Here is a 71,328-nt window from a genome sequence, read left to right on the forward strand (position 1 = left end):
CCTGTTTTGGAAGGAACAAAGAAACTGGACAGTTTTTTCACATTACCTTTCATTCCAGGATTATATCCTAAACCATTTTTATTGAAAACAGCATTCTGTGAACCTAATAAGGTTTCAAGATTTTCTCTTCCCTTAGTGAAATTTAAAAGTGTTTTTAACAAATACTCAACCTGTTTTTCCAGCTTTTTGCAATTATCACAAGTTTTAATTGATGCATGCAAACATGTCAATTCAAGACTAATCAATTCAGTTTTAGCTTTGTGCAATTCTTCTTCAAGAGCTTTGACCTTTGGTTCAAGTACCCTATTTACTCTATTCAATCTGTTGCACATTATAGCCAACCTGTTTGCTTCATCATGTGTTTCCTTAAAGGCTAATAGCAGCTGATCATAGTTTTCAGAATCAGTGGAGAAATTACTTACTGAGTCAGAGTTGGATCCCTCATCATTCACCATGAAGCAAAGATTTGCTTCTTCACTTTCAGTTGAAGAATTACTAGATGAGGATACATCATTTTCTTCCCATGAGATATATGCTCTTCTACCTTTCCCTTCTTGCTTGCTGATTTTTCTTTACTTTGATTGTTTGGACAATCAGCTTTTATATGACCTGGTTTACCACATCCAAAGCACGTATAATTGGAAGAATTTGAATCAATAGGTTGTTTGGAATACCTCTTTCTTTGCTGAGTTCTGTCACGGTTTTTCTTTCTAAGAAATCTGCTGAATTTTCTGGTGAGCAGACTCACAGTCTCATCATGTTCTAGATCACCTTCTTCCTCACTTGTATCATGTTCCATGGTAGTTTTCAGAGCAATTCCTTTGGCCTTCTTTTCCACTGTTTCTTATTCTTTCAATCTTTTCAGCTCAATTTCATGTTCTATCAGCTTTCCAAAAAGTGCAGCAGTGGACATCTTGGATAAATCTCTGGATTCTGAGATTGCTGTTACCTTAGGCTGCCAGCTCCTATCAAGACATTTTAATACCTTAATGTTAAGCTCTTCCTTGTCAAAGACTTTACCAAGGCCAGTGAGGTGATTTACAATGTGTGTAAATCGTTTCTGCACATCTGCAATACTTTCTTCAGATTGCATTCTGAACAGCTCGTGCTCCTGAATTAGTGAGTGCTTCCTTGCCTGTTTCACATCATCAGTCCCTTCATGAGTCACCTCTAGTACATCCCACATCTCCTTTGCTGAGTTACATTGAGAGACTCTAAAGAACTCATCCATATTCAATGCAGAGGTGATGATATTCTTGGCTAAAGAGTCATATTGGGCCTTCTTCTTCTCGGTTTCACTCCATTCAGACCAAGGCTTCTTTATTGTTTCATCTTTGACAACATGCATAGGTATAAAAGGTCCACTGACCACTGCATCCCAGATTCCCATGTCAATAGATTCCATAAAGATCTTCATCCTGATTTTCCAGAAAGCATAGTTAACACCACCAAACATAGGAGGTCTATTAATATACGCACCTTCAGCAAAAGGCATTTTAAACTCAGACATCATACACACACTTGAGCAAAATACAAGCCCTAGCTCTTGATACCAATTGTTGGGTCTATTAGTGTCTAAGTTCAAGAGGGGAGGGGTGAATTGAGCTTATAAAATTTTCGCAAGAACACACAATTTTTCAGTATTCCAGAGGCAAAAAGAACAGATTGTTTTTACATGAAACAGATTGATTCTTCAGAGCAGTCTTGGCACAATTTGAATTTGTTCAATGTAAAATTGTGATCAACAGAGAATTATAACAAAATCAGATCAGCTTAATATTGTGAGGATGTAGGATACAACTATGCTTGGAAATCAACCAAAATTACTCAACACAAGGTTTTAAGAGGAAATATCCTTTCTCAGGTTTTAATGAATGGACAGTTTGTTCACAAAACACTTAAACCATTATATACAGCAGCCTTGTTTATAATCAGAAAACCTTAACAAATCAGGAAGAACAGTTTTCACTTAAACCCAGAATTAACAGATTCAATTTCAAAAGAACAGATTTAGTTCTTGACAGAATTAAGCAAAAACCAGAAATGAGTGCAGGGATGAGAATACAAGGTACACACGTTTTTATACTGGTTCACTCATACAGAGCTACATCCAGTCTCACCTTACCCCAAGGTGGAATTCACTAAAAACAGTACCAATCACTTACAAACACAGCAGTTCTTGAACACTACAAGAACAACACACACAATGCTGAAAAACCCTATTTCAGCACACCTTGCACTCCAAGAAACCCTATCAAGGAGTGACTAACACTTACACCTTTACAAAACAGAATAAAGGAAAGATTACACCTGAAAAGAAGATGCAAGAACTCAAAACCAGTAGTTCAATTTGCTGCAGAACTGCACCAACACCTTCACCAAGATCAAAGGTTTCCTAGAACAAGCACACTTGAAAATATCTTTGGAAAACCTTTCAAAAATCTTTCAATCCTTCTTCTCACATGGAAATTGTTTGATCTCTGTCAAAAATGTAATTCCTCAGCACTAATTCATGTGAGAGAGACTTTTCTTTATATAGAAAACAGTTTCTAACTTCTTTTCAAAAAACAGTTGAAAAGCAGTTAAGAAAACAACAGATTCATTTTTGAACTTAACAGATTTATTTTGTGAAAACTGCCAACTCAGCTAACAGAAATAACTGTCTGAGTTGTACCTTTGGTGCCCTAACTAACTTGTGAAAAACCTTTCAGCAGACCAAAGAAAAACCTGTTCTTTCACAGTAAAACAGATTGAAGTATAACAAACAGGCCAGCTCAGCTTAACTGAAATATCGAACTGAGCTTTCCCTTGGTGCCCTAACAGAAATTTAGAAAAGTCTTTTAACAGAGAAGAAATAAATAGATTCTTTCTCCATAAAACAGATTTATTTGTGTACTGTTTTAAAACTGTTAAAAACACTTTAAAACGCTTTTCAAAAACCATTTAACCACATCATGTGCTTGATCTAGACTTGGTTAGGCATCTAGGATAGGTTATACAGCAAAAGGCAATCATACAAACTTACAAGCCTAATTACACATGAATCTAAAAACCTATTACAATCTTCAAAGCACTCAAGCCATTTTCTTCATCAAACATACATCAAGCCTTGGTAGGGAAGAAGCTTCCTTCAGCTTCAACAGCGCTGGGTTTAGAGTGAACCAGTATAAACATCTGTGTGCATTCTCTCTATCCTTAACTCTTTAAATTCAGTTTTGATTTTGTAAACTGGTATAAACAACCGATTGTTTCTGCGAAACAACCAATTGTTTTTCTGGTGCTGTTGTTTTTGCTTATTGTTTTGGCAAACTGGATTCCTTATCAATTGTTTCTTGAGATAATTTCATTCTTGACTTAAAAGTTTTTGAAATCCCTCTTTAAATCATTCACCCCCCTCTAGTTTAAAGTCATCCATTCTAACATCTTTAACTCTTCAAAAGCAAAATCAATGAAAAACTCAAATCTGTTTTTCTTCTATTAAATCTCAGTTCTTGTTTGTTACATAATCTGAACAAACTATTTATTGTTTTCAAAGACTGGTCAAAGCATTTAAAACTGGAGCATATTCAGTTATAAAATCATTTAAAGCTCAGCCAAAGCACAAAACAGTTTTCTGTTATGGTCTCAAAACAAACAATCGGTTGAATGCTCGAATCAATCGGTTGTTTTGGTTTGAAAGCAAGTCAACTATCAAAAACAGTTTTCAACCTTTCTCAAAACACCTAAGTATAAAACAATCGGTTGTTTCGACAAAACAACATGTTGTTTTTCACTTAGTTTGAAAAACACTTTCAATTAAAATGTTTAAGAATGCTTAAGCTTTGGATTCAATCAAGAGTGGATTTACACAGATAATCTACCCCAGATCCTATTCTAAAACACCTAAGCAACAACAAGCACATCCAGTCTTCCATCAAAATTCAAAGGATTTGGATTTTTCAAAGCTTGAACACATTTGATTCAACAATCTCCCCCTATTTGATGAAGACAAATCCCTGGTTGCTTGTGTTGGTTTTGATTGAATCGGAAGCAGTTCCTGTAAAAACAACATATATACAATCCAATGTTTCCTACAACAGTAGCTAAGATGTTCACATGTTGAAAACAATATTTCAGACAAACAATCGGTTGTTTACACGAAACAATCAGTTGTTTCTATCAGCAGAAGCAAAAACAGTTATGATATCAGAGATTTCAGCAGTTTTAAAAAATTTCAGAGAAAGATAGACAAGAACCAATCAATTCTCCCTTATTTGTCTTCACAAATAGACTCTAACAGTTATTAAAACAGATTTAGGAAAGATTTTGAAGGTCAAGGATACCTAACTCATTTCGCAAAAAGAAGAACCTCTCTTTTGGTAGTGGTTTTGGGAAGATATCAGCTAGCTGCAGTTTTGTCTCAATAAACTTCACTTCACAGTCCCCATTGCTCACATGATTCCTGATGAAATGATGGCGTATCTCAATGTGCTTAGTTCTTCAGTGCTGAATCTAATTTTTGGTAAGATTGATAGCACTTGTATTGTCACACATCAAAGGGACCTTGTTGATTTGCAATCCAAAGTCTGCAAGTTGTTGTTTGAGCCATAGGATTTGTGCACAGCAGCTTCCAGCAGCTGTGTACTTAGCCCCAGCAATAGAGAGAGCCACACAAGCTTGCTTCTTGTTATGCCATGAGATGAGGCTTGAACCAAGAAGGTGACAAGTGCCACTTGTGCTTTTCTTATCTAGCTTGCATCCTACAAAATCAGAATCTGAATAGCCAATTAAATGAATGGGAGAGTGAGAAAGATACCATAACCCAACAGTTGATGTTTCTTTGACATATTTCAGAATTCTCTTTGCAACTTTGAAGTGGGATTCCTTTGGATTTGCTTGATATCTTGCACAAATACATACCGCAAACATGATGTCCGGTCTACTTGTTGTTAGATAGAGCAAAGAGCCAATCAAACCTCTGTATTTTGTTTTATCTACCCCTTTTCGAGCAGCATCTGCATCCATGTAGCAGCTTGATGGCATAGGTGTGCTTGTTTCCTTGCAACTCTCCATTTCAAAAAAATTTGAGAATCTCTTTACAATACTTTGATTGCCATAGAAAGATTTCATCCTTTGTTTGCTTAACCTGCAATCCAAGAAAGAAAGACAATTCTCCCATCACAGACATTTCAAACTCACCTTTCATAGAAGCCACAAATTCTTCACGCAAACTATCTTGTGTAGCACCAAAGATGATGTCAACATAGATTTGCACAAGGATAATTTCAGAATTTGACTTTTTGATGAAGAAAGCCTTGTCAATCATTCCCCTTTCATAGCCATGTGACAAAAAGAAGTTGCTAAGCCTTTCATACCACTGCCTTGGAGCTTGCTTCAGCCCATACAAAGCCTTTTTCAGCTTGAAGACATGATTGGGATATTAATGATCTTCAAAGCCCGGTGGTTGATCCACATACACTTCCTCATTGATGTAGCCATTTAAAAAGGCACTTTTGACATCCATTTGAAAAAGTTTAAAACCACTCATACATGCAAAAGCCAGCAGCAACCTCACAACCTCCAATCTTGCAACAGGAGCAAATGTTTCACCATAATCAATTCCTTCCTCTTGATTGTAGCCTTTGGCAACTAGCCTTGCTTTGTTCCTTGTGATCACACCATCCTCATCCAGTTTGTTTCTGAACACCCACTTCGAACCAATGATGCTCATCTTAGCTGTTTTAGGGACAAGAAATCATACCTCATTCCTTGCAAACTGATTCAGCCCTTCATGCATAGCTTCAACCCATTTTTCATCCTTGAGAGATTCATCAATTGACTTTGGTTCAATTTGAGAGACAAAAGCAGTGTGCCTACAGAAGTTTGAGATGGAGCTACGTGTAGAGACACCTTCCTTTATCTGCCCAATGATGTTCTCCACTAACAGATCTCTAGGAATCCTCCATTCTTTGGGCAACTCACTCTGCTGCATAATTTCAATCGGTTGTTTCGAGCAATCAATCGGTTGTTTTTCTGCACAGATGTCCAACTTCTCCAAACTGATGTTCTGCTCATCCTCTTTAGCACTGTTCTTCGAGATTTGAATGCTTTTGCGATCCACTTCATCAAAGACAACATGAACAGACTCTTCTACATAGAGAACATCATGGATGACCAAGATATTTTTGTCTCCTATGGATCCTCTTCCAAGAATCCTCCCCTTGTTGTTGTCCCCATAGGTAACGTGCCCTTCTTGCTTAAAGGAGATGCTTAGAAACTTTGACTTGTCCCCGGTCATGTGCTTTGAGCACCCATTGTCCAGGTACCATTGCTCCATGCTCTCCTCCAAGGTTTCCTACAAAGAAGATTTTCAAGTACAAAGATTTGGTCCCCTTATGAATGTGGGTCCATTTGGTTTATATTCATCATTTGAACCTTTACAACATTCGGGAATCCATTTCATAAAGCCTCTAGGAACAACAACATATTTTTTGATTTTACAAAATCTGATAGAATGACCTCTTTTCATGCAATAGAAGCATTTAACAACCGGTTGTTTCGACAGATCAATCGGTTGTTTTTCTGACAGTTTCGAAAATAAATTTGAAAATCTATCTTGCTTGTTCTGTGGGTTAAAACCTAATCCAGCTTTTTCAAAAACACAGTTTTCAGATGCCAAGAAATTCTCAAAGTTGGATTGACCTTTAGAAAGCTTATCCACATTTTTAACAAGATAATGAACCTTCTTTTCAAGATTTTCACAATTTTCACAAATAAGAGTATCACACTTGCAAGAGGAGTTTTTGTAAACAATTTCAAGGTTTTCAAAATCTATTTTTGAATTTTCCAATTCCTCTTCCTGTGTTTTGACTCTGTTTTCAAGCCAGCTATTCATACCCTTTAACCGGTTGCTTAAGATAGTCAATCGGTTAGCTTCTTCATGTGTTTCTTGAAAAGCTTGAAGCAATTTTCAGAATTTGAGGAGTTAGAGGAACTTACACTGCTTGAATCATCTTCCTTTTTGGCCATGAAGCAGAGGTTGAGGCTTTTTCTGTTCTGCCTCCTTTTCCTTCGTGCTTGACTTCTAGACCTTACTTCCTTTGATTCATTGATGTTTCCATGAGTAGCTTTGAGTGTGTCCCACATCTCTTTAGCAGATTTGCATTTTGATATCTTGAAAAACTCATTAGTATCCAGTGCATAAGCTATTATGTTTTGAGTGATACAATCAAGCTTGGCCATCTTACATTCTTCATTGGTCCATTGGGACCAAGTTTTTGAAAAAAAAGATCCATTCTTTTTAAGCTTTGGAATGGAAGGGCCATTTTCGATTGAAACCCATTTTCCTTGATCAATGGATTCAACAAAGATTTTCATTCTAGCCTCCCAATACTTATAATTCAAACCACAAAATAAAGGTGGTTTGTAGATTGAAGCACCTTCCTCAAAAGATAGTTTTCCAGCCATTGAAAAAGATTTTCGGATCAAACTTGAGTATCTTTCAAGTACCAAGCTCTTGATGCCAATTGTTAGAATGTATGGCTTTAAATTAGGGGGGGTGAATGGTTTAAAGAGGGTTTTCACAAACATTTTAGTCTAGAATGAAATTCCTTTAAGAAAACTTGATTAAGAATTTAGTTTGCCAAAAGCACAAAGCAATTTAGCACAACACCAGAAAAACAATCAGTTGTTTATACCAGTTCACAAATATAAACTGAAATTAAAGAGTTCAAGGGATAGAGAGATTGCACACACAGGTTTGTACTGGTTCACTCTTAAACCAAGAGCTACATCTAGTCTTCCCAGAAACCACTAGGGAATCCACTAAGTAACCAAACCTAGATTACTTACAACACCACCAAAGAAGTGACCTTGATCCCCTCAAGACACACACTTCCTTTGGCTCAGCACAAACACTACCAAGAATGCTGATCTTGACAACCTCAAGAGCACACAACACTTCTCAGCTTCACACATAGAGTTTTCACACAGTACAAAAGTATTACACTTGTTACAGAAAGATCTGAAATCAATCCAAGTTGAAAATCCTATTCCACACTCTCTTGATCAAAATCTATCTCAAATCAATCTTTAACTCTTCAAAAGCAAAATCAGTGAAAAACTCAAATCTGTTTTTCTTTTATTAAATCTCAGTTCTTGTTTGTTACATAATCTGAACAAACTATTTATTGTTTTCAAAGACTGGTCAAAGCATTTAAAACTGGAGCATATTCAGTTATAAAATCATTTAAAGCTCAGTCAAAGCACAAAACAGTTTTCTGTTATGGTCCCAAAACAAACAATCGATTGAATGCTCGAATCAATCGATTGTTTTGGTTTGACAACAAGTCAACCATCAAAAACAGTTTTCAACCTTTCTCAAAACACCTAAGTATAAAACAAACGATTGTTTCGACAAAACAAAATGTTGTTTTTCACTTAGTTTGAAAAACACTTTCAATTAAAAGGTTTAAGAATGCTTAAGCTTTGGATTCAATCAAGAGTGGATTTACACAGATAATCTACCCCAGATCCTATTCTAATACACCTCAGCAAGAGCAAGCACATCCAGCCTTCCATCAAACTTCAAAGGATTTGGATTCTTCAAAGCTTGAATACACTTGATTCAACAGTTTTCAATTCTGCTGATATAAACAACCGGTTGAATCGCAAAAACAAGTGGTTGATTTTCTGTTAATCAACTTAAACAATTTTAATTGATTGTTTTCTAGATTTCTATATCTGTGATTCTGTTTTGAACTTCATTATACCTTCAAAGTTTGTGAAAATCTTTCATAAACAATTCACCCCCTCTTGTTTAAGGCCATATATTCTAACAATTGACATCAAGAGCTTGGTACTTGAAAAATACTCAAGTTTGACCTATTTTTTTTTCTTATGGCTGAAAAATTACCCTTTGGGGAGGGTGCATCACTAAACAGACCACCTTTGTTCTCTGGTTTGAATTGAAAATTTTGGAAGGTACGTACGAAGATCTTTATTGAATCTCTTGATAAAGGAATATGGGATGCAATTGAAAATGACCCTTTTATTCCTAAGCTTGAAAATGATGGTGTTTTTATTGAAAAGCCTTGGTCCCAATGGGCTGATGCAGAAAACAAAAGAGCAAAGTTTGATTGCATTGAAAAAAATATTATCACCTCTACCTTAAATTCTGATGAGTTTTTTAGGGTCTCTAGAGGTAACTCATGAAGGAACGAACGATGTAAAGAGGGCAAGGAAACATACTCTAATCCAAGAGTATGAGATGTTCAGAATGCTCAAAGGAGAATCAATTGCGGATGTGCAAAAACGGTTCACTCACATTGTCAATCACCTCATGAGTCTTGGAAAATTCTTTAACAAAGAAGAGTTGAATATCAAGATTATCAAATGTCTTGATAGATCTTGGCAACCTAAAGTCACGACTATCTCATAATCAAGGAACTTGACATCTTTGACTACAACCTCCTTTTTTGGAAAGCGTAGGGAACATGAGTTGGAGATGAATAGACTTAACATTCAAGAGAATGAAGATAAGCATGTATGAAACATTGCCTTGAAAACTGCCAAGCACAAGAACAATCAAGTTTCAAGTGATGAAAGTGAAGGAGAAACTCTTAGTTTGCTGTCCAAAAAGTTCAGAAAATTCTTGAAGAAGAACTGCAACAAAGACTCTAATAAAGAAAGGTATGGCAACAAGAAAACTAGTGATTTTAATGCTAACAATTATACTTGTTATGGTTGTGGAGAGCAGGGGCACATAAAGGCTGAATGCCCAAATAAAGAGAAGAAGTCAAGCAAGAAGGAAAAGAAAGCAAAATTAAAAAGAGCCTACATTGTTTGGGATGAAAATGATGTCTCTTCATCTAGCTCCTCATCAAGTGAAGATGAAGAAGCTAATCTGTGTTTGATGGCCAAGGAAGAGGATGATGCAAGTAGTGTAAGTTCTTGTACTTCTTTAAATGCTGAAAATTATAGTCAACTTCTTCAAGCTTTTAAAGAAACACATGAGGAAGCTAATCGTTTGACACTCTTAAACAACCGATTGAAAGGGTTGAATATCTGGCTTGAAAACAGAGTCAAGGCACTCGAAAAAGAGTTGGAGAATTCAAAAACTGATTTTGAAAATCTAGAAATGCTTTACAAGAACTCTTCTTACAAGTGTGACTCTCTTGTTTGTGAAAATTGTGAATCTCTTGAAAAGAAGGTTCACTATCTTGTGAAAATTGTGTATAGGCTTTCAAAGGGTAAATCCAACTTTGAGAATTTCTTGGCATCTCAAAATTGTGTTTTTGGAAAAGCAGGTTTAGGTTTTAATCCACAGAGCAAGAAAAATGAGTTTTCAAAGTCTTTTTCAAAACTGCCAAAAAAAACAACCGATTGAAAAATCGAAACAACCGGTTGTTACATGCTTTTATTGCATGAAGAGAGGCTACTCTGTTAGATTCTGCAATATTAGGAAATATTCTGTTCCTAAAGGTGTTATGAGATGGTTTCCCAAGAATTCTGAGGTTCCTCGTGATAAAGTTAATGTCAAAGGACCCACATTCATAAGGGGACCAAATCTTGTTTCTTGAATTTCTCTTTTGTAGGTGAGCTTGATGGAAAACATGGAGATGTGGTACCTGGACAGTGGTTGTTACAAACACATGACTGGAGATAAATCTAAGTTTGTGAACATCAATTTCAAGCAAGAAGGTCATGTGACTTATGGAGACAACAATAAAGGAAAGATTCTTGGAAGAGGAACCATTGGAGACAAGAATAACTTATTGGTTCATGATGTCCTTTATGTGGAAGGTCTCAAGCACAGTCTTCTTAGCATTAGCCAACTATGTGACAAGGGTTATCAAGTAACCTTCAAGCCAAACTCTTGTGAGATATGCCTACCCAATTCAAAGGAAGTAGTGTTGATTGGTAAAAGGATCAACAATGTTTATCTTTTATATATCTCTTCTCCTACATCTATTGGTTATGTTCTTTCCAAACATGATGAATTATGGCTATGACATAGAAGAATAGCTCATATTCACATGCATCATTTGAATAAATTGATATCTAAAGATCTTTTAATAGGGTTACCCAAACTCAAGTTTGAGAAAGACCACTTATGTGAAGCATGCCAAAAGGGGAAACAAATCAAGCATTCTTTCAAATTGAAAAATGTTGTTTCCACTTCAAAACCCCTTGAGCTGCTGCACATGGATCTATTTGGTTCTTCAAGAACCATGAGTCTCGGTGGAAACTACTATGCACTTGTTGTTGTTGTTGTTGATGACTTTTCTAGGTATACGTGGACGTTGTTCTTGGAGATAAAGAGTGAGGCGTTCTCCACATTCAAGAAGCTTGCCAAAAGATTGCAAAACTCTTGTTGCAGCAACATCATTGCAATTAGAAGTGATCATGGAGGGGAGTTCCAAAATGAAAAATTCAGCACCTTTTGTGAAAAGCTAGGAATTTTTCACAACTTTTCTGCACCTAGAACTCCTCAACAGAATGGGGTAGAGGAGAGGAAGAACATGTCTCTTGAAGAAATAGCAAGAATCATGCTAACTGAATCTTCCTTACCCAAGTATTTTTGGGTTGATGCAATGAACACTATTTGTTATGTGATGAATTGAGTGCTTATAAGGCCAATCTTGAAGAAAACCCCATATGAGCTTTTCAATGGAAGGAAGCCAAACATTAGTCACCTAAAAGTGTTTGGATGCAGATGTTTCATTCTGAATAATGGGAAAGAAAATTTGGGCAAGTTTGATGAAAAAGCTGACAATGACATCTTCATTGGTTATTCTTCAACTAGCCATGCCTATAGAGTCTACAACAAGAGACTCATGATTGTGGAGGAGTCTGTTCATGTGGTGTTCGATGAAATCATTCATAATGATCAGAGTTCTACAAAGGATTATGCAAAAGAAGATAAGCAAAACATCATTACGCATAAGCTGGAATCCTGCCCAGAAAAACAACCAATTGATTCTGCGAAACAACCGTTTGAAATTCTGCAACAGGAAGAGCTGCCAAAAGAGTGGAGAATTCCAAGGGATCTTTTAATGGAGAACATCATTGGCCAAATCCAGAAGGGTGTTTCTACACGTAGTGTTGTCTCTAACTACTGCAAACATATGACTTTTGTCTCCCAAGTTGAACATAAGTCAATTGAAGAAGCTCAAAAGGATGATAAATGGGTTGCTGCCATGCATGAGGAACTGCATCAATTCACAAGAAATGATTTTTGGTTTTTTGTTCCAAGGTTTGACCAGATGAACATCATTGGATGCAAATTGGTTTTCAGAAACAAGCTGGATGAATCTGGAGTAATTACTAGGAATGAGGCAAGGCTTGTGGCTAAAGGTTATAATCAAGAAGAAGGCATAGATTATGGTGAAACCTTTGCTCCAGTTGCAAGATTAGAAGCTGTAAGGTTGTTGTTGGCCTTTGCTTGTACGAGTGGATTTAAACTGTTTCAAATGGATATTAAGAGTGCTTTCCTCAATGGAATCATCAATGAGGAAGTCTATGTTGAACAACCACCGGACTTTGAAGATCATCAACATCCTAACCATGTATACAAGTTGAAAAAGGCTTTGTATGGGCTTAAGCAAGCTCCAAGGCAGTGGTATGAAAGGCTTAAGAACTTTCTTTTATCCAATGGCTATGAGAGAGGGATGATTGACAAGACTCTCTTTATCAAGAAGTCAAATTCTGAAATTATCTTGGTCCAAATCTATGTTGATGACATCATTTTTGGTACTACCAAAGATAATTTATGTGAAGAGTTTGTGGTTGCCATGCAAGGTGAGATTGAAATGTCAATGATGGTGGAGCTTTCATTCTTTCTTGGGCTGCAGGTCAAGCAATCCAAAGATGGAATTTTCCTAAGTCAATCAAAGTATTGCAAAGAAATTCTCAAGAAGTTTGAAATGGAAAGTTGCAAAGAAGTTAGCACACCTATGCCATCAAGTTGTTATATGGATGCTGATGTGGCTGGAAAAGAGGTAGATCAAACCAAATATGGAGAGTTGATTGGTTCCTTACTCTATCTCACAGCAAGTAGATTGGATATCATGTTTACCGTGTGTCTTTCTACAAGATTCCAAGCAAATCCAAAAAATCTCATCTCAAGGCTACAAAACGAATTCTCACATATCTCAATGGGACAACCAATGTTGGTCTGTGGTATCCTTCTCACTCTCCTATACACTTAATTGGATATTCTGATTCTGATTTTGCAAGGTGTAAGCTGGACCGGAAAAGCACAAGTGGCACTTGTCATCTTCTTGGATCAAGTCTTATTTCTTGGCATAGCAAGAAACAAGCTTGTGTGGCTCTTTCCACTGTAGAGGCTGAATACATTGTTCTTGGAAGTTTTTGTGCACAAATTCTTTGGCTCAAACAAAAAATAGAAGATTTTGGCATAAAGATTAACAAGGTGCCTTTGCTTTTTGACAACACAAGTGCTATAAATCTCACAAAAAATCAGATTGAGCACTCAAGAACAAAGCACATTGAGATCCGTCATCACTAAATAAGGGATCATGTGAACAATGGAGATTGTGAGATGAAATTCATTGAGACAAGATTGCAGCTTGCTAATATATTCAAAAAACCTTTGCCAAAGGACAAATTTTTCTTTTTAAAAAATGAGTTAGGTATTCTTAATTCACAAACTCTTTCTTAAATCTGTTTTTATCCCTTTCTTCATTCTATTTGTGAAGAAAAATAAGGGTAGAAGGTGTTGGTTTATGTGTTGTGTATGTTGCTACTACAAACTCTGATTTGAAGTTTTTATTTTGCTACATTGTTGTTGCTACACTCATTGTTTTTGGCACTTTTTAGACTGGTTTTTCTACTGTTTTGATTATGCAGAAAACTAGTGAGTGTGCCTTGATAACCTGCTACTATATATGCTCTGTGTTTGTATAGTTTCTGTTTTGCAGGTACTGGTTCAGATTCAAACAGATCAACACAAGCAACCAAGGATTTGTCTTCCTCAAATAGGGGGAGATTGTTGAACAAGGATGATCTTGAAGCTTTGATGACTCCAAATCCATGGTGTTTGATGGAAAGCTGGAGTTGTTGTGTGGGTGGGTGGGTTTTGGGTAGAATGATGTGTAATCCACTCTTGTTTGAATCTAAAACAGTTTGGAATCAAAACCTTTTTGAAAAATATTGTTTTATGAAGAAGTGGAAAGACAAAAATCAATCGGTTGTTTATCACTTAGAGTTTTTTTGAAAAGGGTTTGAAGCTGTTTGACTTGGTTGACTTTGCTGTCAAACCAATTCAATCAGTTGTTTCAAGAATTCAACCGATTGTTTGTTGAAAATCCATAACAGAATTTATGTTATGTTTGCTAACTGAATAGGCTTTTGCTTTAAATGTTTTTAACAACTTTTGGAGTATTTAAAAGAGGTTGTTATACTCTCTTAAAGTTTGATAACATTTTGAGACATTTGTGAAAGTGTGAAAACAAATTTGAGTTTTCAAGATTTGCATTCAAGCTTTTGGGTTTTCTCAAAGAAGTGGAATAGGATTGTTGTAATCTTTTGATTTGATCTTCATCAGGTGTAATCCTTTTTGAATTTATTGTGTTTATAAATACTGGTATGTAAGTGCAGAATCAGAGGGTGTTCTGATTTTTGTGGTGTTTGTGTGCCAAAGAAAGTGTGTGTCTTGAGGTGTTCAAGGTCACTTCTTTGGTGGTGTGTTTGTAATCTAGATTTTGATTGCATAGTAGATACCCAGTGGTTTCTGGGGACTGGATGTAGCTCTTGGGATAAGAGTGAACCAGTATAAATTGCTTGTGTGCTTTTCTCTTACTTTGAACTCATTTAAATTCTGATTTTAAGTTGTTTTCAATTTTGCTGATATAAACAATCGGTTGAATCGAAAAAACAACCGGTTGATTTTCTATTAATCAACTTAAACAGTTTTAATTGATTGCTTTATGGATTTCTATATCTGTGATTTTGCTTTGAACTTCATTATACCTTTAAAGTTTGCGGAAATATTTCATAAACAATTCACGTCTCCTCTTGTTTAAGACCATATATTCTAACAAAGAGAAGGTAGAATATACTTGTGAACGGTAAAGATCATCTCTCCCAAAACAACAAGAAAGTCAGGAAAAGTCAGTTTATCACTGAGATTTTTCTAATTTTACTTTTTTTACAAGTAATTATTATATAAATTTAACTAACAATTTTTTTTAATAAAATAAAATAATAATTAATTAATTAAATTAATAATAAGATAACATTTTAACACAAAAATACTTATTTATAATAAAGAAATTATATAATAATTATTATTATAAATATAATAATATTATTTTCATTTAATTGCTGATAAAGTTTTCTCACAATAATACTGTCACAAATATCACATCACTCATAAATTTCAATAAAGTTTTCTCACAATAATACTCTCACAAATATCACATCACTCATAAATTTTAATAAAATTTTCTCACGAATCCACTCTAACTACCCAATCCAAACAAATTTATTTTTTTTCACATTTTCCTCTCAAATCTTGTCAGACTCACTCTCTCCCTTCCTCACATTTTTTTTTCTAAAAACAATCTAACGTAATGTTGATTTGCAATGAGAGAAAAGCAAGTGAATGGATGAAAACATTCCTCATACATTACATTAAGATGGATGGATTTCTTTTATTACATTTTTATAGCTATTCTATATCAGTATAAAAAATGTCCAAATATATAATATAATATAAATAAAATAATATTAAATATTAAATAAATTTATATTATTAAATATTTAATAATAGGATTAATATAAATAATTAATAATTAATAAAAAATAAATTTATATAAGAATATTATTATTTAATAAAAATATAAATATAAATAATATTATTTTTTATATCTATATATATTATGAATTAATTTTGTTTTAATATATTAAAACTGTTTTCTAACTTTTAATGATTATGAATATTACAACTTTTTTATTTGAATAGAAAAATTAACTAAAATCTACACAAAATTATATCTTGTTTCATTTTTAATTATTCAGATAAAAATAAATTTATAAATTCATATTTTTAACATTTAAATTTTTTTTAATCTATCATATCATTCACAAACTACATTTTAGAATGAATTTTTTTTATAAATCCACTTTATATACTTAATCCAAATAATTTTATTTTCTTTACATTTTTTAAAAATAATGTAATATTAATGAATCATAATTAAATTTATAAAAAAATTTAATATAAGATAATATATTTAAGGTAATTTCTCTTTATATACTCGTTTCTTTATCTATATTCACTTAATATGTGAATCAAACATACAGTTAACTCTACTTGGAGTGGCTTCACAGCACCGCAAAATCCACGTGCCAACGTGATTCCTTCGGAGAATAACAATCTTGACAACAGAAAACGCGTTGAATATTTTGCGGTCTCCATAAAGGACTTACCTCGCCGCATTCCTTCTTCATTTTTTCAATTCTATACTCATAGAACAATCACGTTATAAAATAATATTCTCAAATCCAATTATTTATTTCCAAAAATTAATATTATATAACGTCCTCAAATGCTAAACAATAATTTCAAATTTAAGATATTATTATTATTATTATGGCATCAGAAACAGATAAGCCTGACAAATCTTGAAATATCAGAACCCACGTGCTCTTGTACCTTACTTATTGGACGTGGGTTCAAACTCCACGTGCTTCTGCAAAAGCACTTATCACAACTTATTCAATCCATCTTTAACTATACACGTCAAAACTATTGATTCTCTCAATAAAATATCCCAAAAATATCTTCGCCATACATTTTTTCATGTTTCTATGTTCAGGTGAAATTTCTCACTCACTTCTTCATTTCTTATTATTTTTCCATTCATTTTTAAATTTAATCAGTGATCTTAAGTTTATATTTTTTTTTTCTTCACATGGTTCTCTCATCTTATTATATTTTTTTATTTGAATTTTATTTATGCATGGGGCACGTACTAATTAATGTTCAAAGGTCCACTCACTTATTAAAGAGATCCTAAACTCACTCACTATTATTTATGGTTGCTTTTAGCTTTTTTGAAAATTGCTACAAATCCACCAATCATTCTTCATTCTTACCACTGCTTTTAGAAGAAAACAGTGCCAATCTATAAAAGTTTCTATTTTCTGTTGAGTTGGAAAATTTCTGAATTTGGTGATGACGGTGCCTCAATAAAAAAACTAAAATAAGCCTGCAATTTAAAATATACATGTACTTTTATTTTTATAATCATAAATTTATCAGTACTTTTTTTATTTTGTCTGTTTTCTCACTAGCAACTTAATAATTTCAATTCCTTTTATCCTATCTTAAAAATAAATATTATTTTACTAAAAAATCATAAAATAAAAACTAATTTTAGAAAAAAAAATAATTAGTTACTATAATAATTAAATTAAAAACTATTTTAAATATTAAAAAAGTTTTTAATTTCTAAATTAGTTTTTATAATTGTTAAATGGTTTTTAAATTAGTATCTAATTAACAACCAAAGTTTTTGCTATCAAATTTAGAATTTAGAATCTAAATAATTGGTAGTTAAAACCTTGGTAACTAAGACATCAATTTAAAAATCAATTAACAATAATACAAACTAATTTAGAAACCAATTTTTTTTGTTAGTTTCTAAAATAATTTTTAATTTAGTCACTATTTCAACTATTTTTTTTTTCTAAAATTGATTTCTATTTCATAATTTTCTTGTAATATTTATTAACTCTATTAAAAATTTTGTTACACTCCTTATCAAGTATTAACGAATTATGATTATAATTTCTTAAATTAACCTTATTTTAAGAAAGAATGAATGAAGTTAAAAGTTAAAACTAAACAAAACCAGCATAAAAAGTATAGATTAAAGTGAAAATAAAAGTGTATAATTAAACTAACGAGAGTTTGAAAATAAGAAAAGACTTGTCTTTTTTATAAATTAAACAAAAGAAATTAATCCTAAAATATGTATTCAAAATTAGTAAATAAAAACAATTTCAATTCAATTTGCTGTGTTAGCTACATAGAAAAACGAAACCATTCTTCTATTCGTGTCTTCTTCTTTCAACAACACTATTAAAAAAATATTTTTTATTTATTTATGCCTTTTTCTTTGAACGTCTTCTTTCATCATGTTCATCATCATCTTTCCCTAAGTTGATAAGATTTTTTTTAGCTTAATTAAGAGTGGATGACGAAAAATGAATGACAAACTATATGAAAAAAATTCACCTTTGATTTTTTTGCTCTCTCAATCTTCACAATATTAGTGGTTTATTGAATTTCAGTTTTATTTTTTATGCATATAATTTACCAATATTCTTAGATTTTGCTTCACTAATATGTTGTTATATTAGGAGAACAATAAATTTTATCTGTTTAGGATTTAAGGTTTAATTAAAACATTGTTTAAAGATAATTAAGTATGTTTTATGAATGTAAATCCTTCAAGAAAAATGGATGTTTTGACTCTTTTTTTCATCAGATTTACACAGTGAGAGAACATACAAAATAATCAACTTTTTTTCCTTTTATGTATCTACGAAAGAGACATATAACTCCTTTCAGGTGTTACCATTTGGGTTTTTTTTTTCCTTGTAGAGGCACGTGGTTTCATTCTGATTTAAATATATTTTTATCTAAAAGAATAAGTAAATTTTAATTTTAGTCATTACAAACTTTGCCTTTGTTTTTGTTTCTTTAAAAATTGAAAAATATCGCTTTCGATTGTTGGTATTATATGATCTTTATTAATTACTAATGCGTTCAAAGAAAATACTAAATGATAATTTCAAGTGACTTATTCTACTGTAGTATTATAATGTTCATATACATCACATAAAAAGAACTCTTAAAACATGTAAGATAAATACTATTCATTCTCTTAAAAGAAATATTAGGGACTAACAATGACTAAATTTTTTGAAGGATGAAAATTAAATAAAATTTAGAGACTAAAACCAAAATTTTCAATTTTAAAGGAAAAAAAATCACTAGTACAAAAAACTTCATTAATGACTCCCTTTAAAGACGGTTAGAAAAGAACCATCGTAATAAGCGAGGCGGTGGCAGTTTCGTAAATATATTGAATTTTGTTTGGCTTTTTAACGACGGTTATAGCTTGAACCGTCGTTAAATGTGGATGAGGAGGTTTTAACGACGGTTCCCTACTGAACCGTCGTTAAAAGTGAGTTGTTTTTTTAATTTTTCCCTTACCAGCGCGCCTTCCCTCTCTTCATTTTCACATTCCAGTTTCCCTCTTTCTCTCATTCTCACCCGCACCCAGTACCTTCACGCCACCGCCAGTGTCGCCGCTCCACCGCGCGACCTAGCTCTCCACCCTAGACCTCGCGCTCACACCGACAACCACCGCGCCGCCCCTGCTACTCGCGCGCCCCTACTACTCGCGCGCCCCTGTGCGCTCGGTGCCGGCCCAGCTCCCCGCGCCGCCCCAGCTCCCCGCGCCGCCCCAGCTCCCCGCGCCGCCCTAGACTCGCGTGCGCCCTAGACTCGCGTGCGCCCTAGCCTCGCGCGTGCCCTGCCGCGATTAGCACTCACCCGCGCCGCCTAGCCTCGCACGCGCCTTGCTTTGCCGCGACTAGAGCTCACCCGCGGCCCCCTGTGACCAGCGTGGCCTCACGCTGCCACAACCCTGCAACCAGCGCCGCCCCGCTCCACACCAGCGCCATCTTGCTCTACCCCTGCGACCAGTGTTTATATTTTGAGGTTAGTATATGTTTATTTATTATTTAATTATGTATTAAATTTTGATTTATTATATTTTGAGAGTGTTTGTTCTGATTTAGATATTGATTTTATATATTGAATGTACTAAGTCTGAGTCCGAGGGTGTCCGACCTTCGGCAATCTGAATTTAGTTTTTCATGATTAGATATTGATTGCATATATTGAACGAATTTATTCTGAGTCCAGAGGTGTCCGACCTTCGGCAGTTTTGATTTAATTTTCAATGATTATATATTGTTTTGACATATTGAACGCATTGGTTCTGAGTCCGGAGGTGTCCGACCTTCGGCATTTTTGTTTTATTTTTTCATGATTACATATTGAAAGTATTGGTTCTTAGTTTAACAGTTCTATGGATCGGAGTTGGATTAATACATCACGAATAAGTGATACTTACGAAAAAGGGGTGGAAGAGTTCATACAATTCGCAGAACATAATGCCGTTAGTTATAATAATGGAGTAAGGATAAGGTGCCCTTGTATCAATTGTTTAAATGGAAGGATATTGACTGTTTCTGAAATTAGAGAACATCTTTTGTGTGATGGATTTTTGAAAAGTTATACGACATGGACGTGGCATGGTGAATTGTTAGACTTGCCAAGTGTGCACGGAGGTTCGGAGGAAGTTCATTTCTCAATGGATGATAGATTAGAAGACATGATTCGTGACGTGGGAGCAGAATCATTTGCTAATGTAGTTTTTGAAAATATGTCTAATGATGCAGAGACTCCTTTGTATCCTGGTTCAACTAACTTCACACGATTATCAGCAGTGTTAAGGTTGATGAATTTGAAGGCAATGAATGGATGGACCGACAAAAGTTTTACAGAATTGCTTCAATTGCTTAAGGACATGCTTCCAGAAGGAAATACCTTGCCCAATCGAAATTATGAGGCGAAAAAAATACTTTGTCCAATGGGTATGGAGTATAGAAAAATACATTCATGTCCTAACGATTGTATTTTATACAGAAATGAGTATGAAGATTTAAGAAGATGTCCCAGGTGTGGTTTGTCACGCTATAAGGTTAAGGTTGGTCAGAATGATGAAATTGATGAATTGACAAAGGAAGGTCCTCCTGCTAAGGTTGTTTGGTATCTTCCGATAATTCCAAGGCTTAAGCGTTTGTTTGCAAATGCAGATGACGCTAAAAACCTTAGGTGGCATGCAGATAATAGAAAATGTGATGGATTACTTCGTCATCCTGCTGATTCTTTGCAGTGGAAGAATATTGATAAAGAATTTCCTGAATTTGGAAAAGAATCAAGAAACTTAAGACTTGGATTGGCAACTGATGGAATGAATCCCTTTGGAAATTTAAGTAGTAATCATAGTTCATGGCCCGTTTTGTTAGTGATTTACAACTTACCTCCTGCGTTGTGTATGAAGCGCAAATACATGATGTTATCTATGATGATCTCTGGTCCAAAACAACCTGGAAATGACATAGATGTTTATCTTAATCCATTGATTGAAGATTTGAAATTATTGTGGAATGAAGGGGTTGATGTGTTTGACGCGTTTAAAAATGAATCTTTCCGATTGCATGCGATGTTGTTTTGTACTATCAATGACTTCCCTGCATATGGGAACTTGTCAGGTTATAGTGTGAAAGGCCATAGAGCATGTCCAATATGTCAAGACAAGACATCTTATGAGCAGTTGAAACATGGAAGAAAAACCGTGTATCTTGGGCATCGTAGATTTCTAAAGAAATATCATCCGTATCGTCGATTGAAAAAAGCTTTTAACGGATACCAAGAACATGACATTTTTCCCACTCCCTTAAGTGGTGTTGAAATTTATGAAAAAATCAAAAATGTTAATGTGACTTTTGGAAAAATGAAGAAGAAGCAAACGGTGAGTGAAATATGGAAGAAGAGATCAATCTTTTTTGATCTTCCGTATTGGTGTAAGTTGGATGTTAGACACTGTCTAGATGTAATGCACGTAGAGAAGAATGTGTGTGACAGTCTAATAGGAACACTTCTGAACATTAAAGGCAAAACAAAGGATGGTGTGAATGCACGTCTGGATTTGATTGAAATGAATATACGAGAGGAATTGGCACCGAGAGAAGTTGGTAAACGTACATACTTGCCTGCAGCGTGTTACACTTTGTCAAAGAAAGAGAAAACAAGTTTTTGTGAATGTCTTAAAGGTGTTAAGGTACCACAAGGCTACTCTTCAAATGTGAAGAGTCTTGTATCTATGAATGATTTGAAACTAATTGGCTTAAAGTCACATGATTGTCACGTTCTGATGCAACAATTATTACCAGTGGCTATTCGTGGAATCTTGCCCAAAAATGTTAGGCATACAATCACTCGACTATGTTCATTTTTCAATTCCATATGTAGTAAAGAGATTGACTCTCAGAAGTTGGATGAACTTGAAGAAGAAATAATTGTTATCTTGTGTCAACTCGAGATGTTTTTTCCTCCATCTTTTTTTGATATTATGGTACACTTGGTTGTTCATCTTGTAAGAGAAATCAGATTGTGTGGGCCAGTTTATATGCGATGGATGTATCCAGTTGAACGATACATGAAGATTTTGAAGGGATATGTGAAGAATCAATGTCGTCCAGAAGCTTCCATTATTGAAAGATACATTTCAGAAGAATCTATTGAGTTTTGTTCCGAGTACATGTCAAAAGCCAAATGTATAGGAGTTCCTGAAAAAGCTTGGCACTCTCGTAGATTCATAAGTAAATCTTCAAGAGGTGTACATGTCATAAGCAAATCTAGAGAAGAGGTTCTGCAAGCACACTTGTATATCTTGAATAACACTGATGAGGTGTTACCATACTTAGATACACACAAAGACATTGTCAAATATAAAAATCCAAGACAATCAGAAAAATGGGTGTTAATTGAGCATAACAAAACTTTCATGTCATGGTTTAAGCAACAAATAATGAATGATCCATCAGCATCTGAAACATTAACATGGCTTGCAAACGGTCTCAAATTTGATGTTTTATGTTGTTCTGGCTATGAAGTAAATGGTTGTTTGTTTTACACAAAGTCTCGAGATGATAGGAGTACAGTGCAAAATAGCGGAGTCACCTTGGAGGCAGAGTCTATGCAGTTTTCAACTGCAAAGGATCAAAATCCTGTTGTGGGATCAATGCCTTATTATGGTGTCATAGTAGAGATTTGGGAAGTTAATTATACCAAGTTTACTGTACCTGTTTTCAAATGCAAGTGGGTTGACAATAAGACTGGTGTCAAAGTTGATGAATCAGGAATGACTTTGGTTGACTTTCGAAAGATAGGTTATCATGACGAACCATTTATAATGGCACATCAAGCTTCCCAAGTTTTCTATATCCAAGATCCTACGTCTGACCACTGGTCTGTTGTGCTACATGGAAAAAAACAACATAATGACCCAGAAGATACAAACAATGACATTTGTGAGATTGAATCACTTACAAGAACGACCATCAATAAAGAGTACGAGGATGTTGCTGATGTTGTACATGCAACTCGAAATGATCATGATGAAGGAATATATATTTGTATGTACATGTGATTCATGTTTAGTTTTACAATATATTTCATTTTTATTATATTTCATATTCTTGATGCTTATTATATTTTTTTGATAACAGGAACATGGCAGATGATAAAGTTTCCCATTCAAAAACTGGTAGAGGACCTACAAGATTGAAGAATATGTTTAAGAAGATTAGTAAAGATGACAAAATACCTTTGTCTATTGATATCCACACTGGTGTGCCCACTGGGCAACATGCAAAGAAATATAGGAGTTATCTCGGAGTACTTTCTCGTGAAAGGATCTCTATCTTAACTCAGTCTTGGGATCACGTGACTGACCACGAGAAAAACATGATTTGGCAAGATATTCTGGTATGTAACTGTTTTTACTTTGCTAAATCTAAAGTTCTTTTATACTTTGTTTTTGTTTATGAACTAATTCTTTCAAACAATGTAGACACATTACAACATCCCGAATGTGGAAACCTTGAAAGCGAAGGTTCTTTCAGATGTGGGTGTCAAGTTTCGTCAGTTTAAATCAAAATTGACAACAGATTATATATATGGGAAAAGGAAAGAAGAAAATCCTTGTGCAAAATATGCATCCATTGATGAAGAAACTTGGCAGCAGTTTGTCAATATTCGACAAACTGAAAAATGGCAGGTTAGTATCACTTTTATATTTGAATATAGTTTATATTAACGTATTACTAAATTTTGAGTGTTATGATAGGAGGTTCGAAACAAAGCAAAAGCCAATCAGGCACATAATGATACCCCACACCTATTGTCTCGTGGTGGTTATAAGTTGCTAGAGCAGAGGATGCTTGAAGAAAAGATTAAAGCACGTTCTACTTCCATTGAGGAAATGAATAGTGTAGATTCTTTAAGACCTCCATCCCCACCACTCCGACATGAGATGTGGAAGGGTGCCCGTATAAACACATTAGGGACATGGAGTTCTAAGTCTACAGAAGAAACAATTGAACGCATTGTAAGTTTGACAATTTCTTTTCAATGTGTTATTTTAAATTCTATGTGTTATTTTAAATTCAATGTGTTGAAGTTTGTCAATTTCTTTTCATTTGTTTTAGGATTCTCTTAATGAGCAATCAACACAGGGGACTTTTAAACCATGTGGTCGCAATGATATTCTTAATGTTGCTCTCGGACGACCTGAACACCCTGGACGTGTTCGTGTAGCTGGATATGGGGTTGGGATTCGGTCATACTTTGGACCTCCATCACACAGCAAGGAACAATTGTCCAATGAACCTAGCCAAGAGTATTTACTACAACTACGTGAGCAGTTAAAGGCTGAGGTAACTCAAGAGCTTAAAGAAAGCTTCATGGAGGAGTTTAGTGCGCGAATGGAAATGGAGTTCAAAAAGCGGTTGGAGGGTTTAGGACACTCACAGCAACCACCTACTATGGTAGAAGATGAACCACCTCCGCCTCCTATTAAGAAAGTCAGCACTAAAGGGAGTTGTTCGGCAGTTGATCTATCAGGGGATGACTTTGGCTCAACTAGCCAATGCGAATTATATGTTGAGTGTAATTCCTCAACCCGATTCGTTGCCTTGGGTAAGTGTTATGAAGGGGTCACAATGTTACACAATGTGCCTCTTTCTTCTAATTTGATGAAGGTCACGGTGGAGAAGGTCCTTTATGGTGATCTTGCAGTTCCTGTGCCGACATCAGAGGTGACAATTGTGGCAGAGGCATTACATACTTTCGTTGCCTGGCCTAGACATCTCGTCAGACCTATAGACTCTATGGTATATATTTGCACTAATACTAATACAATTATGATATATTACATTCTAACTAATTTAAGTATTTTTTGTTTTGATGAGTAGCAGGAACCTAAGACAAATTTGCCTCTGGGAAAGAAGAAAATAGTCTCCATTGATGATCCTCTGGCGGCATTGGTGGAAGTTGCTACAGCTTTAGATACAACCGTCTTAGAGGTTCCATGGGATGCCAATGTTTTTGGAAGGCATAGTAATCTACCGTTGTACGTTCACATGTCTGATTTGTTGGACCTTGCATCCGGAGATCAAGAGATTAACATAACAGTTCTGCAATTATGGATGATGTAAGTTCAAATTTTAAATTCTTTATACTTTTGATTTATTAAATATACTAGTACTAACTTATTGAAATTTAGGTATCTTTCTGGATTATGCTTTGATGAGGGGAAACATAATATATATGGGTTTTTAGACCCTCAAATCACTCAATCAATTGGAAACAAGAAGTCGGAAACACAAACATACATCACCACTGCCTTAAAGAATGGTGGAAAACACATTTATTTTGCTCCGTACATCCATGAGTAAGTTCTTATTTATTAAATAAGTTTTAATAAATTATTGAAATAAGAGAAACTAATTAACTGATTTGTTATACAGGCGTCATTGGCAACTATTGATCATATCTGTTCAAGATCATACCGCTGCATGGTTTTGCTCCTTGCATAAAAAACCTCCTGCCTATTTTAAAAACATTATAGATAGGTACGACAGTTTCATTTAACATTTATTATTACTTATATATTATATAATGTTATGTATTCTAACATGAAATCTTATTATTTTAGTGCTTACTCTGGATATAATATGTTGTGTGGGAGGAGAACTTCAAACGCACAAAAACTCACTTGGATGTACCTTAAGGTATTTAAAGTATATTTGTTCACTTAATTTAATGTGTTTCACTCATTCATTTAATACATTTATTTTCACATGCAGTCCAACAGGCAACCTCAAAATTATGAGTGCGGTTATTATGTTATGCAGTGGATGTTGACTATTTTGCAAGCTGAAATTATGAAAGGTTGGGATAAGGTAATACCTCAATACAATAAACACTTTAAAATTTGAGATTTATTAATCATGCACTAATTCAAAATATTTCAAATGTCACAGTTGTTCAACGACCAACACCCGCTAAATTTAGAAGCATTGGAGTATGTGAGAACAACATGGTCAAAGTATTTTGTAACCATGTATAACACTCTAGTATAGATAAATCATTACAATGACAAATTTTTTCATATATTACCAAACTTTTTTGTATTATGTTATAATTTGTTGTATGTAATTTTTATATTTAAATTATGATTTGAAATGTTTTTATTTTCTGGAATTGAAAACTTTATGCAGGTTATTTGAGATTTTTTAAAAAATAAAATTTTTTATTTTTTTTTAAACAGTACATATAACGACGGTTCCACTTGGAACCGTCTTTAAAAGGGACACTTATAACGACGGTTCCTAGAGGAACCGTCTTTGAAAGTCACGTAATTTTTTTTTTGAAAAAATAGAAACCACTTTTAACTACGGTTTTCACAACCGTCGTTATAAGTCCATACCTTTTAACGACGGTTCCCAGAACCGTCGTTAAAAATCATATCTTTTAACGACGCCTGTAATAACGACGGTTCTGGAACCGTCTTTAAATGTCGATTTTAACCGTCGTTAATTTACCTTTTTGTACTAGTGAATAGTGATTTCAGATTTTATAGAATGAAAAATAAATAAAAAAAACTATAAGAAGCAAAATCAATTCACTTTTTACGTGAAGTAAAAGCATATTTAAACAAGAAATCATTGATAAAAATGTAAAAATGTAAATTGTAATGTCAAAAGAGAAAGACGTGTCACATTAGTCGTAAAAGTATATAAAACTTATATACAAAAACCAGGAACACGAAGTCCCTCCTTAAAAGAATATAATATGCTTATGTTGTTATGTGTAATATGATATTTTCATGTAATAAATATGATCATAACATAATTATATTATATATAGTATATGAGGATGACAAACATTAAAAAAATCCATCTAATAAAAATTAATTAGAGACAAAAAAATAATTAATTGTTATATTGGTTAAATTAGATATTATAAAAATTATTGATATCTAAATTAGTTTCTGTTATTGATAAATAGTTTTTAAATTGATATTTAATAACTATTAAGATTTAACTACCAATTATTTAAATTCTAAAATTGATAGCTAAAAAACATCTTACTAGTTAATTCGATTTGGAAACTATTTATCAATTATAAAAAATAATTTAGATACTAATAATTTTTTTTAGTCTTAATTTAGCTAACATGACAATTAATTATTTTTTGTCTCTAAAATTGATTTTTATTTAATAATTTTCTTGTAGTTAAATTATTTATAAACAACCACAAAACATGATATATAATGTAACATATACAAATATTATAGTCAGATGCACATTCTTATTTATATAAAATATCATAATAAATTACACATTAATCACTTTTATCAAATAATACAGGAATTTTCAACTACATAATGTAAAATAACTTGTTGCACTAAACACATTTTTAAATGTTCATATTATACAAGTCATACCAGATACTAATATCTTAACCGATATTAAAAACTCTTCATTGTGTGATGAGGGATACCTATAATTGTATTATGGTCTCAAAGGTCATAATATTAAATATGAAACTCATCATAACTTTTTATGTCAAGATAAATTGTTGCATATACTCTATAATAATCAAATACACATACCTCATTTCACTTCTCATTTTAATTTTTCTGACTTATATCATCAATGAAGTTGAAATATTTCATTTTTGTATAATGAGTTTCATATTTAATACTATGACCTTTGAGATCATAATACAATTATAGGTATTCCTCATCACACCCATAACTAGTCATAATAACACTAAGTATCACATACACAATCATATTAGGTCATAACATCTTCATATACCTATTTATTATTGATATATTGTATCATTATATATATTTCATCATTTTCATATATATATATATATATATATATATATTCAATAACATTACATTTCATGTCTTTATTTTAGTTTATTTTTAAACATAAACTAAATTATACTATTAGAACTCTCAAAGTTAAAATTCTTACATTAACAACATTTTCCTTTCATTTGAGTCAAAGAAAAGGAGAAAAAAAAGAGTTGAATCATCTATTATATACTATTATCATTAATCTCTTTAAACTAGCTTGATACACTAATTAATACTTCCTTATTATCAACAACTCATTTATCAAGTCTTATTTTTTTTATAGAAAATTTAGAGAATAAAAATTTCAAATAAAGTAAAAATAAATATTATATTTATTTATAAGAATAAGTTTTTTTATTCATTATAAAATTATATTTTTAATTTTTTTTTAGACAAGTACATGGTTCAAATAAAAAAGAGAGTAAATGTAACGTTTTTTTTATCAACAAATGTAATGTGATTACTATCTTTGCTAATAAGTCATCTTTTTTTTTTGGTTTATGTAAGGTCTCTTGAAGAATTTAGGGACTATGTATTGAGTGGTTGATGATTTCTTCAGTATTATATTGTGATTCACAAATGCACTTTAAAATGTTTAAACCTATAAGTTTGAAACATGTTATTGCTAGGTGCTGGGGTATTTAAGTAGGTGTTATAGGTGAAATTTGGAATCATAGAAATAGAGTGGTTTTTAAGAACGAGTGTGTTGATCTAGTTGAGGTTTTTACTATGGTACAAAATAAAATTTGGTCTTGGATTACGGTAAAGAAAATATTGGTTGATTTCTCTTACTCGGATTTGTGTTTGAAACCCCTTTGTTGTATGAAATATTTGAGAGGTTGATGTTTGGTAATTTATGTTTAACGTTTTGTCTAGGTTTGGAAGTTGTGATGTATTTTGTGCAGGTTTTCTTAGCTTTTGTTTCTTCCTGGTAGGGTCAGTTTGATGATTTTGATATTGGGTTACGGTAAAGGAAAAATTGGTTGATTTATTCTACTTAGATTGGTGTTTTGAACCTTTATGTTATATGAGATATTTGAGAGACTGATATTTGGTGATTTTTGTTTAACGATTTGTCCAAATTTGGAATACATGGTGTGTTTTGTGCAGGTTTTTTTGGCTTTTATATTCTCATCGCAGAGTCAATTTGATGGATTTGGTGCTTAAGTGTTTGATTTATTTCTGTTTGTTGGCAAATACTGAGTTTAGTTGTTGGACGTTTGTGTCTTGTCTTGAGAATGTGTTCATTTGAAGGGTTGATGTAATTGTATATTGATGTGCTCTTGTATCTTGTTATGATATCTTAATATGATGTGTTGTAATGTCTGTTGGATCTCCAGTTAGTTGGTTGATCTTGTGTTAAGATTATTTATATAAGGGTTGAGACACTCCTAAAATGTCTCATTTTATTACCTTTGTTTTTTTTTATATTTTAGATAAATTCATTTTTTTTCAGAAAATATACTTCGATAGAATTATGTTCAACACATGATCAAATACTTAATACCATGTTATGAAAGGATTCGACATGAATTATTTGATTATTTGTATTTTACATCATGAACCCTTGATATTTAATATAAAGCTCTCCTTTAGTCAACGCCATTCTTGGTCTTTAGGTTATCATAACAAAGCACTTTTTTTTTTCAGTTCTTCTCTCTTTCCTTTTTTTGAGATACCAAACATTAACATGTCTCTCACTTATTTTGGTGCACTGCTCCTACCCACATCCCATTTCTTCATGCCGTTTTTGGTTCTGGATTCAGCTGAACCCAATTTCTTCACAATGAAAATTATAGAAAAAAATAATTGGGTACACATTATTCAAATTTTAAACTATTTTACTAAACAGATCATCTTCATCATCCACGGAAATAGTTTTCAACTGTTCATATTCATATTGAAATGAGAAAGACAAGGTTTCACGTTTCAAGTTAAAACTACGGATGAATTATGGTAATTAGGTCATTCATGAATAAATATTTATTTCGTTTCTGATAATAATTTTATTTTAATTATGGAATAAATTATGCTACAAGATAGAGTACTTATGCATATGCTAATTAATAATTATTTTTCATAATAAATAATATAACATATCGCTGTTTTATTTATATTTGTATTATTTTTTTAATAAAATTACATATTTTATTATGTATTATACATATATGTATATAAAATTAGAGTATTGGTATCTTCACACTAAAAATAATAACTGCGAAATATTTTAAAAATAATTTTCAAATTTATATTATAAAATATGAAGCAAAATATGTTTTTTTTTATAATTATTTAAATATAAATATATGCAAAATGAATTTGCTATTAGTTGATTCCTTATTAAAAAATTTAACACAATACTAATATATAATTAACCAAACACAGAAAAATGTCTCTTCAAAATGTAAATTTTATTCATCAAGAATGTTATCATGATCATTACAATTATCATCAACAATAAAAATAAAAGAAAATTCTAAAACACTTCCACGGATTCTCCTTAGTTTAATGCGTGTGTTGATCGCAGCAATAACTGTATGCATGTGTTAGCTGCTGCAGCAACAGAAACAATATGCGTTAAAAATAAAAATAAGAACAATAGCAGTAGGATGTGCCTTAAAAAAACAAGTAGAATTAGAGACACCATTAATGGTGTGCATTAACAACAGTAATGGTGTGTTTTAATAACACTATTTGTATACATTAAGAATATAGACACACACATTAAAAAGAATAATTTATTTTTTACTATATCCAAGCTATATAATAATCTTATTTAAGATATCACATGATTTCCTTTTAAAATAAAATCCTAATACACTCAAATGTATCTATAATAATTTACTATATCAAAATAAAAAAATAAGGTATATTTCATACCTAGTAAAATAAAATTCTAGTGCACTCAAATATATCTATAATGATTTACTATATAAAAACAAAAAATAAGATTTCACATTATAGTAAAATAAAATCCTAAGACACTCAACATATCGTATTTATAATTTACTATATCAAAGTTGAAATATGTTTATTTTATTCAAGGACAACCATATAAACATATTGTCAAAATATCTCTTCTACTTAAAAAAAATTAACAATATTTTATTTTCTCTAAATCAAACCATAATTATGATTAAAATTAATGATGATGATAAAAGATATTCTCTTATATTTCACATCAATAAAAAAAAGACTCATCACATGCTTTCAAATTATTTTTCTCCTTCAAAGAGTTTTTTTATTCTTTTTCTCTCATTCTAATAACAATATAAAGTAATTATAATAAAAATAATAAATAAGAGAAAGGATTTTTATTCTCCTCCATATATATATTTTAATAATATTTTTTTTAATGTGATGACAAATTATTATTGTTATTTAAGGTGTTAGCTAGATGTGAAGTTGGATATTGATACCTAAACATCTAAACATGAAAGTTTTTATAAGAAAAAAAAATTCTATTCAACCTGCTGTTAAGAAAACTACAGTTTTATTAATATTTTTTTTTCTTAATCATTATTAATGAGTAATCATGATAATTTAAATTCTTTTTCAATTTACATTAGTAAAGCAAAACTGCTCATCTATCAACTTTATTCTTAGATCTATATTTTTTCTAATATATATTTACTTTTCATTTTTTAACTAAAAGTAACTTACTAATTAAAACAAAGGTTACAGAGAAATAATAAACTATATATTTATATAAATTTAATTTACATAATTATACGTTTTATAAATAATGTATTCCTCAATCAAGATTAATTATTTTTACTATTTCATAAAGTTGCATTCCTGATAACGCGATATGTAATCAAACATTTAAAATTTAAATACATGTAGTTTAAATATTAGTTGATATTATAAACTAAAAAGTTTCAAAACCATATAATAATTTTTCTGTGTAGAAGTTTATTACTTACTTTTTCCAGATAAAATTTAAGTGTATCACCTTAAATTCTTTCGACATTATTTAATTAAAATTATATTATTACCTTAAATACAACTCCAATTTAAATCATGAAATTTTAAAAATTCACGAAGCAATCTTTTTCCAAATGAAAACCTTCCCATTTTAAAATTAAGTGAATATATCAAATATAGAAGGTTTATTATTGTCAGTGTTTTTTCTACACATTGAAGTTTATTATGGCCTACTTTTGACATTATTCAATTAAAAATTAAAGTGTCACATGAAATATCTTGCTACAGAACAGATTTTCTTTTTATTGTACTTATTCTCGGTTTGTTTTTCTTTTTTTATTTTCTCATATCTTCGATTTTTTGGATATAGGTATTTTTAATTATACTTTCATCCTTAAGTTAGTTTGAATTCGAATAAAAAGTATAAATTTAAATCAGAATTTTATTACATTTTCATCTAAAAATATTCACTTATTTATAATGATTGTGTTGGAATAATGCTATATTTATGATGTTTGGTAATAATATTTTTAAGTCTTTTACGCAGTTTAGGAAGACGACACGATACGGAATACGGTCTTGGTTTTCGAATTTTGACAGTGAAAAATACAACTCATTTTTTAATTAAGAAAATTTTAAAAATAATAAATTTATTTATTTTCAAATGAAAACTTTTCCATTTTAAAATTAAACTCGTAATCAAATAAGGAAGGTTTATTATTGTGAGTGCGTTTTCTACACAAAATCTAACTGTCACTAATAAATTTAATATTTTTTAAGAATTTAGATCAATAAATAAATAAATAACCTAAAAGAAGTGTCGGTGAAGAATATCCACAAAACCGAGTACAACTGTGTCTAAAGTAGCATTAGGTAACAAAAACGTGTAAAAAGACATATCCACAGAACAACGTTTGAAGAGAAAATAAAAATTACGGTACTAATTCATATTTTATTATTCTAATTTCTTTATATGTACGCGTCACTTTTTCTTATTTTTTTTGTTTCTATCTTCTTTGCTCGCGTGTCGTCATCATCATTATCATCTTTTTTACCCATGTTTAAGAAGTGTGGAACAACTAACATATTAAAAATAAAATCTATTTAAAATTTCATTAAAACTAACGCGCTTGAGATGAAGTATGAAAATTCTTATTATTCTAGAAGTTAGAAAAAGTAAAAACGGAATTTTCCATAAAATTTCTTTAACAAAATAAAATAAAACAAAACATTTTGACACGATCATATTAACTCAAACTGGGTTCTGTCAACAGTAACACAACAGACACTTATTTTAAAAGCACGTTTTGGAGACAAAGTTTGATGAAAACGAAATCCGTTTGAAAAAGGTTTAGAAAAGGGATTAGATAATAATAAAAACAAGAAAAGAAAAATGTGAGGAAGAGGGTGAAACACAGAGTTGCCAACTGTCGGCGCGGTTCTGCGTTGGTCCTTCCTTCCTAGTATTTTCGCTCTGTACTATAAATGTGCAGTTTTTTTGAAGGCATCACATGGAAATGGCTCTGGCAATGAAAAGAAAGAGAAAGATTTTAAATTTTAATTGAAATCTTTAAATTGTAGTGAGTGAGGTTGTTTCCCTGTAATGTTGTGAACTCCATTTCTCATGCTTTTTGTCCCTCATTGGATCTCGTCTTCTTTCTCTTTCCCTCAAGCAAGGTATTCCCTTTTCCACAAAGCTTGCCTTCTACTTTCAAAAGCTTAACTTTATGTCTTTCTCCAGTTTTCCTTCCTTTGGGTCCCCAGTTATATTCTTTTCTTCATTTTTCTTTGGCTTACTGCTTAGAACTATTTTTTTTTTTTGTTTTTAACTGATTGAATTATTTTTCTTGTTATGATGCAGGGTTAGTCCATTCCTGGGTTTACTTTTGTTTTATCCTTTTGGTGATATTTTATGTTATGAGGTGATTTTGTGTTGTGGATTGAGTTAGGGGAAACAGTTCAGCGGACATTTGTCCTAATTTTGTAGGGTAGGGTATCAGGCAGGGAGAAGAGTCAGATTAGTTTTGTGATTTTGGGTTTGGGATGGATCATAAGAGTGTCAAGGATGATTATGCTGAAATTGATCTTGAAAGTGGGTTGGCAGTGGTTGAAGATGACTCAAAGAATGGTTCTTCTCCAGGTAGCACAAAACAAGGAAAGATTTTGTTTACTAAGATTTCTTGTATAAAAGGTGAGGATAGGTATAGCGGATTCTGCAATGAGTCAAAGTTAACAGTAGTTTCAATGGACATGGTGAAAGTGACTAGCAAGTTGTACTCAGTAGAATGTGTGGAGAATGATACCCCAGAAAAGGAGAAACGTAAAAAGTCCAGTAATAAGAAGGCTCCCAAACCTCCAAGAGCTCCACGGGCTCCATCAATGGATGCAGCTGACCATAAGCTAATCAGGGAGATCACTGAACTTGCCATGTTAAAGCGCGCGAGGATTGAGCGAATGAAAGCTTTGAAGAAGATGAAGGCTGCTAAGGCATCATCATCTTCCAGTAGCAGCATGTTTGCTATGGTTTTCACTGTTATCTTCTGTATTGTGATATTACTCCAAGGTAATGGTTCTAACCGAAGTAGTTCTTACCTTGCATATCACATTTTTTCCCTACTATTCTGCACTATAACATGATTGGGGTTTAAGTTTAACTTTGAGTTATCACTTAGCAAATTATCAATGATTAAAGTGTTGCTAACTGTTGAATTGGGTATTGTTTTGCCTTTTTCTGTTACCTTTGGATTCTGCCATTTCAATACCACCTCTGTCTATTGGTTTTATTTTCTAAGTTTGACCATTTCAAATTCGTGATTATTGTTACTTCAGTATTATATTTGGAGAATTCATGAAAAACCGTTTTGCAAAACTCTAACGCTGAATGGAATTCTGTTCAGCATTTATAAAGGGGAGATAATTGAAGTTAATATTTGTTGAGTATTCTCCTATGAAATACCCACCTAGTTTATTTTTTCATTATCTGTTTGAATGTCCAGCTATGGGATAATTTTACTATTAATAGGAAAAAGGAAAGAAGGAAAACAGATATGATTTTATTTTAAAACACATTCCTGTCAAACAATGAGCTTAGTCATGTACACTCACACAGATGGTTTGATTCAATACTTAATATTTGAAGTAATGGTCCCAACTAATTCTATTGAGACATGTTAATCAAAGTTTTCAAGATTTTTTGGTTTCTTTCCTTTATTATGACTGTTCACTCAGTTGTGGTGATGTGTAATCATACTAAATATTTTCCCTTTACGAGTTTGACTCCTCGAGGTTCAACCGGGTTATGCAGATCTAAATAAATAAATAAATAAATTATTTTTCTCCAACTAGAAACTAAGAACCTTTTTCCATTCCCTGTATGCATTTGCTCCCCATTTGTCAGATATGTGTTCAGAGTACTTTGCAAAGGGCTTGTAGTTTGTAAAACTATTTGCAGTTGGAACAGTAATAAATCACCCAATTTTTTAGTATAAACTTTGGTAGCATATACAGACTTGAAATGCTGAGAGGGCTGGAATTGCTGTCATATGATTGTGTTTGATATGTATTTGAGAATACTGCAATTGTCTTTTATTTGTACTCTTCAAGTTTCCCTTATATTATTAACAAATCATCAAATGTTTTTGGTATGGAGTTAACTTCAGTGTAAGATGAGAATCAAATTCATGAGAAAACAATGTTCTCTCTGAGGTCTTAGTTTTTCATATGTTCTCTTTTACAGGCATGTCGTCTGGAAAAAGTTCAGTTGCAACATTCCAGGGATCTCCGGTACCCGCAGGAGTAACAGAGGGTGGTCTTATTGATGTTCAACACCAACTCAATCCATCTTCAAGTGATCCAAATGCACCTGGTTTTCAGTACCACAAGTAAGTTGAGATGCACACTTTTTTTTCTTTCCTGACTTCATTCATAAAGAATGCAACACCGGTGAGGCAACCTTGTAATATAATCATGTTACTTGATTGTTCCTTGCAGAATTGTACAGCAGTTCACTGGTTCAGATTTGCCTGCCAAAACATTGAGAAGAGATGCTGGTTAATTAATGCCAGTGTAGGGACACCAAGAACGTCATTGTCATATGGTATATTGTACCCATGTGCTTCTCACCAAAGATTTTTTTTTTCTTGTCTTTTCAAAATGTATTTGACAACTATCATGAGACTGAATGTGATGGGCAATTTTTCCCTGTATGTATAGTATCAGTGAATGGGTAGTGGGGTGAGTGAAATTGCTTAATGGTGTTGCTGGATGTTACCTCCTCAGCAACTGCTTGTTGCATGCACGTTCAAATTCAGAGTTGGAGGAGATTTTGCTTTTCAAGCTTCACGCCATATGCAATCATATCCTGTCTTTTCATCATTTTCCAATTGTTATGTGAGGGAGAAAGTGAAGCCTTTCATATGGTTTTGTTGAGTTTAGTTGCTCTCTTACTCTTGCAGATTTTTAGCTAACTCACTAATCAAATCATCCAAACAAAGATCAGAGTATGGTAATACCTTGCAGTTTGAAAGATAGCTGGTTGCAAAAACACCAAACTCCGACGTAAAATTCAGAAACCCAAGTAAAATAAATACCAAGATTCAGAAACAACACGTAAAAAGTTATTATTCTTTATTTGTTTTGTTACTCCTCCAAACATACTGAATGTAAACTTTGATATCACATTGAATAACATGGTGTAGGGTAAATGAAGCTGGCAAGAAAGTGGTGATAGAAAAGGAAAAGAAACAGTGCAATGGAAAAATAATTTTCAGAGATGCAAGTGTACTATAGGCAAATTAATATATATATATAAGGAATTTTTTAATAAATTATTATGTTTTAACTATTAAGAAAAGTAGTGCAATTTTTAATTATTTTGTGTGGGGAAAATGTTTTTGAATTATAAAAATAAAATACTTTATGCATTTACTGTTTTTTTACAGTATCATCTAATCATAAATTTGATGACTTCTACAACAAATAGTTTGTTGGCTCCATCTCTTTCAACCATGAAAAAACAATGCATAAATTTACACTTCAAGATAGTTGGCTCTTGCAAGCTTGAGTTGAGATTGAAGCCATTATCATGCCAGTTTGTACTCTGCCTACTATTGTGCATGTTGAGGAGTAACTAGGCATGTGATTTCACATGTCACTGCTTCTCTCTATCTTGATTGATCCCACAAACAAATTTAAGAAAAAGTTGACAAAACAATCTTCATCATAAAGGAAGTGGACACCTGCAACAGTTTCCATTCCATAACTAAAGAGAGTTTGCATGAGTGAAACAATTCAATAGTATTTGCTGGTCCTAACTGAATTTCCTACCAAATGGTATGGTACCAACACCATGATAATTGATAAAAGGCTACCTGGCACTGAAGAAAACCAAAACTACTACCACTATTACTTAGTCTATGGTAAAATCCAAGACAACATATTCCCAGTCCTAGGTGCTCTAGGTTGTCTAATTTAACTCAATGGGAGTTAGTAAGAAGTAACCATTCACTTTATTTGATTTGTTGCAGGTTTTTTTAACCCTGTTTAGAGGTTGTGGTGAAATAGCTTATGTGCATGTTTGGTAAGAAGTATCTTTAAAAATCTAATAATATTTTAAATTGCTTTTTCAAAAGGTGGATTAAAAACGTATATATTACAATGTAATAATCAATTATGATTTAAAGGGACCAGGCTACTAAAAGTGAGACCAGCAAGTTGTAAGAAAAGTAAGATTTATAAAGAACATATTTTGAGTGCACAGAATAACATTATACCACTTTGTACAAACTCCAGCATCTAAAGCATTTATTCATGGAATAAGAATAAAAGCCCTAATAATTACTAAAGGCTACAAGAGATGAGGGTGGAAAGGAGAGAAGAAAAAAATCAACCATTTAATAGTAGTTTAACTATGGCCGAGGCCACATCCACTAGCTTCTGCATAATGTCATTTCTATCACTTAATGGTGACTGAGATGAGGCAGAAAATTTCTTGTCGCAAGCATTTACTTCCTTCTGAGCATCAACTATGCAGTAACTGGCAAACCCAAATCGACCTTGGCTTATGGCATCAGCTGCTTGTGGGAGAATGTACTTGACAACTGGGATGTATGACTCTGCGCAGAAAGCCAGTTGTTGCTCCAATTGTTCATCTGAGGTTTGCTTGATCAACTCTTCAATGTAACTGAGTGTGTCAGTGGCATTTGCCTGAATGTCATTCACCATTATGAGGGCCATACCCTTTGGATCAGTTTTGGGGGCTAAGGGATTTGAGTGTAAGATGGAGCTGCAGAGGTCATAAAAGGGAGTCTTTCGGCATATTTGGTCCACCAAATCACCATCACCATCACCGTCACCCTCCCCATCCGAGGAATGACTTGGTGTGAGAAGAATACAGGATAGAAGAAGAATATGGAGCAGAAAAAAAGACACAGAGAGTGAGCTCCTCCTCATTTTCTTTGGTAGGGGAATAAATCACCAACCTTTTTTTTTGGCTGCTATTTAAAGTTAGGCTGCTCCTTGGCAAGTTAAAAAATTGAGATTTGTTTGCATCCAATTGAAAAAAAAGAAAACAATTATTTTATGCGACTTGAGTATCCCATGAAAGTAATTAGTCATTTCCGACATGACAGATTAAAAAACGAATCTTTTCTAACAAAAATTCAGAAAATACATTTGTTCTTCTTTCAGATTCATGGTCCACATCTGCTTATGAACACCTACGTTATTAGTCAGACAATTAAATCAGTAATAAAAAAGCTATGGGGTCAGTATCAACCATCAACATTCATACAGGTAAAAACACACCCCAAATACACACAAGTTAAGGAAAAAAACACCAACATTTAATAGTAAATAGTATTTTAAACATGATTGTCTGTGTGAAAGAGAATTTACAAAAGAAACCAATAAAGCAAAATTGATGAGTCTTTTTCACATATACAATAATTGGTCACAGGTGTGTTGTTTGCTTTTTGTAACCATGGGCTAGCAGTGCTCTTGCAATTGCGTCTACACCATGATTTTAAGGATAAATCCTTCCTTGTATCACGGATATCTTGTTTTCAGCTGGCTTTTGGTGCCAACAGGTCCACAGCTTCTTCTGCTGTGTTCACGCTCTTCTGTAGGCTGTAAAAGATGACAAATTAGAGATCTTTCGAGATGATGTCGGCTTCAATTCAATAAACCTTTTCCTGGGAATTATAGAACCAGGGGTCAAGGACATTACTGAGATTTCCTTCATTAAAGACAACATCTTGATGATTGCATGTGTTTGAGCTTTCTTTGTTTTTTTATCAATCATCCCTTCAAAAAAACACACACTAACTAACACCAAACATTTAGCTTCAGTTTAAGGAGTCATACTAATCCACTTTTGTCTTGTTAGTAATGACAAGCATAGCAATTATAGTTTAACAACACCCTCTATTTCCATTCAACAATTTTCAATTGCTTTCAATTGCTTCAACATTTTCTCAATTTAGTAAAGGACTTCTAGGAATTCTTTATGAGTATCTAGTACATTTTAAATCCCAAAACCATTATTTATATGAATTATTCAATATTATAGTGTAGTTTGTTTTTTTTTACTTCACATTCTGGCTTTCAGAGCCAATCAATTTTGCAACAGGTGTTCACTTCTTGTGGTGGGGATCACAAGAGGACAAAATAGGAATGGTTCTTGAGGTTTCAAACCAAGGAAGGTATCCAGAGGGTACCCTACATGGAAATTGAACCAAACATCTCTAAACTGAATGAGGTCACACCACCCTAAATCTATGTTGAGCCACACAGAGAAAATGACCAACCTATATGTTAATTTATTTTTTTACCCAACCTTATCATTTCTAGCAGTTTCTGCAGACAAAAAAAAAAAAAAATCAATAAATGAATATTATGTTAGTAAAAATAAAAGTTATAACGTGATGATGGTGGATACTTTTTTTTTTTAACCTTGTATTTATACATTGTACTCGCTCTCTTGTATTGAGATGTCACATTCATGAGACAATGGAATTATCTATATGTGATCATTTTTCTCCCTACAATCCTTGTTGGTGATTTATTGATAGGTAGAAGATTGAACTGCTTTTGGTGTTTTTTTTTTCTTTTCATAACAAATATTGAAATATCCCCTCCTGATCTATTTTTGGTTTAGATACTCCTAAATATTAAATACGTGGACATATATAAAGAACATTTTAATCTAAATTTACTTGTTACATGCATGAAGGATTACCACTCTTGACTTAACCCAACTCTTAAATTGTATGATTTAACTTTAAGAGTTTAATACATTGTTAATGTTAATATTTTTAAATCATCAATTAATTTAAATTTTTTCTTAAATATAACAGTTAGAGTGGTTATTATAGAGTTAAATAGCTTTCTTCCCATGTTTGCTTGCTTTCGTTTGGACAATTGAAGTTTGAGGAAATATGAAGGAATTTGAGTTATGAGTCGTAACTATTTTGGAGTAGATGAGTGGAAGAATCCTAGTGAAAGGTTATGTCAATTCACTAGTAAAGGTTATAGAGAAGGATAAGAAAAAGACAAATCTAGAGAGTTTAGGCAAACATTTTGTCTACAATTTGGCACCATAATATTTATATATTTCCAAATTAAAAAATTACAAGAGAGGTGCACTCCTATTTATAGAAAGTTTGTCTTAAAAACTCTTCAATGACAAGGTGACAAGTGTCATCACATTCCATGCTCATGATCCTCTCAAATGAGATGTTGACAAGTGTCTTCATCTCATTTGAGAGGTTGACAAATGCCACCTCTTAATTGGTGTGAATCCTCTCCATTGAGGAAGAATCATGTGAACCTTCATCATTCTCATGTCACACTCATGTTTCTCATGCCAAGTGACGAGTCACTTTACAATACACACTCACTCTATTACTATACACACTCATTCTTATATTAGCCCAAATACAATACTCAAAATTAAACTAAGGTCCAATACATGGTCCAAATAAAATGTCTTACTCTACTTTTTTACAAATTATTTAAATTAAAGTCTACCATAAAAAGATGTTTGACTTAGTCTTAGTGATGCTAGCTGAGTCTCAATCTTCTGATAATCCTATGATCAAGACTCTAATATTCTTTCATTGTGCAGAGGTATCTTGATTTGCTCTTTACATTCATTCCTCCTATATTTGTTCTTTTTATTGGACATACAAAAGATATACAAAAGTCTAATTAAGTTCATTTATGCTAATAAGTCTCTGAACAAAACTCTAAGAATTTATCCTCATTCTTACGTGGTTGCGGCTAGAGGATTTTCATCAAACAATATCTATAATTAAAAGTACACTTCTATACTATTATTAAATTTAAATTAATTCTAAACTTAATCAGTACTTCAACATTGTTTATTTACCTATCTTCATATAAAGTCTAATAATTTTTTAAAATTATATTTAAGGGACCACACATTTATATATTTTTTATATTAAAGACAAATTAATGTCACAAATATCACAAAAATTAAAAAGAAAGAAAATCAAGTTAACAAAATGAGATTTGTTTGCCACCAATTGAAATAAAAAGAAAAAAAAATTGTTGGACTCTTATAATTGGATGCATTTTAATTCATTTTATGCAGACTTGTGAGTATCACATGAAAGTGATTAGCCATGTCAGATTAAAAATTGAATCTTTTCTTAGAAAAAATGTCAGGAAATAGATCTCTCTTTTTTCAGATAGATTTGTTCTCTATACCTCCTTCAACCTGGTTACTCGATTATTAAACAGACAATTAAGCCAATAATCAATAGTCATGATTGACATGAACATATCAAATTCAAATAGATAAAAAACTTGTTAAAATAGTATAAATAAGTGGTAAAATTTATCTTGCTCCTTCAAGGAAAAAACATCTCAGACATAAAAAAAGATACAGATATACACAAGATAAGAAAAAACACTAACATTTAATGCTAAATAGTATTTGAAACATGATTGTGTATGTGAGAGAGAATTCAGTCTTTTTCATATATACAATAATTGGTGAGAGGTGTGTTGTTTGCTTTTTGTAAGCATGGGCTAGCAGTGCTTTCCAATCAATCAATTTGGAGAAAAAAAATCATCTTTCATATACTTCTCTCCCCCCTGCTTTCATGCATTTCTCATATTAAAATGTCCACAACTTCATTCAGGATTAGAGAGCTCTTTCAAATAAGGACATGATAAACAAGGTATAACATATATTTATAACGTGATCAATATCATATTATATTAAACAAGCATAGCCTTGTTGTCATTGGTGAGTGTTGATTTGATATCCTAGAGAAGATGATCTTGCAAGAGGTGGCCAAAACAGATGCATCATCAGCGATCTTGGGTCCCCTTTCTGCAGAGCTGCAACTGCTTCTACCACATCAGCTTCAACAATTTCTCTGTATCTATCAGCAGCACACGAACCCTCAATGCTTCCTTTTGACAAGGTCCAAGGACTTCGGAAGTAGTTGATGGATTTTGTCCAGGCATTCATTACTTTCTTTGGTTTTGATTACGTTGATACACTACTGACTCGATTAACCACTTCTTATGCTTGACTTAGTCTTTAACAACTCCCTCTTAACACCTTCCCTTAAACTTTCTTTTTATCACTTTACATTCTGCTAGTAAGTTCCTATATATAGAAGAGCAGTGGTAGGCATTTATATCGAATCAAACTTCTATTGAGCATATAGTAACGTTTAGAATAATTACCATCCTTAAAATATAACCATGCAATTAGTACTATTATGTCTAGTGATGCTTAAGCTCACTCCAGCCTTTGCAACCACCCTGAATGATGCCTATGGTGGTGATCCTGGTTGTTCATTAGGGTCTGGCATATACCGCTACACTTGCCCAGAGGCTGAGGCCATCATCTTCTATTGGGTGGAACAGGCAGTGGCTGAAGACTCAAGAATGGCAGCCTCACTGCTTAGGCTACATTTTCATGATTGCTTTGTCAATGCAAGAAATTTTTTTGCCTTCACACATTGAGTTTTGAAGATTCTAAACCTCATTTACAGTGTAATATTTTGTTGACATTTCAGGGTTGTGATGCTTCAGTCTTGCTGGATGACACACAGGACTTTGTTGGTGAGAAAACTGCAGGTCCAAATTTGAATTCTCTCAGAGGATTTGAAGTGATCGACAAAATCAAATCTGAGCTGGAACTAATCTGTCCACACACTGTCTCTTGTGCTGACATACTGGCAACTGCTGCAAGAGATTCGGTTCTTCTGGTTCGTCATTGCTGCATGCCCTCTTGTCCCCACCTCATGCCTTCTTGTTTAAATTACTCTTTTAATCTTATAGGCAACAAAAAATAAAAAGTTTTATAATTACATAATCAAATAAGTAATTTTTTTTCATGCTCAATTATTCAATTTTTGAGCATATTGAAGTTGAACTACTACGTTACAGTCAGGAGGTCCAATTTGGGAGATGCAAATGGGAAGGAAAGATAGCATTACTGGTAGCAAGGATGCAGCAAATAATAACATCCCAGGCCCAAACTCCACTGTTGATGTGCTGCTAGCCAAGTTCGAGAATGTAGGCCTTACACTTAAAGACATGGTTGCACTTTCAGGTTAATCAGCTTACAATATGCTATATTCACATGCTGTGACAATTCTTCTCTATCAATCACTGATAAATAAGCAAGATTACCATTATTTTCCCCATTTTCCACTTTTCAGGTGCGCACACAATTGGGAAAGCCCGCTGTACAACATTCAGCTCTCGATTACAGAGTAGTAGCGACTCAGAAAACATTGACTTCATCTCATCACTACAACAGTTGTGCTCGGGAGCAGATAATGGTAACATAGTTGCACATCTTGACTTGGCTACACCTGCTACCTTTGATAACCAATACTTCGTTAATCTTCTCTCTGGGGAGGGATTGCTCCCATCAGACCAGACTCTTGTGAATGGAAATGATCAGACACGAGAGATTGTGGAAAACTATGTGGAGAACCCATTAGCTTTCTTTGAGGACTTCAAGCATTCAATGTTGAAAATGGGAAGCTTGGGATCACCAAGTAATGGCCAGATTCGTAGGGACTGCCGAACTGTTAACTAGTCTTGGCCTTTCTTTTTAACCAAAAATAATAATTCTAGTTCTAAAGATGATATTGCCCTATGTAAAAGCAATATGGTTGTTGCATACTAATTGATCATTAGAAGGGACGAACTATGTTACTGGTATGGGAGTAAATATTAATGATTACTTCCAAGCACTGTTTAAAGCCATTAATTGCTTCAGCTTCACATTTTGTCAGTTTTGTCACAGATATTAGCATGTGACAGAAAATATTTCAAATTAAAACAAAAGTAACAAAGCTTTTTTCCAATAACTGCATGATTTTACTGGGAAACTATCACCCCTACCACCTAAGATATAAACAGTAAACTTAAATAGCAAGTTTGAAAAATAGGATATAAATAATAAAAAGAAAAGTTAAGGGTGTGAATAGGTGAATTAAAATGTCAGTTACTTCACTCAGGATAAAACTGTTTTTATCAAAATATCAAGGATCTGATTACCAAACAGTTGTTGAAAAGACTGAATAGCTTATACATTAGAAGAAAGAAGTACAAGAAAGAGAGACATATCAGGTATCAATGGTACACCTTTAAGCTCGGTCAATTATTTCCTAATAATTGATCAATGCAAATGAAAATCAGAAACAGAGAAAGCAGAGATAGTGAGAAACTATAGCTCCTGTTGAGTAGGTAACTAGAGCAATTGTCTAACTATAGCTCCTGTTGTGGCTGCAACATCATGCATGACATTGTTCTCATTAGTGAGTGGCGATTTCCCAGAGAAACCGCTCTCACAAGAGGTGGCTTCAATAGCAGCATCATTCGCACCATCTTCTGCGAACTTGGGGTCTCCTTTCTGCAGAGCAGCAATGGCTTGAGCCACGTCAGCTTCCAGAATTGCCTTGTATCTATCAGCACACGAAATCAGTGCTTCCTTTTGAGCTGGTTCAGGGCTTCCCTGAAGAAGTTGGTGGATCTTGTCCAAGGCATTATTTGCTTTGGTTTTGATTACGTTGACCATGATTAGAGCTAGCCCTGCGATATCTGCATCGGCGCTGCGAGGGTCAGATGAGAGGTATTGGATGCAAAGGTTGTGATGGGGTGTCTGCTTGCACGTTTCTTCTATCAGATTGCCCTTGTTTAGCAGAATCACTCTGCAGTTAGTCGCTGCTGGCACTGAAATTGTTGCCATAACCACAGTGTAAAAAATAAAAGATAGTGGCTTCATGGCTTAGAAAAGGAGAAGAAAAATTATGTTGGGATGGAACAATGTCTTCTCTTTTTGTAGTTATGAGGCTGTGCCGTGCACGGAAGTGATCACCGTTGTGGGTCGTCTTTGTCTTGCTTTAGGAACAGAGAACATGAAATTATTATAGTTATTCCTACCATTTTCTAGAAAAAAAATAGCACTTTCTAAAGTTGTGATTAAGGAGTAAATGATCTTAAGATTTGAGTAATTTGTAGATCGTTACGTGGCAGGCATTAGAATAGGAAGGAAGGTGGTGAGCGATTGTGGTAGCAACAAGAAGGCCTAAGTGAAAGGTTGATGAGGCGTGTTGTCTCTATAGAGTGACCAAATGTGATCCCTCCCTCCAATACATGCTATAATGAAGAGCCGTGTTTGGATGTTGGGTTTGATCATAATCTCCAACCACCCTTAAACAGCAACAATCACCACAAAAGGACAAGCCACCCCCACAGATTAATCTCCTTCACTCATCCTTATCACTTCTTCCTACCCCACCATTGCTAAAGAAGAATAAGACACGTATTAGTTAGGAGGGAAGGAAAAAAAGCATAGACAAGAATAATATACCACTTTTGCCTATCCTCAATTCCCAGTTATTCTAAAATCATCTACCTAGGCCTCTCTCTTTTTGTTAACATTCAAAGGAGAATATATTTCTTGCAGAAAAACGCAACTTTGTGTCATTCAGTAATAATGTTAAGGGATTGTACATCTCTTCGACTATAAGTAAAGATATATAATTGAATATAAATATGATCTTATAAATCAATTTTATAAAATTAAATTAAGCTTAAAATCTATTCTTAATATTTAGAATCTATTCTTAATATGTTATCCCAGTAATAGTAATTCTAAGGCCTATTCTAACCGCAGAGTGTTCTAAGGTTTTACAAACGAAAACAGCTAAACAAATGTGAAACTAACTCATTTTGTATCAGATTAGTTTTCCCATAAAGTACTAATTATATTTCATGTTTACTGTATTTTAAGGAGCTTTGTCTTTGCAACTGTGCAACGATTTATTTACAGTCTCATCATAATTCTTGGTATTTCTGAAAAAACGCAAATTTTTATCATTTCTATAACTTGCAGAAAAACTCTATTTTTTGTCTCTCCATACGTTACTTAGCTGTAACTATGGTAGCAAACCCTTTTCTTCAAACCATTAGCAAAAGCAGATGAAAATATCCAAATCTTGACATGAAAATGAGAGAGAAAAAGAGGAATGATACTAGTCAGAATGCAAAACAAGTGCTTGGGAAACTTGTGAGAATCAGGAGAGACTTGGATTTTATTACATATGACTTATTATAAGGGCTTTAAAATAGATAGCAGCATTACATAACAGGTAAGACCAAGGTTCCAAGACATCTCTAACAATTGGTCAAAGGTTTCAGGAAGTGGATAATCTAGAGCAGCAATCTAACAATAGCAGCTGTAACAGCAGCAACATCGTGCATAGCATTGTTCTGGTTGGTGAGTGGAGAATTCCCAGAGAAGTCACTCTCACAATAGGTAGCCTCATTGGCAGCATCATTAGCCCCATTTTCAGCAAACTTGGGGTCCCCTTTCTGCAGAGCCTCAGTGGCTTGTGCAACATCAGCTACCAACACTGTGTGGTATCTACTAGCACAAGAACTGAGGACTTCTTGCTGCTTAGCTCCTCCTCCCTTCTTTTGCAAGTCATGGATTATTTTCAAGGTATCATATGCTTTGGCTTTGATCACGTTTACCATGATAAGAGCCAGCCCTCTGACATCAGCAGTGGAGCTTCCAGGGCTTGCCTTGAGATATTGAAGGCAAAGATTGTAGTTGGGAGTCTTCTTGCAAGTGCTCTCTATCAGACTTTCATCGTTTGGATGGAAGCTTCTGCACTCGCTTCCTGGTATTGTATTCATAACAACAATGGCTTGGAGAAACAAACATAGAATCACTGCTTTCAAGTTTGCCATTGTGATTTTTTCAAAGAGATTGCTCACAACAGTAGCTTGGTTCCTCCTCATGGATTGCTGCTACCCCTTTTTATAGTCAGGAGTTCATGTTCTGGACCTGCCTCTCACTTTATTTTTTCCACCAAGATAGTTTTTATTATTTAAAATTCAAATATTCTTAGTCAGTGAAAGTTATTGATGATTTTAATTTTTAATAAATTTAATCAATAATATATATTAATTTAGGAGAGGATAATATAAAAGAAATTTAATAATTATATTAATGACAAACTGATTATAATTAAAGATAATCAGTATCAATTATAATTATGTAATTATATCATATGAACAGCTTTTAAAGTAACATTTCTTTTAATATATCTAATACCTATACATTTTTTCAACGTACGTTATGGCTTTTCAAACCTACTTCCTGCATTAATACTAATTTTACAACTTTGAATAAAAAAATGTGGAACTGTCATCTTTTAAAATTGTTTATAATCATTACTTTCTGTATTAATTAATACTATTTTTTCAACTTTGAATGAAAAAAAAAATTGTTTATCATCGTGATTCAAATTTGCTTTCTGTGATTAAACATCCACCGTTGTATGTTGGCTCGATAATTTTTTTTTTATTGGCTTTCAAATTCAATCCTAAGTTACGAACAAAATCCTTAGAATTATTAATTGAAAATTATTTTTAATCACTTAAAATTGATATATTATGTGTATTTTTTTTTCAAATTTTAATTAACGATTTTGACACTATTTGTACTGGTCGGGATCGAGTAAGTCAGATCACTCGATCTTGATTTACCAACCGACCGAATAATCAACCACATTAAAGAGCAAATTGATAATGAATGATAACTAAGGAAACATTCATATAAATTTGAGTCACACCCTACCAAATTCGGGTGACACCCCGAAAAATCAGTTAACATTGATTTACTAAAGATATGCTCCAAGTATACCTTCCTAGAAATTTGGATGACATTCCGAGAAATCAGCTAACACTGATTTATTGAAGATATGCGTACGATATGACCCATCAAGCAAATAACTCATTACCAAACACTATAAACAATTCTTCTACAATGGAGTGAGGTGCGCTCTTATCAGTTTTGATATCCTGCACTTTCAATTAAGAGTACTTACTTGATCGTCAGAGAACCTTCTGCAGGTTTACTCCCGATCGAGCGCTCAAGAGTTAAGAAGTGTAAGTGTTGAAGTCTGAAGGTGTGAAAGAACTGAAGAACTGGAATACAAGGGAGCACGACCGAACGATCGACACCAACAACAATAGAGACAAACAATTTTAGGTACTATCTATGCCCACTTTGTCTATATAAGTACAATTGGTGTCCCCGCTTGTCACCATTCGAAGTTGGCACCAAATCATTTATAGGGACGAGCCACCCCAACCATTTCTAGTGACCTCTTATGTCTCTTCACCGCCTGACAGTGCAGTTAATTCAATACATTGGTTGCACCAGGGTCAATTTGAGCCATAATTTTTGCAAGTTAACAGAAAATTAAACACGCAATCAACAAATTGAATAAAAGCACCAACAAGTTAAACACTTAGTATCGGCAAAGTCTACCCATTATGGGTTGATTCGTATACGACTAGTATTTTTTTAGTAGGGAGCCTATTGAAAGCAGGTCGAATACCCAAAATACATCCTTATCTTAAGGGGTCATGGATGATCTCGACCATGATTTGTAATGAGTGGGCGACCAAGTCCAATGAAAAGAAAATTTATGATTCCCATTAGAATCATAAAGTAGGGATTGTCGTCAGGTTTGATGAAGATTTTGAAATACCTCTTCTTGAAATTCTTATAGGATGAGGTATAGGGAGCAAAAAGAATGTTGCCTGAAGGAATTGAGAAAGAAAGTCAACCCAAGATGGGAGAATTATAATAAAACAAAAAAAGATTGTGGGGACAACCTCAACCGAAAGGCATCACTAATTCGCCTAAAGGCCTGGAGGACCGCCCACGAATTTGGATGTAACTAGGTATGAACAACGTTGAGGATTTCAAGGACTCCCATTTCAAATTCATCAAACGGAAGAGTTGTGTAAATCGTTAAAAAGGCATGTGTATGCAAAGAAAAAGTCCTAAGGACCATTTTCCTAACGGGATAGACCCAATCGGTGTGATTACAACTATCGGCTACAACCACGTCCGATGTGGAGTTCGATTTTAACATAGAAACTTTAGAAAGAAACCCATCTAAAGTAAAGGAACCCATAAAACAGGTAGGTATATCAAGGGCGCGTGGGTCAACCCACTCATAACTAGGATAGTGAGGCAGGCGGCTAGCAAGGTTGATCGCCTGGTTAGAACAACCCACATCCCTCACCTCGTTAGGATTAGAATGTGTTTGTTTTGATGAAGAAGAATAAGAAGGAATGCTAGAATACCCAGAAGAAGAATCTATTATTAACCTCTTGAAGAACAAATGCAAAGAACAAAGGTGAAGAGTAACTTTGAAGCACTCAAACAAAGAAGGTCAGTACTCGGACAACTTTGAAGGCTCGAATTCAGAGCAAGAAGATGGACACGTAGCAAAGTTCGAAAAGGACTCCTATTTATAGATTTTTGAAAATGAAATAACGAAATGTTGTCTCCTTTAAAACGTTAGATTCGTTTCAATCCAAGGGTGTACAACGTTCGAACTCGAAATGACACAATTTGATAGACTATTAGATCTCTTCGATCAAAAGGTGCAAAACTCGAAGTATCCAACAATCACATCTAGACTCTTCTGAAATAAGCTTCATCAACCCTGTGGGACAAGTGTATCAATCGGGGCCGAGTGAGCCACATCACTCGGCCTTGATTGACCGACCGACCAGGTAATCAACCACTTTAAAGAACAAATTGACAACAAATGAAAACTAAGGAAAAATCCTATAAATCCAGGCCACATCCCTCCAAATCCGGATGACACCCTGAGAAATCAGCTAACACTGATTTACTGAAAAATATGCTCCAAATATACCTTTCTACAAATCCGGATGACACTCTGAAAAATAAGCTAACATTGATTCATTGAAGATGCATAACCCATCAACCAAATAGCCCATTACCAAACACTATAAATAAGCCTTCTAGTTTTACACTCTCAATATAAAGTACTTACTTGATCATCGAAAAACTTTCTATAAGTTTATTTCTGACCGAACAATCAGAAAAGTCAAATTCTTCCACTAACTATTACTATATGCACAAAAGAATGTGTGCTACCGGATGGCCGAAGAGCCGACTAGCCGACACGTGCTACAGCCAAACACGTAATTAGACGTGAATAAACCAGATTAAGCGCAAAGCATGGTTAAGGTGCAATTGGGCCTTCAATTGGACTTAAAAGCAGGCCCATAACAGCCAGAGCCCATCCAGAGCAGTATAAATAGCAAGAGAGGTACAACACCCAAGGTAATTCACTCCCTACTCCTCTGGTACCTAACTCTCGAACTGACTTGATCGTTGGAGTGTCTTCGCAGGCACACTCCCCATCGTGTTCAAATAAAAGGAAGCCAACCGAGAGACTGGAAAAACGAGAAGATTACAACAAGAAGAAGTGTTCTGCAGGGTTCTAGCTTGTAGGAACATTTTGGCGCCCACCGTGGGGAAGAAAGGAAACTCCACGAAATATCCGCATGGTAACTACAAGGAACATGAGACAGGAATGCGCAGGAAGAAACTAGTCACCCAGATCCTATGGCACTTATCTTGAAAATACAAAAAGAGATGGAGATGTTGAAAAATAAAAGCAAGGAAGAGATAAAAGGAATAAAACGAAGGGGGAGGAGGAGATGGAAGCTTTGAGAAAGGAGAATGCTCGAATGAAACAAAGGCTCGTTGAGAGATCGGACATCCCAGAAACAGTGGGTGACATCCCCCCGAACAAAAACACGGATACAGATATACACAAGGTCGGGAGTTCATATCAAGAAAATACCAGACCGGCCTCAGCTAATGCTTTTGGCACGGCTCCTCGAAGAACCCCTTTTGTTGAAGCCATCCTGGAGGTGCCTTTGCCGGGAACTTGGAATAATCCAACATTGGATACGTATGATGGAACCACAGACCCGGATGAACATGTGAATGTGTACCTGACGCAAGTTAGCCTGCACACAGCAGAAGACGCGCTATGGTGTCGAATATTTCCCACCTATCTTAAAGGAGCAGCCTTAAGTTGGTTTACTCAACTACCGGCTCAATCCATAAACTGTTTTGACACGCTCGCAATGAGGTTCGGAGCTCAATTCACTACCAGTCGACCACACCACCTCACTTCGATCGCCCTAGTGAATATTCGTCAAGAAAAGGCTGAGTCCTTGAGAGCCTTTATAGACAAATTCGGCAAGACAACTTTGGACATACGAAACCTAAGTCCCGAAGTGGCGATGCACCATATGGTGACCGCACTAAAGCCGAGACTGTTTTCAGATAGTTTATGCATGCAGTCAGCCACGACATTGGATGAGTTGCGCTAAAAGGCCATCAAATACCTGCAGCTGGAGGAATTGAAAGAATTCTGAAACAAGGCTCGAACACCTGATGAACCCGAAAGGAGGGGTGATAGAGGCAGACCAACACAATTCGGGAAGCCTAGAGACTTTCCTAAAGGTCTGTGTTTTACCCATTACACCCCCTGAAGGCTGAAAGGTCGAGAGTCATGGAAGAAGCCCTCAATGCCGATCTTCTTAGAGCACCGAGCAGAACTCCTACACTGCAGAATGCAGATCAGACCAAGCATTGTTGGTACCATCGCAACTTTAGGCACACGAAGGAAGATTGTTGGGCCTTGAAAGACAAGACTGAAGAACTCATACAAGCAAGCCATTTGCGACGTTTCGTCCAAACAAATCAATTCATTTAAAAAATATTAAATTAATTCACATTTATTTATTATTTTAATATTTATTTAAAAAATCAAGTTAATTATATTATAAAAAACTAATTTATTAAAAAAAATTCAAACTTTTTTTTCACAATTTTAAATAGAAAGTATGAACCTTATTTTTTCTCGATTAATATATTTATTCTTTTTTGTTGAATTTCAACAGACCATAAATATTTATTAAATTATATATGTTTCAATAGTTACCTTGAAAAATGTCCACTTTAAGGAGTTGTATGAAAACAACAATGTCTTGCGATTATCTAATTAGTTTAAATGTGTTTAATTTATCAACAAAAAGGTTCAAACAAATTACATTATATGGATACCCATTTATAATAAAGTTGTTATCTATCAATCTTTATAAACATTTATATTTGTTTTTTCATGTGACTTGTCTCCAAATCTAATAGCCCTAAACACACCCGTCACATGTGATGATGATCATTCATAAATTCACAAGTTCATAAATATGTTTCATTCTATTAAAAAAAAATACCTACTAAGTAACTCTATCAAACCCATCACCAACAATACGAAGAATAGTCAAAAAGTTATTTACATTTCTATTTACTAAATTACGTTAATAGTATCTTATCGTAAATTGATAATTGATTTTATAAATGTAACAAATGTTTATAATAAAGTTTTTCTATTCAACCAATCTAAAAATTGAAATAAATTTTACCACCATATTGGTCGAAGCCAAATGAGCCATATCACTCGACATCATTGACCGTCCACTGAATGATTAACTATATTAAAAATTAAATCAAAGATAATTGACAAGTATGATAACATCCTACAAATCGGGATAACCTTTCTATAAATCTGGGTTGGACCTCGCTAAATCTGGGAGCTATGAGATAAATCAGCTAATACTAATTTATTGAAGATACGATACGACTCATGAATAAAATATTCCACTATCAAACACTATAAATAGGCCTTCTTCGTAAGAGAATAAAGTACGCTTTTATCAACTTACATCATACACTCAATACAAAGTACTTACTTGATCGTTGAAGAATCTTCTATAGGTTAACTCCCGATCAAGCATTAGGATTTGAAGAGTTAAAGCTCTAAGGAGCACAAGAGGAGCGAAAGAAAAACGATCATGACAAGGGAGTGCATACGGGATGAGTGACTGACACCAACAACAGTTGTTACTGCCAGTTCCAAATACTATCTAGGCTCCCTTACTCTATACAATTACAAGAACTAAGCAAAATCAATGACTAAAATGATGCAGAAATTTTTCTTCAAGCCATTAGCAAAAGCAAATGAAAATATCCAAATCTTGACATGAAAATGAGATAGAAAATGAGGAATGCTACTAGTCAAAACGCAATGTTAGAAAATTATGTAAATTAATTTATAATGTGACTCATATGAAATAGATTTTGGACTTTGGTTCTGAATATTATTTAATAAAATAAAAGACCAATTGTTTAATGTGAGAAGTTTTATATATATATATATATATATATATATATATATATATATTATGATACCTAATGAAAACCTAATCTGATGGAGATTGAGAAAGAATAGAAACGGGTTTTGTCTCTGCAAAGTAAGTTTTTCACGGTTAACCATCAAGAAAGAACGTGAAAAGAAAGGAATTGCAATAGATATATTGAGAAATGGAGATAAAAAGAAACTGTTCACATAGGGACTCTCATGGATCAAGGTAAGTGTCTATCTCTATTATAATCCAATGTATAGAATGTGAGAATTATAGTTGTAAGATCCTTATGATGATATGCATTATTGTTCATTAGTGTACGCTTTGATTTTACATGTGGTATCAAAGCATGCTTGCTCAAATTTATGATTCTACATGAATGATGTTTTACCCAATTTTATGAACCTAATTTTAAAATTATGAATATTGTAAAGAAAATAATATCATTTGAGGATAATTTTCATGGTTTAATTTATCCTTTTATTTCTGTTGCATTATGAATTGATTTGAAATTAAATTAATCAAATCTCAAGTTTTTCGTTGCATCGTAAATCATGATTTTTTTTTGTTTTTATTTGAATTCAAGAGGGAAAGATTACGATAAATAAAAAGGAATAACATAAATATATATTTGTATATTTTGTTGATGAATTTTATTTCAATTAATATATTATTTTTTGATTTATTTGTATGATAGATTAGTAATCACTAAAGTGATCAAATCTTTATGTTTTATTTAATTTCAAATGACTGATGAATTTTATTTCAATTAATATTATTTCTGGACATATTTGTATGATAGATTTGTAATCACCAAAGTGATCAAAGCTTTTTGTTTTATTTAATTCCAAATTAGTGATGAATTTTGTTTCAATTATTTATAGAATGGATGCTAAATTATTTATTTATGGGTTAATTAAAATTCATTATTATAAGGCATTTGTGGATCACCCAAAGGTTGATTAGTTGTTATTATAATTAATGGATATGATTGTTGGTACTGAGTATGTGTTATATTATAGGGCTTGGAAAAGGTCAAGCAAACTAATCATGATGTTTATATGAATGAGCATAACAAGTAATATTAAGTTTGTTCTTCACAAAATTGAAAGTGCAAAAGAATTCACGAGATTTGTGGAAGAGCGCTCCCAAAATACTGATAAGTCTCCTGCCAGGACATTAAAGAGTACCTTAACTACCATGAAATTTGATAGTTTTCGTACTAAGCATGAACATGTCATTGAGATGACAAATATTGTAGCAAGACTTAAATATATTGGAATGACAGTGGATAAAGTTTTTCTTGTGCAGTTCATCTTGAACTCATTACTGTATGAGTATGGTCTTTTCCAAATGAACTATAATATCATGAAAGACAAATGGAATGGTCATGAATTGTACATTATGTTAGTTAGGAAGAGAGCAAACTTAAGAACCAAGGAAACCACTCCCTTAATCATGTGAACAATCAGGGAGCTGGAAAGAAAGTTTACAAGAAACATGGAAAGGCTAAATGACCGTTAAAGATAAATGAGTCCTCTACTAAACTCCAGAAGAAAAATGACAAATGTCATTTATATGGGAAATCTGGATATTTCCAAAATGATTGTCTGAAACGTAAAGCTTGGTTCGAAAAGAAAGGAAAACATAATGCATATTATGTATGTTTTGAATCAAACTTAACAAATGTTTCACATAATTCTTGGTGGATTGATTCTGGATGCACAACTCATGTTTATAATATGATGCAGGGATTCCTTTCAACCCGAACCATAAAACAAAATGAAAAGTTTGTCTTTATGGGGAATAGAGTGAAGGTTTTAGTGGAAGTTGTCGGGACTTATCGTTTAATCCTTGACATTGGATTTTATTTAGAATTAATGGATACTTTTTATGTACCTAGTATCTTTAGAAATTTGATTTCTTTGTCTAAACTTGATGTTGTTGGATGCTCTTTTAAATTTGGGAATGGTTGTTTCAGTTGGTATAGGCGTACTTATTTAATTGGATCTAGTACTCTTAATGATGGTTTATATAAATTGAATCTTGATAATTTATATGTTGAAATTGTTATGACATTGTAGCATAATGTTGGCACTAAACGTAGTTTAGTGAATGAATGTTCTGCTTTCTTGTGGCATAAACGTTTGGGACATATTTCTAAAGAAAGGATGGAAAGATTAGTAAAGAATGAAATACTTCCAAATTTAGATTTTACTGATCTGAATGTATGTGTCGATTGTATTAAAGGCAAACAAACAAAGCACACAAAGAAGGGAGCCACGAGAAGCACTCAACTTCTTGAAATTATACACACTGATAGATGTGGACCTTTACATGTAAATTTTTTCAATAAAGAAAGGTATTTTATCACCTTTATTGATGATTTTTCATGTTATGGTTATGTCTATTTACTGTATAAAAAATCTCAATCAATGAATGCCTTGGAAGTTTATATAAATGAGGTGGAAAGGCAATTACACAGAAAGGTGAAAATTGTTAGGTAAATTACAGGTGGTGAATATTATGGAAAATATGATGAAAGTGGAGAACACCCTGTTTTTTTTAAGTTCTTTGAGAAACGTGGTATTTGTACTCAATACACAATGTCAGATACACCACAACAAAATGGTGTGTCAAAAAGGCATAATCGAACCTTAATAGATATGGTTAGGAGTATATTAAGTAATTCATCTTTACCTGTATCATTATAGATGTATGCTTTTAAAACTACCATGCATCTGTTGAACATGGTTCCTAGCATGACAGTTCAAAAGATACCTTTTGAATTATGGACAAGTACGAAACACAATTTGAGACACCTGTATGTTTGGGGATGTCAAGCAAAAATTAGAATATATAATCTGCAAGAAAAAAAAAATTGGATGCAAGAACAATAAGTGGATATTTCATATGTTTTACTATCCTACCCATAGTACAAAAATTGTTGAAACTGGAAAATGCACGATTCATTGAAAATGTTCAAACTAGTGGGAGTGAAGCTTCACAAAATGTGGAGATTAAAGAAGTTAGAGTACAAGTTCCTTTAACTAGTACCTCTACTTCAAGTATTGGTGTTCCTAATCTAGTTAAACCACTCAATGGTAAAGAAGAACAACAAATTAATGATAATGAGATTAACAATGAACCTGTAGTAGAACAATCATAAGAAATAATATTAAGAAGATCTCAAAGAGAAAGAAAGTGTGCTATTTCGAATGATTATGTGGTTTATCTACAAGAGTCCGAAAATGACTTACAATGGTGATAATTCTAATAAGTGGTTAGATGCCATGAAATATGAGCTTAAATCATTGACATACAATGATGTACGGGACATTATGGAATTGCCAAAATGATATAAAAGAGTTGAGTGTAAATGGGTCTTTAAGTCTAAGCGTGACTCTCATGACAATATCGAACATTGACATGTAACTGTCATGACTCTTATTAGTTTTGTATCCTTGATTTTGAGGATGATAGAACCAATTTACGCAAGGCCTTTCAATGCCAATTATGATTTATATAATTATTAAATCATGAAAGTATTATAGCTCATATGAGTAAAGTGGAAGAATGTTATAAAATTAATTTTATAATGTGATTCATATGGAATAGATTTTGGACTTTGGGCCTGAATATGATTTAATCAAATAAAAGACTCATTGGTTAATGTGAGAATATATATATATATATATATATATAAATAAATATTACGATACCTAATGAAAACCTAACCTGATGGAGATTGAAAAAAAATATAAACGAGTTTTGTTTTTGCAAATGAAGTTGCACACGCTTAAAAGAACGTAAAAAGAAATGAGAGATAGATTGACAAATGAATATAAAAAGAAACTGCTTACCTGAGAACTCTCATAGATTGTTTATCTCTATTATAATCTGATATGTGGAATGTGAGAATAATAGTTTGTAAGATCCTTATGATGATGTGGATTATTGTGAGTATCAGGAGAGACTTGGATGTTATTACATATTACTTATTATGAGAGCTTTAAAATAGATAGCAGCATTACATAACAGGTAAGACCAAGGTTCCAAGACATCTGTAACAATTGGTCAAAGGTTTCAGGAAGTGGATAATCTAGAGCAGCAATCTAACAATAGCAGCAGTAACAACAGCAACATCGTGCATAGCATTGTTCTGTTTGGTGAGTGGAGAATTCCCAGAGAAACCATTCTCACAATAGGTAGCCTCATTAGCAGCATCATTAGCCCCATCTTCAGCAAACTTGGGGTCCCCTGCCTGCAGAGCATAAGTGGCTTTTGGAACATCACCTACCAACACTGCATTGTAATTACTAGCACAAGAACTGAGGGCTCCTTGCTGCTTAGGTCCTCCTCCCTTCTTTTGCAAGTCATGGATTATTTTCAAGGCATCATTTGCTTTGGCTTTGATCACGTTTACCATGATAAGAGCCAGTCCTGAGACATCAGCAGTAGAGCTTCCAGGGCTTGCCTTGAGATATTGAAGGCAAAGATTGTAGTTGGGGGTCTTCTTGCAAGTGCTCTCTATCAGACTTTCATCGTTTGGAAGGAAGCTTCTGCACTCGCTTCCTGGTATTGTATTCATAACAACAATGGCTTCGAGAAACAAACAGAGAATCACTGGCTTCAAGTTTGCCATTGTGAATTTTTCAAAGAGATTGCTCACAACAGTAGTTTGGTTCCTCTTTATAGAATGATGTAGGTTTTTTTTTATAAGTGTTGAGACAATTTCTAAAATATCCTTATTATTTAATTCTTAAAATATCCTTATAAAGAAAAAAATAATTCTGAACTTACGTCTCACTTTACTTTTTCCACCAAGACAGTTTTTATTATTTAAAATTCAAATATTCTTAGTCAATCAAAGTTATTTATGATTTTAATTAAAGATAATCAGTATCAGATTATAATTATGTAATTATATCATATGAACAGCTTTTAAAGTAACATTTTTTTAATATATCTAATACATATACACTTTTTCAACGTACGTTATGGCTTTTCAAACCTACTTCCTGCATTAATACTAATTTTACAACTTTGAATAAAAAAATGTGGAACTGTCATCTTTTAAAATTGTTTATTATCATTACTTTCTGTATTAATTAATACTGTTTTTTCAACTTTAAATGAAAAAAAAATTGTTTATCATCGTGATTCAAAGTTGCTTTCTGTGATTAAACATCCACCGTTGTATGTTCGCTCCATAAATTTTTATTTATTGGCTTTCAAATTCAATCCTAATCCTAAGTTACGAACAAAGATCCTTAGAATTATTAATTGAAAATTATTTCTAATCACTTAAAATTGATATATTATGTGTATTTTTTTTTTTGCAAATTTTAATTAATGGTTATGACACTATTTGTACCGGTGGGGATCGAGTAAGCCACATCACTCGGTCTCGATTTATCACCAAGTAATTAACCACATTAAAGAGCAAATTGATAATGAATGACAACTAAGGAAACATTCATATAAATTCGAGTCACACCCTGCCAATTTCGGGTGACACCCCGAAAAATCATCTAACATTGATTTACTAAAGATATGCTCAAAGTATACCTTCCTAGAAATCTGGATGGCATTCCGAGAAATCAGCTAACATTGATTTATTGAAGATATGAGTAAGATATGACCCGTCAAGCAAATAGCTCATTACCAAACACTATAAACAAGTCTTCTACGATGGATTGATGTGCGCTTTTATCAGTTTTGATATCCTACACTTTCAATAGATAGTATTTACCTGATTGTCAGAGAACCTTCTATAGGTTTACTCCCAACCGAGCGCTCAGGAGATAAGAAGTGGAAATGTTGAAGTCTGAAGGAGTGAAAGAACTGAGCAACTGGAAAACAAGGGAGCACGACCGAATGATCGACACCGACAACAATAATTTCAGGTACTATCTAGGCTCACTTTGTCTATACAAGTAGAATTGGTGTCCCCGCTCGTCACCACCTGAAGGTGGCACCAAATCATTCATGGGGGCGGACGAGCCCCCCCCCCCCATCCATTTCTAGCGACTTCTTTTGTCTCTTCATCGTGTGACAGCAATTAATTCAATACATTGGCAGCACCAAGGTCAGTTTGAGCCATAGTTCCTGCAAGTTAACATAAAATTAAACACACAGTCAACAAATTGAATAAAAACACCAACAGCTTAAACACTATGTATCGCCAAAGTCCACCCAACAGTGGGTCGATTTGTATACCGCCAGTATATTTCGAGTAGGTTGCCTATTCTGAAGTTGGTTGAGTACGTAGAATACCTCCTTGTCTTGAGGGGTCATGGATGATCTTGGCCATGATTTGTAACAAGTGAGCGACCGAGTCCAATCAAATGGAAATTTATGCTTCCCATCAAAATCATAAAAGTAGGGTTTATCGTTCGATTCGATGAATATTTTGAAATACCTCTGCTTGAAATTCTTATAGCCTAGGATGGGAGAATTATAATAAAACAAAAAAGATTGTGGGGACGACCTCAATCGAAGGGCATCACTAATTCGCCTAAATGCTTGGAGGACCGCCACGAGTTTGGATGTAACTTGGTATGAGCAACGTTGAGAATACCAAGGACTCCCATTTCAAATTCATCAAACAGATGAGTTACGTGTAAATCGTTAAAAAGGCAAGTGTATGCAAAGAAAAAGTCTCGAGAACCATTTTCCCGATGTGAGACCTGATCAGTGTGATTACAATTATTGGAGTTCGATTTTAACATAGAAACTTTAGAAAGAAATCCATCTAAAGCAAAGGAACCCCTAAAACAGGTAGGTATATCAAGGACGCATGGGTCAACCCACTCAGAATTAGGACAGTGAGGCAGGCGGCTAGCAAGGTCGATCGCCTGGTTAGAACGACCCACATCCTTCACCTCGTTAGGATTAGAATGTGTTTGTTTTGATGAAGAAGAATAAGAAGGAATGCTAGAAGACCCAGAAGAAGAATCTATTACTAACCTCTTGAAGAACAAATGCAATGAACAAAGGTGAAGAGTAACTTTGGAGCACTCGAACAAAGAATGTCGGTACTCAGACAACTTTGAAGGCTTGGATTCAAAGCAAGAAGATGGACACGTAGCAAAGTTACAAAAGGACTCTTATTTATAGATTTTTGAAAACGAAAGAACGAAAGGTTGCCTCCTTTAAAACCGTTAGATTTGTTTCAATCCAAGGGTTAGATTTGATAAAACCGTTAGATTTATAATAGTACCAAAATCTGAATAAAATATTAAAAAGTATGTGCTTCAAAATACACATATAACACCGGTTGTGGCTCCCAATCGGTATTATATAACACCAAGATGTTCAACATATAACAATTACCCAATGTAAAACATAATACATTATATTCCAAATACAATATAATAAAACTGATTATCTATATAAATAATTGTAAACCATATAATAATTAAAAATAAAAATCTAACCTAGAGCGTGAACGGAGTTGTAGCGGTAATGGAGGCAATGTGGAGGCAACAGAGGTGACAAGAGCAACGAAAAGAGTGACAACAAAAAAGCAGAGACGCGTGAACGGAAGAATCTCATTCGGTGTGAATGCTCTCACGACGAAGAGAACAAAATAAGAGAGAATCGACGAGCGGAGCAGTGGGAGGAGCGATGGAGGCAAGAGAGGGAGCGGTGGAGGCAACGGCTGGCAGTGACAATGGCAGAAGCAAAATGAACTCTTGAGTAAGAAAACTTTGAAGAATAACACGAATGGAGAGTGGGGACACGAACCAAGAAAATATGATAAAAACATATATTACATCGGTTATGAGTAATAACCAATATAATATATATTTTTTATAATTCTAGTTATTTTAGAAAGGAAAGTGCTAAATCACAAATGCATGCTAAATTAATAAATCACTTCCTTTAAATAAAACATCAATCTACTAAATATATTATTCGACTTAATCACATTTTTAATACTTTTTACAATGATTTAAATTACTTGATTTTAAATATCATTTTCAGGCAATTAATATAAATTTACGAGTTCACCTAGTTTCAACTACTAATGTATTGTTTTGATATATAAAATTGAGGGAGTGCATTTGAATATATTTGAAGAAAAATATGGAAGAAAGTGAGATTGGTTGGATTAAGATAAATAAATTATAATTCTTTTTAATTGATAAAGAATAGTATAAAAGATATTTTAAAAAATGTAAATAAAATTAAAATAATTTTAAATTAAAATAAATAAATAAATATAAACTGTAATATATAAAAATTTATATTTTAAAATAATAATAAATTAATTTAAATTTAATATCAAATAAAATATTGTTTTTAATATGTTATTAAAATAAAATATTCACATTTATTTATTATTTTAATATTTTTTAAATTATTTATTTAAAAAATCAAGTAAATTATATTATAAACTAATTTATTAAAAATAATTTTTTCAAACTTTTTTCACAATTTTAAATAGAAAGTATGAACCTTATTTTTTTCTCGATTAATATTTTTATTCATTTTGAATTTCAACAGACCATAAATATTTATTAAATTACATATGTTTCAATAGTTACCTTGAAAAATGTTCACTTTAGCGAGTTGTATTAAAACAACAATGTCTTGCGATTAACTAATTAGTTTAAATGTGTTTCATTCATCAATAAAAGGTTCAAAACAAATTACATTATATGGATACACATTTATAATAAAAATGTTATCTATCAATCATTATAAACATTTATAATTGTTTTTTTCTTGTGACTTGTCTCCAAATCTAATAGCCCTAAACAGACCCATCACATATGTGATGCTCATCATTCATAAATTCACAAGTTCATAAATATGTTTCATTCTATTAAAAAAATATATACCTACTAAGTAACTCTATCAAACCCATCACCAACAATACGAAGAATGGTCAAAATGTTATTTACATAAATTACGTCAATGTTATCTTACGGTGATAATTGATTTTATAAATGTAGCAAATGTTTATAATATATATATATATATATATATAAAGTTTTCTATTTAATTAATCTAAAAATTGAAATAAATTTTACAATTGTATTGGTCGAAGTCGAATGAGCCACATCACTTGGCATCATTGACCGCCCACCTAATGACTAACTACATTAAAAAAACAAATCAAAGATAAATGATAAGTATGATAAGATCCTACAAATTAGGGTAACTTTTCTATAAATTTAGGCTGGACCTCGCTAAATCTGGGAGTTATGAGATGAATTGGCTAAAACTAATTTATTGAAGATACGATACGACTCATGAATAAAATATTCCACTACCAAACACTATAAATAAGCCTTCTACGTAAGAGACTAAGTTACGGTTTTATCAATTTACATCAAACACTTTCAATACAGAGTACTTACTTGATGGTCAGAGAACCTTCTATAGGTTAACTCCCGATCGAGCACCAATGAGTTGAAGAGTTAAAGCTCCAAGGAGAACAAGAGGAGCGAAAAAAAGAACGATCATGACAAGGGAACGAATACGAGAAGAGTGACTGACACCAACAACAGTTGTTACTGCCAGTTCCAGATACTATCTAGGCTCCCTTACTCTATACAATTACAAGAACTAAACAAAATCAATGACTAAAATGATGCAGAAATTTTTCTTCAAATCATTACCAAAAAGCAAATGAAAATATCCAAATCTTGACATGAAAATGAGATAGAAAAAGAGGAATGATACTAGTCAGAACACAATGTTAGAAAATTATGTAAATTAATTTATAATGTTACTCATATGAAATAGTTTTTGGACTTTGGGTCTGAATATGATTTAATAAAATAAAAGATCAATTGGTTAATGTAAGAATTTATATATATATATATATATATATATATATATATTATGATACCTAATGAAAACCTAATCTGATGGAGATTTGGAAATAATATAAACGGGTTTTGTCTCTGCAAAGGAAGTTGTTCACGGTTAACCATAAAAAAAGAACATGAAAAGAAAGGAATTGCAAGTAATATTAAGTTTGTTCTTACAAAACTGAAAGTACAAAAGAATTCATTAGATTTGTGGAAGAGCTCCCAAAATATTGATAAGTCTCTTTGCCGGGGACATTAAAGAGTACCTTAACTCCCATGAAATTTGATAGTTCTCGTACTAAGCATGAATATGTCATTGAGATGAAAAATATTGCAGCAAGACTTAAATATATAGGAATGACACTGGATAAAGTATTTCTTGTGCACTTCCTCTTGAACTCATTACTGTATAAGTATGGTCCTTTCCAAATGAACTATAATACCAAGAAAGACAAATGGAATGCTCATGAATTGTACATTACGTTAGTTCAGGAAGAGAGCAGACTTAAGAACCAAGGAAACCACTCCATTAATTATGTGAACAATCAGGGAAAGAAAAATGAGTTCTCTACTAAAGAAATAGGGAAAGGCTAAAGGATCGTTAAAGATAAATGAGTTCTCTACTAAACTCCAGAACAAAAATGAAAAATTTCATTTTTGTGGGAAATTTGGACATTTCCAAAAGGATTGTCTGAAACGTAAGGCTTGGTTCAAAAAGAAAGGAAAACATAATGAATATTATGTATGTTTTGAATCAAACTTAACAAAAGTTCCACATAATTCTTGGTGGATTGATTCTGGATGCACAACTCATGTTTCTAATATGATGCAGGGATTCCTTTCAACCCGAACCATAAAACCAAATGAAAAGTTTGTCTTTATGGGGAATGGAGTGAAGGTTTTAGTGGAAGTTGTCGGGACTTATCGTTTAATCCTTGACACTGGATTTTATTTAGGATTGATAGATACTATTTATGTACCTAGTATCACTAGTATCTTTAGGAATTTGATTTCTTTGTCTAAACTTGATGTTGCTGGATACTCTTTTAAATTTGAGAATGGTTGTTTCAGTTTGTATAAGTGTACTTATTTGATTGGATCTGATACTCTTTACGATGGTTTATATAAATTCAATCTTGATAATTTATATTGTACCGGTACTGGGCGAGACTGGGACCCACCTGGCTGCCCGATGCCCAGTCAACCTGGCCGAGGGACCGAAAGGCCGAGACCCCTTGAAGACTTGGCCGAGAGACCGAAAGGCCGAGACCTTTTGGAGACTTGGCCGAGAGATCGAGACCGTTGAAGACTCAACTGAGACGGCCGAAGGCCACGGGTATTTGGCCGACGGCCGGCCCTCATCACGAGAATTTGGCCGATGGTCGAACCCCATTACAATTAACACTCAAACCGAGATCAGTGAAGCTAATCCATCATCAAGAATTAGGTAATGCAACCCTAAGCGGTATCCACCTCGATAAACGGGCCCAACAAGGTAGGCCCACTAGAATAATATAAATAGCACGCATTTCAAGGAGTAAGGTATGTCATTATTACTGTTCACCTACCTGAGAGCTAACCACCCGCTTTACTGACTTAAGCGTCGGAGTGCCTTCGCAGCTACCCCCACCATCCGGTGTTCACCCGACGACCGAGTCCTGAGTGCCGAAGGATAAGCAGGAGGACGAGAAGAATCCCAGTTCATCACCCAGCCACCTGCCCGACCGAAGGAAGGAGAGGAAGACTTCAATAGTTCTCTAGGTCCCATCTCCCTGGTAGGAACAATTGGCGCCCACCGTGGGGCCGAGGGAAACTAGCTGAAGGAAAAAAGTAGATGGTTTCAACAAGAAGCATGGAAAGAATGACTGAAGCCGACCAAACGATGTTGCTGCTGTCTCTCAAGAGGGAGATGGCCGAGATGCGAAGAAAGGCCGAGGAGGCCGCTCAGAAAAATGAGCAAGAGCTACAAGTTCTCCGCAGGGAGAACGAGGATATGAGAAAGAAGCTGGGGGAGGGAGGACCCTCTGTCATACCGACAAACGTGGTCGGCAAGTCCTACACCTCTCCCCCCAACTCGGATGTGGCCGAGGGGACGAGAGGCCGACCCCCTCCCCGCGAGACTGAGATGGGCGACGAGTCGTGCCTAATCAGGTCCACCCGGACGACCCTGACGGCTGACCCGAACCGCCGACATCCCTTCACAAACAACATCATCGAAGTCCCGCTTCCTAAGAAGTGGAAGGGTTTCAACCGAGACCGATACGACGGGTCGACCGACCCGGACGAGCATATGGACGCCTACACCACCCATATGAGTCTCTACACCCCGGACGACACCGTCTTGTGCCGAGTGTTCCCCACATCCTTGAAGGGTGCAGCCCTTAGTTGGTTCACCAAGCTCTCACCCAACTTCATCGACAGCTTTGCCACGCTTGTCGCAAAGTTCGAAACGCAGTTCGCGACCAGCCGGCCGCACCATCTAACCTCCATCGCTCTGGTAGGCATCCGCCAGGAGAAGGGAGAGTCGCTGAGAACCTTCGTGGATAGGTTCAGTAAAGTGGCGATGAGCATCCGGAATCTGAGTCCGGACGTCGCCATGCACCACATGCTGACAGCCCTGCGCCCGGGGCCCTTTGCCGACAACCTGTGCATGCAGCCGGCCGACAGCCTAGACGAGCTGAGAAAGAGAGCTGCTAAGTACATGCAGCTAGAAGAGCTAAGAGAATTCCGTAACCAGGCCCGTGCCGAGGCCGGTGGGGAGAAAAACAAGGAAGAGAAGGATTGCCAGGGGCGGCCGAGTCAAAGGAACGACCGACGCCGGGAAAACCGAGACCGACCGATCCGGTTCTCAAGATACACACCGCTGACGACCGAGAGGGGGAGAATTTTGGACGAGGCCCTCAATGCCGAATTGATCCCTCCCCCAAGGAAGGTGGCCAGCCCAAATAATGGCGACCGGAGGAAGCAGTGTCGGTACCACCAAAAACAGGACACTCAACCGACGAGTGTCAGGCCCTTAAGGATAAGATCGAGGAACTTATCTAGGCTGGGCTTCTCCGACGTTTCGTCAGGAATGTCCAAGACCCACCCGGCCGGGCGGATCCACCCAGGCAGACGAGGTCACCTCAGCGAGGCCGAGAAAACCAAAATAACAGGGGCGACCGGCAACCCGCAAGGGTCGATCCCCCTCGAAGAGACGATTCCCCCAGGGACGCCGATAGGAGAGGTAACCGAGAGGTTATCAACACTATAGCCGGCGGCTTCGCCGGGGGAGGAAGCACAAACAACGCCCGAAAGAAGCACCTCCGGGCGGTACACCAGGTAAACGCTGTGGCGTTTCGACCGAGAATGCCACCCATCACGTTCACGGACGAGGACTTCAAAGGCGTAGACTACCGCCAGCAGGACGACCCGATGGTGATAGCGGTCGACATAGATCGATTCACCATAAGGAAGACCCTCGTGGACCAAGGAAGTTCGGTAGATATCCTCTACTGGAAAACTTTCAAGGCCATGAGAATGACCGAGGCCGAGATGATGCCATACGACGACCACGTGGTAGGATTCTCGGGCGAAAGGGTGGGTACCAAGGGGTATATCGACTTGTACACCACCTTCGGAGAGGGGAAGAACACCAGGACCATCAAAATTCGGTACCTGGTCATCGACGCCAACACCTCCTACAACATCCTCCTCGGCCGACCGTCCATCAACCGGCTGATGGCCATAGTATCAACCCCTCACCTCGCAATGAAGTTCCCTTCAAAAACAAGGGACATTCTCACGGTCCACGTAGACCAAAAAGAAGCACGAGAGTGCTACGCCGAGAGCCTCCGGGTGGAACCTTTAAGGGCCGACACCTCTCCCCTCAGAATAAGGAAGTCCTCCCGAAAAGACCGCTCCCCCAGGATGGACCGACCGAGGGAAATCAAGCCAACCGTGGCGTTGGTGGACCTCGACCCCCGGGCGACCGAAGACAGACTGGAGGTGAGAGAAGAGCTAAGGAGAGTCCCCCTCCTCGACGAAGAACACAGCACGGCTGTAGGAACAGCCTTGGCAGCGGCCGAGGCTGAGATCATGCATGCTGCGCTAAAAAAGAATATCGACATGTTTGCATGGACGCCGACCGACATGCCGGGGGTGAGCCCGGATGTCATCACCCATCGACTGTCAATATTCAAGGAAGCCCGACCGATCTCCCAAAAAAAGAGAGACTTGGGCAACGAGAAGCGACTCGCGGCGAAGGAGGAGGCCGAGAAGCTCCTGTCGGCCGGGTTCATAAGGGAGGCCCGATACATGACATGGCTGGCCAACGTCGTCATGGTCACCAAGCCGAACGGTAACTGGAGAATGTGCGTCGACTATAGAAACATCAACAGCGCATGCCCGAAGGACACCTACCCCCTCCCGAACATTGACCGACTGGTGGATGGTGCGGCCGGCCACAAAATTATGAGTTTCTTAGACGCTTACTCTGGCTATAACCAGATAAGAATGCACCCAAGAGACAAGGAAAAGACGGCCTTCATGACGGCCGACTCCAACTACTATTACGAGGTCATGCCATTCGGCCTCAAGAACGCAGGGGCGACCTACCAGCGCCTGATGGACAAAGTCTTCAAAGGACTAATCGGTCGGGCGGTAGAGGTGTACGTGGACGACATAGTCGTGAAGTCCGACTCGTTTGATCAACATCTGAAAGACCTGGACGAGGTCTTCAAGGCCTTAAGGGGAGTCAATATGAAGCTCAACCCCGAAAAATGTACCTTCGGGGTCGAGGGAGGGAAGTTCCTAGGCTTCATGCTCACCCACCGGGGGATAGAGGCCAATCCCGACAAGTGTCAAGCAATACTCAACATGAGAAGCCCGAACAGCGTGAAGGAGGTACAGCAACTCCTAGGGCGGCTGACCGCCCTCTCCTGATTCGTCCCCCGCCTGGCCGAGAGGACGAGGCCGATGGTACAGCTCCTCCGGAAGGGCAAAAAGTTCGCTTGGGACGACCAATGCGAGGAAATTTTCAAGCAGTTCAAGGAGTTCCTCACATCCCCGGCCGTCATCCAGAAGCCGAGGGCCGACCACCCAATCCTAGTGTATCTGGCAGTCTCTGAAGAGGCAGTTAGCGCTGCCCTGGTACAAGAGACCGAGGGCGAGGAACTTCCTGTGTACTTCGTCAGCCGAACCCTCCACTCGGCCGAGACCCGATACCAGATGATCGAAAAGGTGGCTCTCGCACTGGTCCTCACGGCAAGATTGATGCGCCCATACTTCCAAAATCACTCCATAACTGTAAGAACCGACTACCCTATTTTCAAAATTTTATCTAAACCGGACCTTGCAGGGAGGATGATAGGATGGTCAGACGAACTCTCCGAGTTCGACATACGCTATGAACCGAGGGGTGCTATCAGGTCTCAATGCTTGGCCGACTTCTCGGCCGAACTGACACCACTACCCTCCCTCTCGGGCAGGTGGACTCTCTATGTGGACGGCTCCTCAAATAAAACAGCCTGTGGAGCGGGAGTCGTCATGGAGGGGCCGGGCGACCTCTTCTTGGAACAAGCCCTCCAATTCGAATTCCGGGCGACCAACAACTAGGCCAAGTACGAGGCCTTGCTGGCCGGGCTGAACCTAGCCTACGACATGGGAGCGCGCGAGGTTACATGCAAAAGCGACTCCCAGGTGATGGTCGGCCAAGTCAATGGAGATTTCGAGGTTAAAGAGCCTTTGCTGCAGCGGTACTACCACGCGGCCAAAAACAGCATCGCCCGCTTCAACAAAGCACCCTTGCAACACATACCGCGGGAGGACAACAAAAGGGCCGACATCCTGTCAAAGCTCTCGGTCACAAAAAAGAAGAGCCACCAGAGATCGGTCATACAAATATGGCTGAGACACCCGAGTGTGACGGAGGCCGAGGCCGAGTGCCTGGCTGTAGAAGAAGAAGAGGCTGAGGCCGACAATTGGATGACTCCCGTCATCCAATACCTGACGGACGGCACGTGCACGGCCGACCAAGAGAGGGCGATGAAGCAACAATGCGCCCGGTACACCATGATCAACGAAGATTTGTATCGGAGAGGCTACTCAACCCCCCTGCTAAAATGCATAACCAGCAAAAGGGCCGAGTACATCCTGGCCGAGATCCATGAAGGAGTCTGCGGAAATCACGCCGGGGCGAGAACTATGGCCGCCAAGGTCTTGAGAGCCGGCTACTACTGGCCGACCATAAAGGGCGAATGTTCCGAATACGTAAAGAAATGTGCCAAGTGCCAAGAATTCGGCCCCCTCCTCCACACCAGGCCGGAAGAACTGCACAGCATCATCTCCCCGTGGCCGTTCGCCATGTGGGGGATGGACATTATCGGTCCATTCTCCCCAGGGAAGGGGCAGACCAAATTCCTCCTGGTGGGAGTCGACTACTTCACAAAATGGATCGAGGCCGAGCCCCTCGCCTCCATCTCGGCGAAGAATGTACAAAACTTCGTATGCAGGAGCATTGTCTGCCGATTCGGCGTCCCACACACACAATAGTAACTGACAATGGCCGATAGTTCATCGACCGAGGCCTACAGTCCTTCTATGACGACCTGGGCATCAAGTCCATCACGGCCTCGGTAGAACACCCACAAACCAATGGGCAGGCCGAGGCCGCCAACAAGGTCATACTCAACGAGCTGAAGAAGCGACTGGGCAAAGCAAAGGGCCGATGGACCGAGGAGCTGATCGAGGTACTTTGGGCGTATAGGTGCACCCCCCAAACTACCACACAGGAAACACCCTACAGTCTGACGTACGGAACCGAGGCCATGATCCCGGTAGAGGTGGCCGAGCCCACCATACGACGACAGATGTTCGATCTCACCCTGAACGAGGAAAGCCTAGCGGTCAACCTCGACCTGGTAAGTGAGCTTCGTGACAAAAGCAAGATTCGGGAGGCTGCCTGCAAAGCCTGGGCGTCCAGACGGTACAACACCAAAGTCCGGCCGAGAGGTTTCCAGAAGGGCGATCTCGTCTGGAGAATGCGCAGCGACGCAAGAAAAAACGAAGGGAAGTTCTCATCCAACTGGGAGGGGCCTTTCCGAGTCCGAGAAGTCGCACAAGGAGGAGCCTATCATCTAGAATGGCTTTCAGGAAAAATTGTACCGAGGACGTGGAATGCCACGCACCTCAAATTCTATTACAGCTAAAATCAATAAAATCACGCATTCTTTCCTCACCCAACCAGGGAGGTTTTAACGAGGCGTTTTCATCAAAAGTGTTGGAAATATTCTACTGAAAGTATTGGCCGACCGCCAACTTGCTCGATTAACATCGCAAGTGCCGGCCTGCCGACCGCCCGCTTGCTCGATTAACATCGCAAGTGCCGGACTGCCGAACGCCCACTTGCTCGATTAACATCGCAAGTGCCTTGCTCGATTAACATCGCAAGTGCCTTGCTCGATTAACATCGCAAGTGCCTTGCTCGATTAACATCGCAAGTGCCGGCCTACCGAACGCTCACCAAGCTTGCTCGAATTTAACGTTCGCAACCTAATGGCCGATCGCCCATGTTTTACTTGCTAGAATTTAACATTCGCAATTTATGGCCGATCGCCCATATTTTACTTGCTCGAATTTAACGTTCGCAACCTAATGGCCGATCGCCCATGTTTTACTTGCTAGAATTTAACATTCGCAATTTATAGCCGATCGCCCATATTTTACTTGCTAGAATTTAACATTCGCAATTTATGGCCGATCGCCCATATTTTACTTGCTCGAATTTAACGTTCGCAACCTAATGGCCGATCGCCCGAATCAATGGCAGACCGATTGTTTAACTTGTTAAATTTCATGCCAAACTGATAAAAGGAAAG

General features: G+C 35.2%; 9 protein-coding genes across 12 annotated transcripts; 5 read left to right on the forward strand and 4 right to left on the reverse strand.

Moving 5' to 3' along the window:
* The first annotated feature begins 20,114 nt into the window (after window positions 1-20,114).
* Window positions 20,115-25,394, forward strand: LOC137805525 (uncharacterized). The gene is made up of 5 exons (XM_090300122.1): window positions 20,115-23,282; window positions 23,727-23,780; window positions 24,003-24,263; window positions 24,382-25,047; window positions 25,132-25,394. Exons 1-5 carry the CDS (start codon window positions 20,115-20,117, stop codon window positions 25,369-25,371), a joined length of 4,389 nt encoding a protein of 1,462 aa, XP_090156248.1. The 3' UTR covers window positions 25,372-25,394.
* A 7,949-nt stretch (window positions 25,395-33,343) lies between these two features.
* On the forward strand, window positions 33,344-36,451 carry LOC137807033 (uncharacterized). The gene is made up of 4 exons (XM_068607450.1): window positions 33,344-33,695; window positions 33,880-34,581; window positions 35,755-35,899; window positions 36,009-36,451. The coding sequence occupies exons 2-4, from the start codon at window positions 34,062-34,064 to the stop codon at window positions 36,070-36,072; spliced, it is 729 nt and encodes a 242-aa protein (XP_068463551.1). The 5' UTR covers window positions 33,344-33,695; window positions 33,880-34,061; the 3' UTR covers window positions 36,073-36,451.
* Window positions 36,452-37,730: 1,279 nt separating this feature from the next.
* On the reverse strand, window positions 37,731-38,542 carry LOC137807034 (cell wall / vacuolar inhibitor of fructosidase 1). Its single transcript, XM_068607451.2, has one exon. It carries the CDS (start codon window positions 38,466-38,468, stop codon window positions 37,902-37,904), a length of 567 nt encoding a protein of 188 aa, XP_068463552.1. The 5' UTR covers window positions 38,469-38,542; the 3' UTR covers window positions 37,731-37,901.
* A 3,511-nt stretch (window positions 38,543-42,053) lies between these two features.
* LOC137807035 (peroxidase superfamily protein) lies at window positions 42,054-44,283 on the forward strand. Of its 4 annotated transcripts, XM_090300632.1 has the most exons (5): window positions 42,106-42,223; window positions 42,316-42,472; window positions 43,076-43,267; window positions 43,449-43,614; window positions 43,724-44,283. In XM_090300632.1, exons 2-5 carry the CDS (start codon window positions 42,455-42,457, stop codon window positions 44,107-44,109), a joined length of 762 nt encoding a protein of 253 aa, XP_090156758.1. In that variant the 5' UTR covers window positions 42,106-42,223; window positions 42,316-42,454; the 3' UTR covers window positions 44,110-44,283. The 4 variants fall into 4 exon arrangements, with proteins under 4 accessions (XP_090156760.1, XP_090156758.1, XP_090156759.1 ...); XM_090300634.1 differs by lacking the exon at window positions 42,316-42,472 and having other exon boundaries at window positions 42,054-42,223; XM_090300633.1 differs by lacking the exon at window positions 42,106-42,223 and having other exon boundaries at window positions 42,291-42,511.
* A 297-nt stretch (window positions 44,284-44,580) lies between these two features.
* On the reverse strand, window positions 44,581-45,764 carry LOC137807037 (cell wall / vacuolar inhibitor of fructosidase 1). Its single transcript, XM_068607454.2, has one exon. The coding sequence runs from the start codon at window positions 45,298-45,300 to the stop codon at window positions 44,767-44,769; it is 534 nt and encodes a 177-aa protein (XP_068463555.1). The 5' UTR covers window positions 45,301-45,764; the 3' UTR covers window positions 44,581-44,766.
* An 821-nt stretch (window positions 45,765-46,585) lies between these two features.
* Window positions 46,586-47,345, reverse strand: LOC137807036 (cell wall / vacuolar inhibitor of fructosidase 1). Its single transcript, XM_068607453.1, has one exon. The coding sequence runs from the start codon at window positions 47,322-47,324 to the stop codon at window positions 46,731-46,733; it is 594 nt and encodes a 197-aa protein (XP_068463554.1). The 5' UTR covers window positions 47,325-47,345; the 3' UTR covers window positions 46,586-46,730.
* Window positions 47,346-51,083: 3,738 nt separating this feature from the next.
* Window positions 51,084-51,767, forward strand: LOC150028790 (uncharacterized). Its single transcript, XM_090300123.1, has one exon. It carries the CDS (start codon window positions 51,084-51,086, stop codon window positions 51,765-51,767), a length of 684 nt encoding a protein of 227 aa, XP_090156249.1.
* A 5,853-nt stretch (window positions 51,768-57,620) lies between these two features.
* LOC137805862 (cell wall / vacuolar inhibitor of fructosidase 1) lies at window positions 57,621-58,331 on the reverse strand. Its single transcript, XM_068605762.2, has one exon. The coding sequence runs from the start codon at window positions 58,285-58,287 to the stop codon at window positions 57,745-57,747; it is 543 nt and encodes a 180-aa protein (XP_068461863.1). The 5' UTR covers window positions 58,288-58,331; the 3' UTR covers window positions 57,621-57,744.
* An 8,489-nt stretch (window positions 58,332-66,820) lies between these two features.
* LOC150028791 (uncharacterized) lies at window positions 66,821-68,395 on the forward strand. Its single transcript, XM_090300124.1, has one exon. It carries the CDS (start codon window positions 66,821-66,823, stop codon window positions 68,393-68,395), a length of 1,575 nt encoding a protein of 524 aa, XP_090156250.1.
* The last annotated feature ends 2,933 nt before the right edge of the window (window positions 68,396-71,328 follow it).

Source organism: Phaseolus vulgaris, chromosome 3 (assembly GCF_051622355.1).
Source record: "Phaseolus vulgaris cultivar YP4 chromosome 3, ASM5162235v1, whole genome shotgun sequence".
NCBI classification, from domain to species: domain Eukaryota; kingdom Viridiplantae; phylum Streptophyta; class Magnoliopsida; order Fabales; family Fabaceae; genus Phaseolus; species Phaseolus vulgaris.

What these genes read in the sequence shown, in the direction of transcription:
- LOC137805525 (XM_090300122.1), top strand. Translation starts at nt 20,115, where the DNA reads ATGGATCGGAGTTGGATTAATACATCACGAATAAGTGATACTTACGAA. An exon ending in AAGCGAAGGTTCTTTCAGAT is followed by an intron (nt 23,781 to 24,002) that starts GTGGGTGTCAAG and finishes GTGTTATGATAG; the next exon opens with GAGGTTCGAAACAAAGCAAA. An exon ending in AAGAAACAATTGAACGCATT is followed by an intron (nt 24,264 to 24,381) that starts GTAAGTTTGACA and finishes CTTAATGAGCAA; the next exon opens with TCAACACAGGGGACTTTTAA.
- LOC150028791 (XM_090300124.1), top strand. Translation starts at nt 66,821, where the DNA reads ATGCCACCCATCACGTTCACGGACGAGGACTTCAAAGGCGTAGACTAC.
- LOC137807034 (XM_068607451.2), bottom strand. Translation starts at nt 38,468, where the DNA reads ATGAGGAGGAGCTCACTCTCTGTGTCTTTTTTTCTGCTCCATATTCTT.
- LOC137807033 (XM_068607450.1), top strand. Translation starts at nt 34,062, where the DNA reads ATGGATCATAAGAGTGTCAAGGATGATTATGCTGAAATTGATCTTGAA. An exon ending in TATTGTGATATTACTCCAAG is followed by an intron (nt 34,582 to 35,754) that starts GTAATGGTTCTA and finishes TCTCTTTTACAG; the next exon opens with GCATGTCGTCTGGAAAAAGT. An exon ending in CCTGGTTTTCAGTACCACAA is followed by an intron (nt 35,900 to 36,008) that starts GTAAGTTGAGAT and finishes TGTTCCTTGCAG; the next exon opens with AATTGTACAGCAGTTCACTG.
- LOC150028790 (XM_090300123.1), top strand. Translation starts at nt 51,084, where the DNA reads ATGGAAGCTTTGAGAAAGGAGAATGCTCGAATGAAACAAAGGCTCGTT.
- LOC137807035 (XM_068607452.2), top strand. Translation starts at nt 42,759, where the DNA reads ATGCAATTAGTACTATTATGTCTAGTGATGCTTAAGCTCACTCCAGCC. An exon ending in TTCATGATTGCTTTGTCAAT is followed by an intron (nt 42,993 to 43,075) that starts GCAAGAAATTTT and finishes TTGACATTTCAG; the next exon opens with GGTTGTGATGCTTCAGTCTT. An exon ending in CAAGAGATTCGGTTCTTCTG is followed by an intron (nt 43,268 to 43,448) that starts GTTCGTCATTGC and finishes ACTACGTTACAG; the next exon opens with TCAGGAGGTCCAATTTGGGA.
- LOC137807036 (XM_068607453.1), bottom strand. Translation starts at nt 47,324, where the DNA reads ATGAGGAGGAACCAAGCTACTGTTGTGAGCAATCTCTTTGAAAAAATC.
- LOC137805862 (XM_068605762.2), bottom strand. Translation starts at nt 58,287, where the DNA reads ATGGCAAACTTGAAGCCAGTGATTCTCTGTTTGTTTCTCGAAGCCATT.
- LOC137807037 (XM_068607454.2), bottom strand. Translation starts at nt 45,300, where the DNA reads ATGAAGCCACTATCTTTTATTTTTTACACTGTGGTTATGGCAACAATT.